The sequence below is a fragment of the Salvia splendens genome, chromosome 5 (genome assembly GCF_004379255.2).
Source record: "Salvia splendens isolate huo1 chromosome 5, SspV2, whole genome shotgun sequence".
In the NCBI taxonomy this organism is placed as follows: Eukaryota; Viridiplantae; Streptophyta; class Magnoliopsida; order Lamiales; family Lamiaceae; genus Salvia; species Salvia splendens.
Window position 1 is genome coordinate 16335788 of NC_056036.1, and position 72089 is coordinate 16407876.

General features: G+C 38.9%; 5 protein-coding genes and 1 pseudogene across 7 annotated transcripts; 4 read left to right on the top strand and 2 right to left on the bottom strand.

The window, feature by feature from the left end:
- Window positions 1–10073: 10073 nt before the first annotated feature.
- On the top strand, window positions 10074–13026 carry LOC121803903 (heptahelical transmembrane protein 2-like; the record flags this gene model as incomplete). The annotated part of the gene is made up of 4 exons (XM_042203478.1): window positions 10074–10270; window positions 10382–10474; window positions 10595–10670; window positions 12176–13026. Coding segments are annotated over 4 exons (1035 nt in total), but the record flags the coding sequence as incomplete, so codon positions are not given.
- Window positions 13027–20812: 7786 nt separating this feature from the next.
- On the top strand, window positions 20813–22459 carry LOC121803904 (50S ribosomal protein L35, chloroplastic-like). Its single transcript, XM_042203479.1, has 3 exons — window positions 20813–20978; window positions 21088–21191; window positions 22385–22459. Exons 1-3 carry the CDS (start codon window positions 20813–20815, stop codon window positions 22457–22459), a joined length of 345 nt encoding a protein of 114 aa, XP_042059413.1.
- On the bottom strand, window positions 22386–33304 carry LOC121803906 (annotated as a pseudogene).
- A 14395-nt stretch (window positions 33305–47699) lies between these two features.
- On the top strand, window positions 47700–50404 carry LOC121805574 (serine carboxypeptidase II-2-like). Its single transcript, XM_042205484.1, has 10 exons — window positions 47700–48032; window positions 48310–48417; window positions 48615–48710; window positions 48787–48879; window positions 48959–49044; window positions 49123–49386; window positions 49468–49595; window positions 49669–49764; window positions 49942–50047; window positions 50133–50404. The coding sequence occupies exons 1-10, from the start codon at window positions 47765–47767 to the stop codon at window positions 50292–50294; spliced, it is 1407 nt and encodes a 468-aa protein (XP_042061418.1). The 5' UTR covers window positions 47700–47764; the 3' UTR covers window positions 50295–50404.
- Window positions 50405–50503: 99 nt separating this feature from the next.
- Window positions 50504–52713, bottom strand: LOC121805575. Of its 3 annotated transcripts, none has more exons than XM_042205487.1 (3): window positions 52254–52713; window positions 50877–52083; window positions 50504–50802 (listed from the first exon to the last, which is right to left on the bottom strand). In XM_042205487.1, the coding sequence occupies exons 2-3, from the start codon at window positions 52068–52070 to the stop codon at window positions 50779–50781; spliced, it is 1218 nt and encodes a 405-aa protein (XP_042061421.1). In that variant the 5' UTR covers window positions 52071–52083; window positions 52254–52713; the 3' UTR covers window positions 50504–50778. The 3 variants fall into 3 exon arrangements, with proteins under 3 accessions (XP_042061421.1, XP_042061419.1, XP_042061420.1); XM_042205485.1 differs by having other exon boundaries at window positions 52250–52713; XM_042205486.1 differs by having other exon boundaries at window positions 52201–52713.
- A 16059-nt stretch (window positions 52714–68772) lies between these two features.
- On the top strand, window positions 68773–71988 carry LOC121803907 (AUGMIN subunit 8-like). The gene is made up of 7 exons (XM_042203480.1): window positions 68773–69347; window positions 69760–70333; window positions 70604–70723; window positions 70998–71114; window positions 71212–71301; window positions 71497–71604; window positions 71905–71988. The coding sequence occupies exons 1-7, from the start codon at window positions 68773–68775 to the stop codon at window positions 71986–71988; spliced, it is 1668 nt and encodes a 555-aa protein (XP_042059414.1).
- The last annotated feature ends 101 nt before the right edge of the window (window positions 71989–72089 follow it).

Below are 72089 nucleotides of genomic sequence, written 5' to 3' on the forward strand. Positions count from 1 at the left end.
CGCCTCACCGTGCATCGCAAGGATACTCGGATTATGATCAGCCACCACAGTGTCTGCCTAGTCGTATCCCCAGGCGACAAACCGATCACTTCCGGCAGCAGCGCAGCCCACACCCGAGCACACAACCTTGGTGCCCTGAAATCATGGGGTTTGAAGAAAAGATGGTGGATGAAGAATTTTGCTATGAAATCGAATTGATTCCCGACTGCCATTCTTCAAGCCTGGATCAAGAATCAGATGCTCATCAGGAAAAAAATGATTCCTCGAACTGGATGGGTAGTTTTCTTGAAGAGGCTGATGATTCAAAATCATCTCTAGTAGATGATAATAATCATGATAAGGCTACTTTTGATGATGATGAGTTCACAAAGATGGAATGTCATTCTGTGAAGATGAGTGATGATTCGGACTTGCTTTGGGATGTGGTGGGAGTGACTGATTCATCTTCATCACCATCATGTGTTGATAATTGTTCACAGCATAAGTGTTTGGACTCTGATGATGATTATGAAGATGATAGAGTAGATGGTGATGAGAGGCGTTCCTACAACCTCACTGCTGCGGAGTTCCAGCTGGTAAGAGTCCTTGTGCAGTGATTCATGGAGGACAAGCAGTTTGGGGGGCGTAGGAATGATGCCGACGTCAGGAACCGGTGCATGATCCGAAGCCTCCTCCAAGTCCCAGCCATCGAGGATGATTTTGTGAAGACGAAGGCGAGAGAGGAAAGGGACGGCGTAGAAATGTTGGTGGGAGTCATAAGTGAAATGATGGTGATCTTGTTCCTAATCGCATTCGATCCAGGAGGTGACGTTTCAATGCTTTTGCTATCGTCGACTGTGCCCGTAGTTCCATGGTTTCCACCTTGAGGACAAGGTGGATTTTAACCGTGGGGGAGTTGTTACGATCCCCTATATCTTAGGATTCCCCAAATATTTAGTTATCTTTTTATTCCCCATATCTTTTGATTCATAGTATATTTTCATATCTTGTTTTCTTGTTCCCTAAGCTAGTATTCTAGTATTATAAATAGGGCTAGGTTGTTATCTTTTTATTCATTGAATGAAGAAATAATTTGCACACATTACTTGTGCAATACTCCTTATCAAACCTTGAAGACTGCCGACGGAGGAAGTTCTCCGCGCCAACCACGAATTGAGCCGCCGACCCCAACGTTCGGGGCGCCGGATTGGTGTGTTGCGAGTGTAATCGCAGGATTTCTTCGTTAAGAGAATTGTGCTCTTAATATATATATATATATCCAATATACATGTATACACATGTACTATGATCTGATCTCATAACTGCTGGCTGTTGTTTTTCATACATGCATCGATTATGCTATTATACCAATTTACTTTATTTAATTAATCTCTTCATAATACTTATTTGTATTAATATGATATAACCAACAACGCTGGAGTCATTTTTCAGTACTGGAAGAGATTGGAGTTAAAGTTGAATCACTTTGTAGAAATCGATATCTTGCCTCCCTTATTCCTTATTATAGGTGGACTCGGTTAACATGCCCAGCTTCTTTTTCTTTTTCTTTTTGTATTGTTGTTCCTCCCTTCTCAACTATTTCACACTTTGAATTTCTTTTCCTTTTCCACGAATCCCATCTAACCTTCTTCCGTTTACTTCATCAATATGCGCCGATGCACATTTCATTAAATTGGGTACCAAAATTGCCAAGTTAAAACTGTGGCTTACTAGCTTCTTTATATAAGTATAGATGGATTCATGGGCGGACCCAAGTGAGGAGGGGAGCGGCTTAAGCCCTCATTGATATTATTTTTTTAACCTTTTTCTATTAATTTTTTAAATTAATTATTAAGATTTAGTGTAAATTATTATGTAAAAGCTCCTACAAATGATTTAATTTATTCAAAAGTATACTTTAGAATAAAATTTAAAAATTTCAGCCCCTATGGATAAATATTTCTGCGTCCGCCCCAGGATGGATTGTTGCACACTTTTGATGAAAACATGAATGTTTTATTGGAAAAAGATTCATGAAGCTAGAAATAACGTGTATGATTTGTAATTATAAGTTTGGTCAGCTACACTCGAAAACATAGGTATATAGTTTACTTGGCTGATTTTTTTTGGTTTTGGGCGTTAGGTGGCCATACAAAGAAACATGTTACTCTATGGGAGTTACTAACCTATAGTTTCAAAAACAAAATTATATACTCTATAAATTAACTATACTAAGTTGCTAACATGTAAAAAAATTAGGCTCAGAATACTTATGTATAATTGAATGTAAAGTTGTGCTGTTTCATTTGTCATTTGGTGGATCTCGTTCAATCAAAAGTGGTGATATGAAATTATTACAAATTGTGTGAGCTGCTAAAGTTGATTTTGCTGAATAATTGTAATTGTGGACTACTGATTGGTGGAAAATCAGAGGCAAAATGTGAAAAAATTCAAGCTTTGTGGAAATAATTAGGAGTTTTAAGGATTAATGTTTGATTCACAGAATTCGGTACCAATTTTTTATTGATATGAAGATAAATAATTGTGTATATAACTGAATTCAAGCTTTCAGAATTTGCGAGATATTAGTTCTCTTTTGGTGAAGCTTGTTGAAACAAAAAGAGATGTGATTTATTCGCGTGTGGTTTTGCTTCTCAAGTTAATTTTGATTCTTCTGGTTGCCACTGTAAGCGTAGAGAGAGTGTTTTTTGGAATGACGTTTGTGAAGAATAAGTTGAGAAATAGAATGAGTGATCAACCTTTGAACGATTGTTTGGTCACTTTCATTGAGAAAGATGTGTTTCTACAAGTATCCGATGATGATATAGTGAATCGTTTTGAAGAAATGGAGACTCGTTGAAAAATAAATTCGTTATAATGTAGTTTATTTTTGTATTTTGAAATGTATGACCCTAAAATTTGTATATTTCAAAATATATTGCTTTTAGTATTAGTTTTTATTTTTGGTATGTTATATAATTATTTATCATATAACTCGCACCCCCGAATATAAATTCCTGGATCTGCCATTGGAGTCAGGTCATATGGTAACGTCGATGGATCTTTATATATTATTAAAAATAAAATTTTAGATTATTCTCAATTACTCCCACAAGCAATTTTTAAAGTTTTTGTGTTGTATTGTGAGATTTATACGAGTTATTGCAGATCAAAATAAAGTGGAATTAGTACTAGAGAGCGTGGGAATTACATAAAAACGATGAATATTAAAAAATAATTTGCCCAATATATGAAATCTAGCTCGAATGATTGGAAAAAAAAAAGAATTGCCATCGTGCTGTCTATGCAGAATAAAAAGTTGCAAGTGGTCAAAGAATTTTGTATAAATCATGAAGGAGGTTGTGACAATCATCATGCCATAACTTTAGTTTGTATAAACCGATGTTATATACTCCATTTAGTCAATTATTGAGAGGTGCTTTTTAGCAGGAGGTTGGCCAAGCACACATACTTATCAGGAAAAAAAGTGAACTTTGGTTTGGTTGCATGTGAGCGCATGGCAATTTGGATTTGGTAGTAACGGCCATAACTTTTCCAATTTATTTTGAATTCAATTCCCGTTTTATAGTATTTTCTTGCTTTATTTAATCACCTATATAAAACTATCTTTCCAAATTGCACATCTTTAGCTTTGCCCTTCAAAATTCACAGTTAAATATCATAGTGTGATATTTCATATATCGCACTTTTGTTACAACTTTTCGAGTTTTCAGAGGAAAATATTGAAATGAAAAAGCAGACTATACAGTTGAGGTGATTTAAAGAAAAAAGAGTTGGATTGGCAGGTAGGAAAACAATATTTTAGCGGGCTGTTAAAGTTACAAAATCGAAAAGTCTGATTAATTAATTCTTTCACTGTTCTTATTATTTTTTTTTGTAGTACTACTATACTTCAGACTAACTTTGAATTTGTCGCTGTATACTACTCCACTTCTCATAACAATTACTCCTACTAGCCTTAAGTTAAAAGATTTTTATTCTCCTAAAAAATTTAAGCATAATTTTAAACACTTATTTTAGTAACACATGTATTGTATACATACAGAATGTAAAGAACAATATAAAAGTTTAAAGCAAATGTACCAAGAAAATTATGAAAAAGCAATGTATAGCATATCAATACTCATTCTTACATCAAAACTAACACTATATTAAAGTCATTAGATTAGAATAATTAACCGCCTAGATTGCATTACGTGGCACATTTATATAACTAGGATAACAATCCTAAAATATCTAAAAAAATCCCAAAAATTAAATTTTATAGTATAACTTTTTCGATGTAACTTATTTTTCCACATACTATATCAAATTAAAGTAATTTTACAAGAATTTTTATTAAATTTCATTCACATACATTCCTATGAAAACAATTGCACTAAAATGTAATTTCTATATTTCCATAACAACTTACACATAATGCTATTCATTGCATTGTTATGATGTCCTAGGTCAATGCATATAATGCCCCTAAGTTCAATGTGTATAATTAATGCCAAAAATGTAGTAATATTTTTTTAGTATGTTTTCGGATTTGCAAGCAAATTGTGGTTTAATGAAGTATGTTACGTGTTTCAATGCACCAAGTGTAGTGTATGTAATTCCCTAAGTACAAATAATATGTGTATATTTTCGAATTATATGTATATATATTATCAATCAGATCATTTTATTTTTAATGTCCTATTCACATTAAACTAATATCTATCATAAACCCTATATATATATATATATATATATATATATATCTCCATCATTAATTTTTTTAATCTAAAGGTTCATATTTCATCTTAATTTTAATATAAACTTAAGATTCATTTTAATCTATCAAAATTAAGATTCATTTTAATCTTATTCATATATAAAATTAAAATTCATTTTTAATCTATCAAAATTAAGATTCAATCTTATTCATATATCGTGTGTATATATATGTGCGTATGTGCGGCATGTTTTTTTAAAACTATTTATCTAGCTTAAAAACACACTGACTTAACAACGAATACCAGCTTGATATGCTTATTTGATCATATATACCCCACATTATCTTTCCATCATTTTCTTGGAGTTTTGCCAATTTATGAAACTTTGCCCCTATCACATATTTCATATTAATTGTCAAATTTAATGTTAAAGATTCATTTAAATTTAATTTTAAATCCAAACTGCAGGCTATGTCTTGCAGCTTAAAACTGGTTACGAATTTGAAGTATGGTTCTGCAGTTCATTTCAAATTTGACTAATATATTAATATTAACTACTCCCTCCGTCCGTGAATATGAGTTCTATTTTTCTATTTTAGTTCGTTTACGAATAGTAGTCTGAGTTTATTTTTTTTACTATAAATGGTAATTAATAGGATCTTCAATTCCACTAACTCATTTCATTCTCATTTCATTTAAAACTAATAAATACAAGTAAGATCTATATTCCACTAACTTTTACCATCTACTTTTCTTAACATTTTCTTAAAACTCGTTCCACAAATAAATGAGACTCCTAATGGCGGACAGAGATGTACTTTACCGTTTATAAAAAATGAATTGGTTATTAATAAATAATAATACCAAATCTACCTCATTAGTATTGTGTCATAAAGCACTTCCTAATTAGCATGAATTCACTATTTTTTTTGCATATAATTCATATTTTTTGTAAATAAAGAAAGGAAATCAATTGTATATAATTGAAGCTCTACATTAAATGTTCCCTAGATCCAACGCGTTGTCAATAGAAAAAAAATAGAAGTAATCTTTTCCACATATTTCAACAATCAAAATTATTCATATGAATGTGATGAGGATAAAATTATTTGTTCCCTTTCTGGAATGGAATTTTCTTTATTCTCTTCATATTGAAAATCTTCCACCAAAGTTGAATTTCAACACTTGAGTCACCAACCAAACGGTCCCTCTCCACCCTGGACATGCAAAAAGTTAACCTAGTTGCCGACCATCACCCCACATACACGTGGCCCATTCTGATTGCTTTTCTTAGCCTTATGTACATTGACTTTATCTTCATTAATTAAGTCAGCGCTCATTTACTCAACCAATCAAACCCCCATTCCCAATTAACATACTCCCGGCCGCATGAGATCCCTACCCCAGCACGTGAATTAGACATGCACAAACCGAACTGGACCGCAGGTTAACCGGCGGTTCGAACTGCCGGTTCACAAACCGAAATTGGAACCTGCGCCGGCGGTTCGAATCGGGTGGCGGTTCGGCGGTTCAAGCAGGCCGGTTCAGGTTCAAAAAAAGCGTGAACCGTAACCGGTGGTTCAAAACAGCCGATTTGCCGGTTTGAACCAGCGGTTCCAACGGTAGAATTCCGGCTAGGGCGTAAGTTTTCAGGCTAGGTGTGTAGAACAACCGGCGGTTTACGACGGTTCAACACCTTTTTCAGGTGGCAGCGTATAGGCATGAAAACGGTCAGAATCTGGCGGTTTTCGTCAGAAACTGTGGACTGAACCGCCGGTTCAGTCCGAAACCGCCGGTTCAGGGGGTAAACCGGCCGAAATTTGACATTTGAATTTTTTTTCTTTCAATTTTACTCCTATAAATACCCCACTTCCCCCATCATTTTTACTCACCCCATTCCTGTGTTAACAAGGATTTCCTTCCCAATCTCAATTTCTCTATTCTCTATCCTCATTCTCTCTAATTGCTCAAGTTGTTTACTATTATATTTGTTGTTGTGTTCGTAATTTACCATTTATTCAATACTCCATATTCTATACTACTTTCATTTTGCATTATGTCTTCTTCTCGTGGTGGACCGGGACGTGGTGATCGAGGCAAAGGAATTGCCCAAGATCAAAGTAGTCGTCCCCAAAGATCAAAGCGACCTAGTCGTCGAGAAGTTATGGAAGAAGTTTCCAAAGTGGCGGCTGAACGCATGCAAGTAAGTTTTAAAAAATAAAATTATTTTTACAATTCATAATTTCATAAGATAGAATTTTTAAAATTTTTTTTTGTGTTCCTAATTAAAATTTCAACTTATATAATATTTATAGATAGAAGAAGATCATAGGATAACCATGCTACTCACTGAAATGCATTAAGGTGGGGGGAGGGGCGGTGGTAGTTCCTAACAACAAGATGACGAGTACGACATGTCTATATCGTCGGACTCGGACAACAATGATGATAGATCTCATTCTCGTATTCCGTCTAGCACCGGCGGAAATGAGGACATGCCTCCCCCCCCCACCCACTAAAAAAGCATTGAAATATAATATTTTTGTTAAACACTACAAGAAGGTCCCGGTGGTAATTCCAAGTCCTAATGATCCGCTCTCTCAAGAAGAGACATCGGCGTTTCATGCATATTGTAACTATTGTGATAAAGTCTACAAATTTGCGAGTGGTGGGGGATATAGCACCCTCCGTCGTCATTTGGTGACAAAACATTCGGTAGAATGTGGCACTGCCTCTAGCCAAACCCAACCAAACTTCCAACCCGGTGGCTCAGGTTCGTCAGGTATGCCTCTTTTTAAATATGATCCTAAAAATTTTGCTGACGTTATGACTAGATGGCCTGCAATGAAGCATTTTCGTTTTAATGTTTATGATGACAAAAAATTTGAGGCTACTATGCAAAGTGGTTTGAACGTAGCTGTCAAAAGAGTAGGTCGAATGACCGTTCAACGATCTACCGTTCGACAATGTTTGGAGAAAAAAGTTGAATTATCACGTTATTTACTCAACTTGGGACACAAAGTGAACATTTGCTCAGATGTATGGACTGATTGTTTTAATAGACATTCATACATGGGCATTGCGGTTCAATTTGTGGACAATAGTTGGACTTTGAACAAGCATTTGATTGGTTTTAGAGAATTTGAGACACCACACACTGCACCCGAAATTGCTTCTATAATTATTCAAGTTTTGAATGAATTTCAATTATGCAATAAGATATTTTCTGTTGGTTTTGATAATGTAACTGCTAACACTACAAGTATTAATGACTTGATTGCGGCTTGTGCTCCGGTTATTGGTGGTAAGTATTTTCATCAAAGATGCATATGTCATATTTTGAATTTATGTGTACAAGATGCGCTTGAATTATGGCAAAAGCATGTTAGTCTTATTAGAACTACAGTTAGATTAATCCATCAAAAGTCGTCTATTGGCAAAGCTTGGAAGAAGTATTGCCATCAAAAGAAGGTAAGATATACGAATTTTATCATGGATGTATCTCATAAACGGAATTCGACATATGATTGTCTGAATTCTACTTTGTCGCATAAAGATTCTTTGTGTGATTTTTTTAGAACCTATCCCGTTTCTGATTTATATCTGTCGCATAGTTGTTGAGATCATAACGTGAGTTTATTTAAATTGTTCAAATATTTAAAAAATGCGACTGTTGAATTATCGGGTGTTTATTATTGCACTGATGTTCGTGTTTGAGCATTGCATGTATATATCACTTGGTTTTAAAATTGCGATGAAAAATGCTTCATCTTCTCCTGAATTGATGTGTGTTTTATATTATATGATTGAAAAATGGCTTAAGTATTCCAGTGAGATTCCAACGGTGTTTTTTATTGCAAAGGTCATGGATCCAAAATGGAAATTAGCAGGTACCTCAAGGATTTTAGATTTTTATTATAACAATTTGAGTTCTATTGATCTTGGTCCACCTCAAGTATGGTAAGTGAGTTAGATTTATATTTCGATTCACTCTTTTCCTTTGGTGATGAAGGTCCTACTCCTCCCGCCCAAATCGACGTCCTCGATTTGTGGGGAACAAACGAGAAAGATTTTCCCATACTTGCGTCAATGGTCAAGGAGATTTTTTCGATTTTGGCTTCCACTGTCGCTGTCGAGTTCGCTTTCAGTGTTGGATCACGTGTGTTGGGTGAATCAAGAAGTAAGCTCTCTGCAAAAAATATGGAAGCCGTGACGTTACTTGATGATTGGGCCAAAGCTGACGTCAGAGAACAAGAAAATGATTGGGATGATCGTCAGGAGGAATCACAAGAAGAATTCACTGGAGATGAATCGTAGGCCAACCGTCAACCGTCGGCCAAGCAAGCCAAATAGGTAAGTAAGGTAAGAGAACTACGTGGGCTTTGATTCCCTAATGCAAATGAGCATTAGGGATACGTATGCACCTCAACTTAAATTTTAAATTTAAGTTGAGCTCAAGTCCTTTTCCCCTTATTTCTTTTTTTTCATTTGTTTCTACTTTAAAAATATGCAAATATAATTAAATAATTATATTTATATATGCTCTAGTCGGTGAAGTAGATTTCTCTATAAGGCTAAATCCGGGAAACTTTTGACAATTCTACTATAATTGTTGATTGTTAGACTAAACTCAACATTTAAGGTTGAATTGCTAAATGTGTCCTCAATTTAGTTATGTAGAAACATCTCCTTCGCCGACTAAGAGTATATATACTTATAAATTTATTGTTCAGAACTTCAAGTCTGTTTTGTAATTTGTAATTAGCTTCGTTGTAGACTAGTAGTGTCGTTGTATTTAAATTTTTTGTTTAAAGACTTCAAGTTTTTTTTGATTTGTAATTGTTGTAACTTGTAATCTCAATAAAATTAGAATTTTCATCGTGATTTTTTGAATTTTATTTACGCACATTTCATAAATAAATAAATAAGAAAATGCAAAAAAAAAATTACGAACCGCCGAACCGGAGGTTTCGGCAAAAAACCGGCGGTTTTGAACTGCCCCATGAACCGGCGGTTTTTTTTCCGGCAGTTCCGGTTCCGGTTAATGAAAATGTTGAACGTTCGGAATCGGCAGTTTTTTAACCGTGTACGTGCCTAACTAGAATACCCTTTTGCCTTTTTAAATTTAAATTTTAAGGAGAAATAAATCTGTACGCGATATTTGCTGGTGTTATATAATCTCTACGCCCATCCATGTGTTATATAATCTCTACGCCCATCCATCCTATACTCCATTCATTTAATTCATTTAACACACACATATGTTATAGCTGTACGTATCGGCGGCCGCCGGAGGGGATCGGAGGTTCATTTTGTTCGCCAGCTACTTAGTTGAGAAGTGATCAGTTAGAATGAGGAGAAGAGCGGTGAATAGCGCCGAGAAGGCGGAGGAAGGTGAGGAAGAAGGCGGTGGTGAAATTGGAGAGGAGGCTGCTCAAGTACGAGGAGCTGCCGGAGTATTTAAAGGATAACGAATTTATAACGGATCATTACAGATGCGAGTGGCCTTTGAAAGATGTAATTCGCAGCGTCTTCACCTTGCACAACGAGACGCTCAATATCTGGACGTGAGTCGATTTCAATTCAATCCTTTTGTATTTTGATTCAGTTTTCGTGTTTCCGGTTTGGATTTTGGAATCAAACTGTAGAGATTCTGATTTCGGCTCGATTTGCTTCAGGCATTTGATCGGATTCGTGATATTTTTCGGATTGACGGTTATCAGCTTGACGGACAAGACGACGTTCAAAAATGTGTTGGCCGCTTTTTTCGGGTAATTCACGCAATTGTAGTTGTTTGTTTGATGGATGATATTTTGGGCTTTTCTTCCTCTTCACACATTTCACACTATTTTCTTATCGTTTTGATTATTGACCAATAATTGAATCTGCAGAGAGGAAAGCGACGGATGGTTGTTCAAGTCGACGATGATGATGAACCAATCCAACGGCTCTAACGCTTTCTTTTCGGTTAGTGTCTTTTCTTCTCTTTCTTTGGAGACAAATTACGAAAAAATAAAATAAGGCTTCCCATATTGGAAAATAGTAGTCACGCGCTGGTGGGCCGCTACACACATGCTGTTTTTATTCTAGGGTTAGGGTAGAAATTCCCCACTAATAAAAATCTAATCTAAATATCAAATAAAACGTGTACTATATATATATATTGGATTAAAAGATCTAACGACCTCCGTTTGGCATTTGTTCTACGTTTAAGAATGATTCTACGTTTAAGAATGGTTCTATCTTGATCACAATCCTATATATATATATTTTCCCTATATTCAAAGAGGTGTGACTTGTGCGAATCAATAAAGTGGCTGGTATGATGATTTTTCTTGTTGATTCAAATGGAATGCATCTGTCTCAAGCTGGCAATTATAAAGCATATAGAATGTATCAAGCTAAACTCAGAAACTAATTGAGTTATATACCGGATTTAGTAGTCATTTAACTAGCTATTTAAGGAATTCAATTATATCCAATGATAGTAGCGTAATCAAATTTTAAAATGAGTTAATATTGCCAACAATAGTTGTAATCCAATAAGTTGATTCAATGGTTCTATTTCATTTTTATGTCTACCTAATTGGTCGGTCAGAATTGTGCTGCCATATTAGCGTCTTATACGGTCGATTCTTTTTAATTAAAGATAATTATTTTTATGATCGCATACTGCCATTTATGATTGTACACGATTTTGATATATAGATTTTGGATTTTGGGAGACTTATCTTAGTCAAAAGATATACTCCCTATTAAATACAGAATTCTTTGTACGAGTTTCGGGGGAATCTTCTTGTTAATTAAGTTTCGAATTAAATTCCTTGATTTTTCTGGTGCACTATAGAATCAGGCACGTGGGGAGCCGCCCAATACAGTAAGTACTATACTTAATTATACTATAAACGTAGGAACAAAGTTCCAAGGAGAGTATTTCTTGAAACATTGATTGAATTTAATGCGAGCACAACTGCAAAAAATATTACGCTTCGATTTAAATATATATGGACTATTGTAAATTAGACTAAAGTTCAAATTAATCACGTACATTTGTTCAATTAATTTTTTTAGTTCTACATATTAAATTTTAACTTTTGCTTCTTAATACTATATTTTGGTCCATATTTAATGATTCCTTATAAAATTAAGGGTTAATCTTATTTTAAAGTTCTAAAGTCCAAATTAGTCTTGTACATTTGCAAAAAAAACCTATTTTGTTTGTCATACACATTTAAGTGTGTTATCTTTTGATCCTAAATAATAGGTTTTGATTCATATTTTAACTCATCAATTAAGTTAAAATTAATTTGACTGAACCATTAAATATGGGCCAAAACATAATGTTTGAGACCAAAAGTTAACAAAGTTAATTTTTATAATGGAAGCAATCCTACACATGAAGAATTAATAATCCATATCAGTGAATTCAAAAACTAATATGCCTTGTTTTTGTAATGGACGTGGAAATGCAGGATTCATATCTGAGACATATTGCAGAATCACCAATCTTGGGCATGAATATATACTCAAAGTCAGTCCCAGTATGGCCTTGGTTGGTATTCCTGGGCGGGGCAATGACCTGCTTGATCTTCAGCACAGTGTCGCACCTCTTCGCTTGCCACTCTCGGCGGTTCTACTTCTTCTTCTGGCGGTTGGACTACGTGGGCATCTCCCTCATGATCGTCTGCTCCTTCTTCGCTCCCATATACTACGCCTTCTCCGACCAACCTCACTGGCGCTTCCTCTACCTCTCCTCCATCACATTAGTCGGCATCCTGGTCATCGTCACTCTGCTGGCCCCTTCCCTCTCTAGCGGCCGTTTCAGGTCCTTCAGAGCTGCTCTGTTCCTCTGCATGGGATTCTCAGGCGTCATTCCGGCCACCCACGCCGTCGTCCTCCACTACGACCACCCCTTGATTTTGGGATCCCTTTGTTATGAGATTGTGATGGGGCTTCTGTACGCTGTTGGGGCGGTGTTTTATGTGACTAGGATCCCTGAGAGATGGAGGCCCGGTGCATTTGACATTGTGGGCCACAGCCATCAGATTTTCCACGTGCTCGTCGTTGCCGCCGCATTGGCTCACAGCGCTGCCACGCTCATTATCATGGAATGGCGACGGGGTTTTACTGCCCCGGCTTAATAGGTTGTGATGATTTTATTCGAATGAGTTCCTCTAGTTTTGTTTCTGTTCTGCTTCTGCTTGTGATGATGATGATATCATATATATATATAGATGGAGTATGTATTTGTATCTGCTTGAACTTGTGAAGCTCGCTATATTAAGGAAATTGGATCCTCATACAAAATTATTTTCTTGATTAATCAGTTGTTTCTGCTGGCCTCGCTTCTCATAGTATAGCAAAGTACTAGCAAGGGATGGAAGGAGTAATATTTCTTCTTCTCTTGCCGTTAGACTTGGCTTTAGATGCAATTTATTTTGGTGAATCGACCTGACAGTCTCCCGTCAGCGCAATCTTACCTTCAGCAAAGATCCATAAGCAAAATCAGATCTCCAAAGTTTTGAAAAGACAATTTGTCAAGCCGTCATATGCAAAAGTTCTCACATTTTAGTAAAAAAAAGTGCACAAAGTGGCAAAGCATAGAATCAAAAGTGAAAATGGATAATGGATCTAACACTAGATTTTGGCTTGACCATTGGATCGAGAATGATACTCTCAAGATTTTCTTTCCATGGTTATTCGCGATTTCTACATAGCAAAATAACTTTATTCAGGAGATGGGTATCTAGGAGGAGAAAAAATTGGTTTGGAACTTTACATAGAGAAGAAGACTTTTTGCTTGGGGAGGAGGATTTGGACCTAAGAGTGTCCACAATGGGGGAGCCGCGGCCCGTGGCCTTCACGCGGCCCCCCATTGCAGAGAGCCGAGAGCCGGGGCCCTGAGGCGAGAGACGAGGCTGAGCCGCGGCCGCGGCCTTCACGCGGCTGAGCCGTGTGAGCCGCGGCCCTCCACTGCAGCGGGCCGCGAAACGCGGCTGGGCCGCCGAATTTTTTTTTTTTTTTTTCGAAAATTATTTTATAAAAATACACTCCCTCCCATTTCCATTTTTCCACATCTTTGTACACTTCCATTTCCTTCATTTTCACTTTCAAACACTACAAAAAATGCAAGGTGGAGATGGTAATTCCCCGGGGTATGGAGACTCGGGATACGGCAACTTCCCCAATCAGACGTGGAGTCCGCAATCGCCCCAATTCCGAGTCCAGCCATCCCAGCAGAGGAACTTGGTTCGCCAACCATCGGGGTTCGGTGACTACCGACCGAATATGGACGCGATCAACAACCCGTCCCAGCACTTCCAATCCTCTCAATTCCAATCCTCCCAATTCCAATACTCTCAGTCTCCTCTGTCTGAATCTGATAGATTCACATGGGAACAATTGATGGGTACACCGGAGACCCCGACATCCGGTAGTGTGGAGATGGAGGCCCCCACCGGGGGTCGCCGAACCGGCGGTGGTGGGGGGCGAGGCGGCGGCGGTGGGAGTGGGAGGCGAGGCGAGGCGGCAGAGAGACGGCGACCGGCGGTGGGCGAGGCGGAGACGGAGACGGAGAGCCGGCGACCGGCGGTGGCCGAGGCGGTGGTGATCGGCGGGGCGAGAAGTACAACGACGACGAATCCCTCGCTGTTGCGCGGGCTTGGGAGGCGGTCACGACGAATCCGGTCATCGGCACGGATCAGACCGACATTTGCTTCTGGAGGCGCGTCCTGACGGTGTACAACAGCTTCAAACCAGAAGGCAGTGCCTCCCGTGATGAAGGCCAAATCCGGAAGAAGTTCGGCCGGATCAGTAGAGCTGTGAAGAGGTTCAGGAACATTTACGAGAGACAGCTCCAGAATGCCGAAAGCGGCCGCAGCGAAGCCGACGTACGGGCGTTATCGTATCAGTTGTTTAATACTGAAAACTGGCCCAAGTTCACCTACTGGAATGAATACATGCTTCTTCGAGACTCCCCTCAATTCAAGGCGATTTGCGACGATGAGACCGGTCATACTGGGAAGCGGACAAAAACCGGGGCCGACGGCACCTACAGCAGTGGTACCGACTCACGTGCATTCGACCTGAATGACGATGTGAGAGATGAGCCCCCCTCGACAATGTCGAGGCGCCAGCGCCCGCAAGGCCAACAATCCGCCATCCGGGAAGCTAGATCCGCTTCCCAAGTCTCTCGGGCGAGCGCGACGACAGCGCACCCTTCAACACCGACCGCGGCGTTGACTCAAACACTGGAGGTGCAGATGATGAAGCAACTCCATGATAACTTGTGCTTGTACGAGAAGTCGACGGACCCCATCACCAAGATGATGTACTACGACCTCATTCTTAGGTTGAGGTCGAAGTTGGGCTTCCCCGCTGGGTCGGCGACGGGCGAAGCAAGCGGCAGTGGGGCCGGTGTCGGCGGCGGTGGCGGTGAAGGAGGTGAAGAAGATGTGCCGGATTCCGATGACGCAACCGAGTAGGTAGCGGTGGCGTTTTTTTAATCTTTTTATGTTGTGTTTTTTAAAAATTTTCGTTGTAGAATTTTCCCCTATAAAAAATACGACGAAAATTTATCTATAATTCGTAACTTTATTAAATCATGTTTGATCCACAAATTATTAGTCTACAAAAAATTTAATATAGTTAAATTAAAAAATAGCATTAACCAAAAAGAAAATAAATTAAATTTTTTTTAGAGGGCCACATTTGGTGGCCCTTGTTATATTTTACATTTGGTGGCCCTTGTTAGTTAATATTGACTTTTACCAGTGTGAAGGCCACAAGAGAGCCACGAATGGTGGCCGGGCCACATTTGGTGGCCTTTGAAGGCCACCATTGTGGACACTCTAAACGTAGATCACAGATCCTGAGTGAGAGTGAGAGTGAGAGTGATGGCGTAAGAGATGTGAGGATGTGGACTTATAACAAGTCAACTTCTCTCTTGTTTCTGATTTGTACTTTCAGGTTACTCCCAAGATATGAATTACTTTTGTCAGGGAAAGTTGGCATGAAGTAATGTAGCCCCATCGCGTGCACAACTTTTAATTTGGTTCGTCTTGTTAGAGCATCTCCAGTGGGCGGACATCCCACTAGGACATCCACTAGGACATCCCAAAAACACATTCTGCCACGTCACTAGGACTTCCCATCTCACTGCCACGTCACTAGGACATCCCCTTCTATGTCCGCCCTTCCCATCGCCCTTCCCACTAGGACATCCCGCAATAAAAAAAATCATACATTTACAAATAAAACAATTTACATTTACGGAAATAAAATTTGACGTCAACCCCTCCGAGTCCAAACCTCATACATTATTCGAAAAAATTACGGGAAAAATTAACAACTTCAACGGAAAAATTAACAACTTCATCGGAAAAAACATACATGATTCGAAAAAAAAATTGCATACTAATAAAAAAAAACTTCATACATTATCACGTCAACCCCTCCGAGTCCAAACCTCTTTGATGATATCCTGCTGAAGTCGAACATGGGCATCTGTTTGCCGCATGTCGGTAAATGCACGCAGCCGCGCGACCTCTCCATGAGGTACCCCCATATTCACATTTGCGGTGGCCACGCCGTGACTTGGACCTGCACCCGTATCATCTTCGTTGGTCCACTGAGTCAGTTCCGCAGCTTCATTTTTGACAATCATGTTGTGCATTATGATACATGCGTACATGATATCGCCGATGTTGGGAATATACCACTGCCGTGCAGGACCCTTCACAACCGCCCACCGACTCTAGAGCACACCAAATGCCCGCTCCACATCCTTGCGCGCTGCTTCCTGACGGCTCGCAAAGTATGTCTTCTTTTGTCCGAGCGGATGCTTGATTGACTTCACAAAGACGGGCCAGTTTGGGTATATCCCATCCGCCAAATAGTATCCCATATTATGCTGGTTGCCGTTGGCAACGAAACTGATGGCGGGACCAACGCCATTGCACTGAGCGTTGAACAGGGGCGACGACTGGAGAACGTTGATGTCGTTGTTGGACCCGGCGACTCCAAAATAAGCATGCCATATCCACAACCGGTAGTCAGCTACAGCTTCAAGGATCATCGTGGGATGCTTGGCTTTGAAGCCGGTAGTGTACATCCCCTTCCAGGCGGCGGGGCAGTTCTTCCACTCCCAATGCATACAATCTATGCTGCCCAACATCCCAGGGAACCCGTGCACCGACCCATGCATATCTATCAGCATCTGGCAGTCTTCGGGGCTCGGACTCCGAAGATACCGCTCCCCGAATATCGCTCTCACGCCCGCGCAAAAATTCTGCAGACACTCGACGGCTGTCGACTCGCCAATGTGGAGGTACTCGACGTGCACTCGACGGCTGTCGGCCGCGCCTCCATACGCCAGTTGTCTGATTGCGACAGTGCACTTCTGCAAGGGCGTGAGTCCGGGTTTGCCAGCTGCATCCTCTCTGATCCTAAAATACATGTATCTTCTCTCTAAAGCACCCACGATGTGCAGAAACAGCGGACGATGCATCCTAAAGCGTCGCCGGAATAAGGCTTCCCCAAAACGCGGTTGCGGAGCGAAGTAGTCCGCATACAACCGAATATGTGCAACAATGTGGTCACGGGGTACTTGAGTTCGACGATGGATCGACCGAGGTACCGCCGCCTGCTGCCGCCGCTGCAACCTCTGTTGTAGCAGCCTCTCTATCGCACCTTCAACAGCGACCTCCAACTCATTCTCGCTATCACTTTCACTAGACATTCTAGATATACTTGAAATTAGAGATGTAGAGAGAGTAACTTGTTAACACAAGCGGTGCGAATGAAATAAAATTCGACGAGCCGTATATATAGAGTTTTAAAAAAAAAATTTAAAAAACGGGACGTCCGACCGGACGTCCGACTGGACGCCACAATGGCAGACGTCTGCCCGCCCGTCGCGCCGACGTCCGAGGACACCCGACGTCCTCACGGGACGTCCGTATCCGACCCTAAACGCCACAATGGCGGACGTCCCGGTCGCCCGTCGCGACGTCCGACCAGATGTCCGACCGGACGTCCGTCATTGGAGATGCTCTTAGACAGACTAAACACCAAGGAGAGACTCTTTAGATTTGGCTTCCTTGGAATCGGAGATAAGCTTTGCTTCTAGTACAGGGAGGAACTTGAAACAATAGACCACATCAATTTTAATTGCAGATTTTCTAGTAGCTTGGGACATTTTGGATACAATTGTTGGAATCTCACCTTTTACTTTCTCAATAATCCAATATCTTCCTTTATTAAATGGATGGACACGCCGTTCAGGAGATTTGCCAAGAAAATTTAGAACTCTCTCTTCTATGTGATCTCTTGGTCAATCTGGTGGCTCATAAATAAAGAAACCTTCGAAAAGATGAAACCAAACTGGGTTGTAGAGAAAAAAACTCATTCTTTGGAGGCTTGGATTACTGTTTAAAAGGTGGTGTTTGAATATTCCTTACTGCCCGGGTAATTATGCAAAGATTTACTTAAAATTAGAAGATGGTTGAGACACAACTAACGTGACAATTCTCATCCTGTTGGTTAACGCAAAGATGACCTTCCGACTTGATCCTTTTATATCTGGTGGGTTGTGGCTCTTCAACTTTGGTGCGCTCTTTCGGTTTTTTGACCGTTCCTCTTGGAATTGCTTTTCTAGTTGTGGTTGCTAGGTGGTGGTCTTGGTTTGTTTTTAGTGTTTTTTAGCTTTTGGGGAGTTTTTTTGTTTGTTCTAGTTTTTTTACTTGTTTGCTAACTATTTTTAATAGTTTTAGCCTTTCTCTTTTGAAAAAAGATATATTTAAAAAAAAAGGATATATTGAATTTAGTTTCACTTGTGTAAATGACTCGAGTCCAATTATAATAACATTACAACCGATTAGTAATGGTAACAATAATAACTTAAAAACAGTTAAATTAATTAAAGTCAACACTGGTGAGATAGAGATACTCAGATACGCTTCGTAGTTGTGAGAGAAGTTCATCTAAGGCCATCCACAACGCTGTCACTATACCGTCCCTTAAAACACTATTTGTGGGCCCCACTGTACTTTTTTACTTCATCCCTTAACTAAAGGACGGAACCTGCAACTCTCCATCCCTTAACCGTCTCTTAAATTACTATTCATTCAATTTCATTTTTTTATTTTTTTTTTCAACAAATTCAATTAAAAAAACACACTTCATTAAAATTAAAATAACATTACAACTTAAAATTCAAAAAAATAGAAAAAGACATAATTAAAAACCTAAAAAAATAAAAATGACATAATCTAAAAAAATAGAAAATGACATAATTAAAATTCCACATCGAAAGTGGAACATAAAACATTCAAGGATGTCTCTATAAAAGAGAAACAACCAAGAATGAGTTTGTCCCACATCGAAAGTGGAACATAAAACATTCAAGGATGTCTCTATAAAAGAGAAACAACCAAGAATGAGTTTGTCCCACATCGAAATTGGAACATAAAACATTCAAGGATGTCTCTATAAAAGAGAAACAACCAAGAATGAGTTTGTCCCACACAACCAAGAATGAGTTTGTCCCACGTCGAAATTAGAACATAAAACATTCAAGGATGTCTCTATAAAAGAGAAACAACCAAGAATGGTTTCATAAATTCGCAAGCCCATCAAATATATATGAGCTATTACGAATTTCTTGTATTCATTTATTTATAAAAATTGTTTTTAAATATAAAAATCAATTTTTATAAATAAAAAATATTTTTTTAAAAATTCATTTAAAAAAATGAATTATTGCGTCAGCGTGACGAAACTCACTCGCGGGCCGGCGAGTGAGCGTCACGCATCGCCCCGGAGCGCGCCACGTCGCCTCGGCGCGTGGCGAGACGTCTCGTTCCGAGTCACGGCGAAACGGGACGCGGGACGAGATGGTGACGGGCAGGGGACGAAATGGGGTGCCGCAATGGGTCGCGCCCCCTTCCCGTCCCTCCGTGACGGAACGCGGGACACCCGCGTAACGCGTTGCGGGTGCCCTAAAGAAACACTTCATAGAATTAGAATGAATTCAATTTACCATTTTGAATCTACACTGGTTAGCTACACTGATAAAATATGTGCATCTAAAGAAACACTTATCTATTCCATCATGGTTGCATCATTTACCATTTTGAAAAGTTCCATCGTAATTTTCATATCCCCGTCCCATAATAGATGACACACTTGGGTAATGATACTAGATTTTAGGAAATATTATTTTGTGTGTTGAGTGGAGAGAGAAAATAGTACTATCTCCGTTCCTCTGCAGTAAATACGTTTCATTTTCAGCACCCGTTTTGAAAAAATGATAATAAATAGTTGAAGTAGAGAAAAAGTAAACTAAGAGAAATAATAATATAGAGAAGACTTTTATCTATATTATTTACTCTCTTACTTTACTCATTTTTCATTTTAACTATTTATTATCATTTTTCTAAAACGAGTGTTCAAAATGAAATGCCTCTACTACAGAGGAACAAAGTGAGTACATATTTATATTAATGTGTGAAAAAACTTTTTTCAAAAAGAGAAATGTTGTGGGGCAAATTAAAAAAGGAAAGTGTGACATCTATTATGGGACGGAGTGAATATATAATAAAAATCAATATATTTCTTTCACCTACTTTATCATCTCTATTTTATTAATTTTTATTTTTTTCTCGCATACTTTATTATCTCTTCATTTAATATAATAGTAATATTTTTTCTTAATCTTTCATGCTGCAAAAAAAGCTACATCTATGACTGAATGGAGGTGGTAGTTTACTTTGTCATTTTTGTCATTCCTAAAATTTGCCTATTTCTATTAAGTCTTTTCTTTGGTTATACTAGGAATACTATACTAGTCTGTACTTTTTTTACTTCTCTTATACTTTATTAATTTCGTATTTAAACTCGTGTCAGTTTCGAAAACTCTCTATTTTTATGAGACAGGATAAAATGCAAAATCTGTACATATCATTAAATAATTGGAATTCAAACTATAAAAACGATATAAAAAAGTGAAAACCGAAGATCAGAGGCTTATTACAATCCTGTGGCGGGACCGGCTCCCTATTTCTATCCATAGCCACAAAACAGAGCTCTCACTCATGGCAACGGCGACAATGGCTGCCATCTTTTCTTTCCGTCTCACAACGCTTGCTCCGCACTCCGCAACACTCCCATCCACACCGTTAATCAACAAACGCGCCTCCTTGTCCCTCAATCTCAGTTACCCCCGCTCCATTTGCGGCCTCCGCCCCCTCCTTCTCACCCAAACCCTCCATGGTGGTTTGTGCTAAAGGCTACAAAATGAAGACCCACAAGGTATATTTTCCGTTGTGTAATGTGCGCTTTAGGGAATTTTTGATAGTGATGTCGTTTGAATTGGGAATTTTAGGCTTCCGCGTCACGGGGAGCGGGAAGATAATGAGGAGGAGAGCAGGGAAGCAGCATTTGCTCAGGAAGAAGAACACCAAGAGGAGATTGAGACTCTCTAAATCGGTTAGTGCTTTTTAAACTCAATTTCTTTCTGTAGATTGCTTTGTGCACTTATTAATCCAGTTTTTATGTGGTAGAAGTTAAAATTCTCTGTAGCAAATGTGGAATTGAATTGTAGTTTTGGATTGTGAATTTGCTAATTGGTCTTCAAGTAGTTTGAATTAGCTTCTTTTGAGGGGGTGGAGGGCAGGGAGAAATGGTGAGGTTGCTGTTGTTCACAGGTTTTGTATAGTGAAATGGGTATTTGGCTTTGACATTGATCTACTAGCTAGGAGAAATGTGCTAATGTGCTAAGTATTTTTGGATTAACATGTGATTTTGTTGGATAGTCTTCGTTGTTCTTAAAATAGTTTCTGTAACTAAGCTGGAGCCCAGAGGTCTGTTGAGTAAAGGTATCTTTGTTGGTTTGATACATTAGCAAGCTGGAGTAAGAGTAGAGAGAGAAGAAAAACATGTCTAGATTGTGATTGTTTATTGAAAATTTTCAATTAGTTTCTCGTTCCAACTTCCAATATTATGAACATGCTGTACCTGCACAAGATAGCATCATTGATGCATCTGTGACATGTAGTATTGATGATGGAATAGGGGATTGACAACTGTTTGCATCTGGTAGTATAAATTGATTGCTATGATTTTCTGAATGGTTCTATAGCAATTGAACGGAAGGGCTGTATAAGTGTTCAAGATTTTCATAAATTAGTTGAGATTGTGGGTGATTTTAGAGCTTCATTCAGAGTTATTGCTGGAAAAAAGTTGTTGAATAGGAATCCATGTCTACTTCTCCTCTGAAATTTGTGAAAAGGTCCAGTCCACATAAAGTAGTAGGTTTTTGTCATGAACGGCATGAGCTCAGTAACTCGTGTTGCTACGAAAAAGCTTTTTATGACTGTAGAGTAAAACTTAGTGCCAATACAAAACTTTAAGTGCAGGAGCAAAACTGCGTCGGGTGAAGGGCATTAGTCCTTGCTTCCATTGTATTTCATTTTAGCTTTAGCTCGTAGCTTGTTACCATTTCAAACGGGCTCTGCAATGTAGTTTCCAGAAGCATAATCTAGCATTGATCTTATATGATGCATATAGTTGGCATAATTCACCGATTTGATAAGTGGCAGAGACGTAATAAGTCCTTTGTTTCTACCAAGCTATCTAACGAACATGCTGTCTAATGAACAACTATGTGCTCGTTTTTGCAGATCCAAGTTGATCGCAGCGATTACGACAACGTGATAGGCGCCTTGCCCTATTTGAAAGTAAACCGGGCTAACTGAAGCTGATGGATTCTTGTTTCAGTGCACTCTTCACACTTTTTGGCAATTGAAAATATTTCTGTATCATTCCTATTTCCAGTAAATTTGTTAAGAGCATCACTTTTTAGCTTTCGCTGAGATTATTCTTTTGTTGTGAAGAATCTTTTTACTGCTAGATTTCAAAAGAAGCACTTAACTAAGCAAACTCATCATCAGGCACACTGGCATTCCATTATGATAGTTGTGGTGGAATGAGATGTAATCAATTGCATCAAGATTAAGCTATCTCTTCATGAGCACAGAGATGTAGTAAACATGAACATTTATAACATATTTACAAGAGTTGCAAAGTCTATTTACAAAGAGATGGGATTGGATTCTCATCTTTAGAGGAGGGAGCAAGTCATGCTCACTAAAAAGTCCAGTTTATAAAATATTTACACTTGGTCTCTTCCATCACATCTATCTGCAACAAGATCAGGAAAGAGGGGAAACTACCACACTATCAGGTAGCATGGCTGCAGTCACTACATAGTATTCACACCCAACATGAAGACCATAGGGATTGGGGATCGAATCTCGATCTAGAGTCAACTCGTTGCCTCCACTCTCGGAGGAGGTCACTGTATCGCTACTATCATCGGCTGGCAGAGGTGGCTTCACCACCCGCTGTTCAATATGCACCACCTTCCCTAATATGCAACTCTGATTTTGGGAAACATTTTCAGTAAATAACGTGACACATTCAGCTGAAAGAAAATAGTATGGGCAGCCATGGTTGATGGCCTCATAGTGCCCGGAGGAGTTGAGGACGAAGGCAGCGACCTCATGGACTTCTAAACGACCTATACAAATCTTATCGTTGTTTGCCTGTGACAAGAATGTCTAAATAAAATGATCTTGTAATGAAATGATGAGAAATGGAACATAGAGAACAGCTACCTGCTTTTCCAAATGATGCTTCAAATATAGAGTGTTAACCAACTCATTCTTCTCTTCTAGCTCTTTGTTAAGCTGCTTATTTGCAGCTTCAGCTTCCGTGGATCTTTCGAGGAATTCTGCACGTTGTCTCGACAAAAGACCAACCTTATTGGCAAGCGTCTGAATGCATTCACAAAACTCAGAAGCACTGGCATCATCGACCTCACTCGATGAACTGAGAATTTACAAAAGTGATCATGCTCGTTAGATTCAAAAGTCAAGAACTCCACAGAAGGAAAAGGAAGGACAAGAATTCAAGTAACATTCGTCCTCACAGGACTCCTCAAGAAAATAATACCAACCTATATAAAGACTGGGAAAGAGCATGTAAAGTGTCAGCAAATACAACCACCTCGACTGATGAGACACAGCTTCTCAGTCTTGCAAAGAGACCACACATGTTGACCACAGCGCATTATACTGTCAATTGCGCAAAGATGTGTCTGGGCTTCCTCTCTGGCAAAGACTGATGATGACAAGTCAGAGGTTTCGGGGGTTGAATCGGTTCACATGCACCGAGCGATGGAGGAGGTGTTGTGCACGTCTAGGATTTCGAAATCCGAGATTTTAACAGAACACGAGAAGTCACAGGAAGGGTTGGATGATAATATGACGGATTCCTCTAGTATGTTGAATTCTCAGCTGGATTCATCGATGCTAGATCTACACCGTGACAAAGGGCATGTTTGTGAAAAAGATAAGATGACAAAGCCACAGTCAGATGCTGGCACGAGCATCACTTCGAGTAATATGGCCGTCAGCATGTCTCAGCCGATTACGCCTGATTTGGATGGGAAAGGAAATTGCGGAGTTTTGGTGGAGCTGCAAAATGAACTAGCAGAGAAATCATGCCAATTACACGACGCAGAAGGCAAGATTCAAGCATTAACTGATGAAATTTCCAGACTCGTGGAGGATTTGGATGCCATTCGGAAGCTACTGAATGAATCTCAGGTACATTACTAACTTGAAAGTGCTAGCCTTCGTTTTATGGGCTTCGCCTAAGGCTCTATGATTAGTTATGTTCTTCACCTTTGCTTTTGGCAGTCACGAAAGACACATAGCTTCTTGTATTGCGGATGAACTGTGCTCGTTTGGAGAATTGCTTACACGAAGCCAGACAGGAAGCCCAGACACATCTTTGTAGGATTCACACTGCTTCTGCTTAGCCTTCAGCATCAATTGGAGGTGTTTTTCGTACTGATCTTTCAGACTTAATGCTTCGGAAGTCTTTACAGCCACATTTTTCTGTAAAGTATCTTGTTCACTTTCGTCGAGAGATTCATAATCAAGCTCCATACTCATGGAACATATTAGGGCAAGTTTCGAAGCAAGTTCAGCTTTCAGCTTTCAGCTTTGCATTCTCGACTTCCATCTTGCTAGTACCCGTGATCTCCACCAACTCCGACTCCTCAAGTACTTCACCGTAATCATACTTTTCAAGGCAGCCCATTACCCGTTCTGCTTCATCTGCCTGATAACTATCATCGGACATGGACAACGAGCTGTTGAGAGTCCCATGCTTCTCACTCTTCGTAAAGAGTCCTAGCAATGATTCGGGAGCATAACATTCTAAATCTACAAGGTCTATATCGAGCAAATTAGAGTCGAAAGGAGCTACATTTACATCACAGGGATTTGGGGTCTCGTACAATCCCATAGATGCTAAAAAATCTCGAGGGATAAAAGTAGAATGCGCTCTAAGGAACTCCTCACGTCTCCTAACCTCAGTATTCCTCTCCGTTGCAAGTTTTTCAGCCAACTGCCTGCTGGGAAGAAACCAAACCACCAAAGCCTGCGGAAGCACAAACGGTGTTCTTTCTCTCCCAATAACACAAGTCCGATAATTATTTCAAACACAATATGACACGATAATATCAAAGACAAACAATCAGCAGAAATATAAACTGAGACAATGATTTTTACGTGGAAAACCCTTTCGAAGCAAAAGGGAAAAACCACGGGACTTGAGAGTCCACTCAAAAACTCCACTATAATATGTTTTTGCTACAAGATCAAATATCCAACCTCTACAACAAGTATGAACTCCAACTAGGTTGATAAAACAATCTTAAGCAAAATACCCAAACCAAGATAAGAAAATCACCAAACAGGGGCTGACTTCGACACCAGAAAATCTGACCTTACTGTTCACGGATCAACAATCCCACCGTACAATATCAAGATCTTCAAGTCGACTACCCACTGTCTGAATTTCAGCTCAATCAAACCACGGATGAATACCCGATCGAAACCTCGAACAGAACTGCACCAAGCTGAAATCTGCACTCACCTTTCACAAAATGGAGTTACACGTTGCCACTCAATCTCTCAATTTTGACTCTGAATTGATGATAACAGCAGCTGACCCTCTCCTTCTTTTCTCTGCACCACCGTTTTAGTTTTTGTGATTCACCCAAATCAAAAGATGAGGTGTCAATTTCTAATTAAACACACACACTAATTAGCATTAAAAAAATGCCCATTTATTTGGGCCAACTTGAGTTGGGCTCCCACATAATGGGACCAGCCCAACAAATCTCCCCCTCCCATTATGTGGAGGAGACCGCCATCCCGGCGATCGAGCGACAAACTTCAAACTTCCCTCTCGGTAAAGATTTGGTGAACATATCTGCACCATTATCATCGGTGTGAATCTTCTCAAGCTTTAACAATTTAGCCTCAAGAACTTCTCGTATCCAATGATATCTCACATCAATATGTTTCGATCTTGAATGAAAGGTCGAATTTTTACCGAGATGAATTGCACTTTGGCTATCACAAAATAAGACATACCTTTCTTGAGAAAAGTCGAGCTCTTGCATAAACTTCTTCATCCAAAGTAACTCCTTGCATTCTTCGGTCACCGCAATGAACTCAGACTCAGTAGTAGACAAAGCAACACACTTTTGCAACTTAGATTGCCATGACACAACTCCCCTTGCACAAGTAATCAAGTAACCTGAAGTAGATCTTCTTGAGTCAATATCTCCAGCCATATCTGCATCTGTATAACTAACTAGAACAGGTTTTTCAATGCCGAAACATAGTCTCAAGTTAGAAGTTCCACGAAGATATCTCATAATCCACTTCACTGCATTCCAATGCTCCTTGCCCAGATTAGAAAGAAACCGACTAACTGCACCAACAGAAAAGGCCAAGTCCGGTCTCGTGCATACCATCGCATACATCAAACTACCCACGGCTGAAGAATATGGAACTTTCTGCATCTCTTCCTTCTCTTTATCTGTGGAGGGACTTTGGTTCACGCTCAACCTAAAATGTGGAGCAAGAGGAATGCTCACTGTTTTAGCTTTATCCATACTAAACCTTTGAAGTACCTTTTCAATGTACCTCTCCTGTGATAATCATAATTTCTTGGCATTTCTGTCACGTGTCAATTGCATGCCAAGAATCTGCTTTGCCGGCCCCAAGTCTTTCATTGCAAAGGACTTACTCAATTCCTTCTTCAACACATCAATTCTAGAAGTATTGCGGCCAAAAATAAGTATATCATCAACATAGAGCAATAGAATAATAAAATCATCAGAGAATTTCTTAACAAAAACACAATGATCAGAAGTAGTTTTCTTGTATCCATGCTCCTCCATAACAAACTCAAACTTCTTATACCATTGGCGGGAAGCTTGCTTAAGACCGTACAAACTCTTCTTCAATCTACACACATAATCTTCTTTTCCTTGTACAATGAAACCCTCTGGTTGCTCCATGTAAAGCTCTTTCTCCAAATCTCCATGAACAAAAGCGGTTTTTACATCCATCTGTTCAACCTCTAAATCAAAATAAGCTGCCAAACTCAAAACGGTTCTGATAGAAGACATCTTTACAACCGGAGAAAATATTTCTTCAAAATCAATCCCCTTCTTCTGACTATAACCTTTGACGACCAATCTGGCTTTGTATCGTGGAGCTGCAGAATTTTCTTCTTGTTTTAACCTGTAAACCCACCGATTTTTCAAAGCTCGTTTACCCATAGGAAGTTTCACCAACTCAAAGGTATGGTTGTCATACAAGGATTGAAGTTCATCTTTCATAGCCTCAACCCACTTATCTTTGCATTCATTTTCCATAGCCTCATCATAACATTCAGGTTCTACCCCATCAGTTAAAAGAACATACTCTTCAGAAGTATACTTTACATTAGAACGTCGATCTCTAATAGACCTCCGAAGTGGAACTGTTGGTGGAGCTATAGGTGCTTGGTGTTGATCATTCTCATCATCATCCATAGGAGCATCAACATCATCTATACCTTGCTGGTCATCAACAATGTCATCTTGCACGTGATCCTGAACAGGATCAGGCAAATGACCTAGAGGGACGTGATCCATGTCAGTCAAGTCACTACTTTCTTTTGGATCCTTTTTCTCCTCCTTGTCAATATTATCAATGGTTTGATCCTCAATGAACATCACATCCCGACTTCTTATCAGCTTTCTTTTAACTGGATCATAAAGTCTATACCCAAATTCATCTTGACCATAACCAATAAAGATGCATTGTCGAGTCTTGGCATCTAACTTAGATCTCTCATCCTTAGGAATATGAACAAATGCTTTATAGCCGAACACACGGAGGTGATCATATGACACGTCTTTACCAAACCAAACCTTGTCTGGTACATCACCTTGCAAAGGAACACTAGGAGAAAGATTAATCACATGTGCTACAGTAGACAGAGCTTCTGCCCAAAAGCTTCTAGGCAACTTTGCATCATAAAGCAAACATCTAACTCTCTCAATCAGTGTCCGATTCATTCGTTCAGCCAATCCATTCAGTTGTGGAGTTTTCGGTGGTGTCTTTTGATGTCTGATTCCCTGCACACGACAATAATCATCAAAAGGTCCACAATATTCACCACCATTATCAGTACGGATGCACTTCAGCTTCTTTCCTGTTTGTCTTTCAACTGAAGCTTGAAACTGTTTGAACACATCAAGAACTTGGTCTTTTGTTTTCAAAACATAGACCCAAAGTTTTCTAGAACAATCGTCAATAAAAGTAACAAAATAAAGTGCACCACCATGTGATCTTACCTTCAATGGACCACAAACATCGGAGTGAACCAACTCTAGCAGCTCAGACTTTCTCGACGGAGGGTGACGCTTAAATGAAACTCTTCTCTGTTTTCCTGCAACACAATGAGCACAATTCTGCAGTATAGTACTCTTCAAACCCGAAAGTAAGTTCTTTTTAGCTAGACAATTAAGGCCCTTCTCACTTATGTGACTAAGTCTTCTGTGCCATAACTCAGTTGAGCTATCATTCTCTGTCACATTTACATTGGTACTTGAAGTCGAAGCTTGCATCAAGTACAAATTTGCATTCTTAGTTCCTCGAGCCACAACTAAAGAACCTTTAGTCAATTTCCACTGCCCTTCACTGAATGTATTACAGAATCCCTCGTCATCTAGCTTTCCTGCAGAAATCAAATTCAAACGAATATCCGGTGCATGCCTGACATCTCTGAGTGTTAACTTTGTTCCATTATTAGTAATTAAACAAACATCTCCTATGCCAACAACCTTCACTAAACCATCATTGCCCATCTTTAATACTCCAAAATCACCTGAAGTATAAGATGTGAAGAACTCCTTCTTTGACGTGACATGAAGTGAAGCACCGGTATCAATCACCCAACTCGTCTCGTCGTACGCTAGGCTGATCACATTTTTATCACAAACAACTAGCAAATCATCATCAGAAGTAGTAGTAGCAACACAATCAGATTTTTCATCTTCTTTTCTTTTTGATTTATCTCGACCAGCTTTGTTTTCTTTCTTCCACTTGAAGCAGTTTTTCTTAATATGGCCAGGCCTACCACAATGATAACATTCAATATTCTTGTATCTTGATTTTGATTTGCTACGACTTTTATCTCTGCCCTTTTTGCCTTTATTTTTGCTTCTCCCCCTATCTTCGGTAACCAAAACCTCTGACTGCGATGAAGAACCCTGCGACCGTCTTCTCACCTCTTCATTTAACACTCCATTCTTGGCGATTTCCAAAGTCACAATACCATTGGGAGCTGAATTAATAAGTGAAATCCTTAGAGTTTCCCAAGAATCCGGTAGAGTAGCAAGCAACCAAAGTCCTACAATCTCATCATCTAATGTGACCCCCATGCCGAGTAATTGAGTTAATGAACTCTGAAACTCACTCACATGATCAGCTATAGATGTTCCATCTTTGTATCTCAACATCATCATCTTCTTAAGTAAGAATAATTTGTTGTTGCCTGACTTGGAAGTATACAAATTTTCAAGCTTATCCCATAGTGTGCGAGCGTGTGTCTCTTGATCAACGTGGTGATAAACATTCTCTTTAACAAATTGTCGAATAAAGCCACACACTTGATGATGTTCAAACTCCCATTCTTCATCACTTTTAGACTCAGGTTTTTGAGTAGCAAAAACTGGAAGATGCAAAGCTTTCACAAAAAGCAAATCCTTCATCTTATTTCGCCACAGTTGATAATTTGTGCCATTCAACATAATCATTCTGCTTGTGCTAATTTCCATAATTACCGAACATAATAACCGTAGCTCTGGATACCAGTTTGTTGGGAAGAAACCAAACCACCAAAGCCTGCGGAAGCACAAACGGTGTTATTTCTCTCCCAATAACACAAGTCCGATAATTATTCCAAACACAATATGACACGATAATATCAAAGACAAACAATCAGCAGAAATATAAACTGAGACAATGATTTTTACGTGGAAAACCCTTTCGAAGCAAAAGGGAAAAACCACGGGACTTGAGAGTCCACTCAAAAACTCCACTATAATATGTTTTTTCTACAAGATCAAATATCCAACCTCTACAACAAGTATGAACTCCAACTAGGTTGATAAAACAATCTTAAGCAAAATACCCAAACCAAGATAAGAAAATCACCAAAACAGGGGCTGACTTCGACACCAGAAAATTTGACCTTACTGTTCACGGATCAACAATCCCACCGTACAATATAAAGATCTTCAAGTCGACTACCCACTGTCCGAATTTCAGCTCAATCAAACCACGGATGAATACCCGATCGAAACCTCGAACAGAACTGCACCAAGCTGAAAATCTGCACTCACCTTTCACAAAATGGAGTTACACGTTGCCACTCAATCTCTCAATTTTGACTCTGAATTGATGATAACAGCAGCTGACCCTCTCATTCTTTTCTCTGCACCACCGTTTTAGTTTTTGTGATTCACCCAAATCAAAAGATGTGGTGTCAATTTCTAATTAAACACACACACTAATTAGCATTAAAAAAATGCCCATTTATTTGGGCCAACTTGAGTTGGGCTCCCACATAATGGAACCAGCCCAACACTGCCCCGCCATGCCCATGTAGATTTTCATCGTGGCTTTTCTCCTCACAACTTCAGCAAGACACGCTCTGTATGCAGGAATAATTCCATGAACCACTTTTAATTGCTCAAAGTGGTCGTCTTGGCGCTTTAAAGCCTCGTGGAACACAAAAAACTTGTAGCGTACATCCTTAATCTTGTGCTGGATATATGCGATTTTTTGCATAAAATTGTGCAGCAAGATATTCATCTCATTCTTTTTATCCATGCAGAGCAAACTAGAAATTGCACCCTCGCATGCCTGCATCTCCGAAGATAACTTTTGTCATGCCTATCATACATAGGCCCCAACGCCGAGACTGCATCATGAGGACGCAGTGAAGATGACATTTGGCAGGAAAGACAGTCGTCGACAAGATTCTTCACAGTATTTACATCTTTACTGCATTAAGAGAGATATATTAGTGTTCATTACATGATTCCCCTCTTCAAGAAACTGCCGCGACAAAGAAATAAATGGTAGCAAGGAAAAAAAAGAACAATGATAACAAACAGTGTTGTCTATGGATGCCATGCAGAATCCACGCGTTCCCAATATTGAGAAATCGTAGGTGTCATCTGGCCGAAACCAAAGATTTCTTAAGGCATCTCCAGGGTTTCAAAAGGCTAGGGCTTTAATTGCATATATCCAGTGTCGACATTGATGGTAATACCTCATCAATTTTAGCATCTACTGGTTTCACAATTTATCTTAAAAGACAACATCACATGCTATATTTGTAAAATCCAAACCCTAAAACTAGCGACGAATTTTTTTTTATGTTGTTGCGTAGTATGTAGTTCCTATCCTTCAAACAATCAATCCTATGTTTTAAGTTCATATCTATTATCCTTCAAACAAGTTGAATGGGCAACAGATACGCACGTCAAGCGAATCAAATATACTTAAAAATACCAAAAGGTAGAAATATCATATGCAATAAGTCTCTGAAAAGAAAGGAATGAGGACCTATTCCTGCTTCCCTTCATCCAAATCATCTACCGACCCTCTTCATACTGGGAATTTGAGCACTACATCCGTTATATGGAAAACCTGGTTTGGTTTTCAGGTGTATCTCAGGAAAAGGTCATATAGTTTGTCAAGTAATAAAATCAGCTTATACCGACATCCAAGCACCGCCCTTGAGTTTTTCTTGTTGACTAGCTAAAAACATATTTCAAAGCTCGAACACTTATTTCCATTTCCTCTGCACTTTTGTCATGTTGTTTTGCATTTTGAGCATTCAATGTTTTCTACTGAAATAGAAAACAAAAGGGTTGAATGAGACAAGATGACGCTAGAAAACAAAGATCCCTGCGGTCAGAGTCTCTTTCTACTTTTGCCTACGCTAGAGAGAACTAGAAAATAAACAGAAAAGTCGTCAACCTAAAGGGAAAAATTTTCGTTACAACAAGTTTGACCGGGCTAAATCCTGGTGATTCTCAGTCGTAGATATTTTCATGCATGTGATCTTCTGGAAATGGTGTCAAGAAAACCTAATCAGGACCATGTTGCCTAATGCAGTGTACTACCCAATGATACGTTATAATGACAAACATAAAAGGAATAAAAAGATGAGAGCATCATCATTAAGCATACAATCAAACTAAATGCATGCAAGTTTGAGCAATGGGGAGGAAAGAGGTGGACCTTAACGCCTGCATTATGCTCTTTTGCTCAGTGATAATCTGTTGGCGATCTCTTATAGACGACTCCAAGTCTTTGATAAGATCAAAGCTTTGTCCGAGACTAGATGTTCTGCATTGTTCCTAAGCTCTCCAAAAACTCAGAAACCTTATTCTGAAACTGCTTGTGCAAACTGTTGCAATCCTCCCACGTCTTCTGCAAGCTTTCCTCTTTCACAAAATCCAGCAAGCACTTTCGGTTAGCAGTCTGTAAAGCCGGCATAACTCGTATAGACCTCAGTTTCTCTTTATCCCTAACGAACATGGCCAGGAGGTTGGTATGAACATGGTGCTGCTGTGAATAGCATTTCATAAAATCCACGTAGTTTTGATTAATCATCTTATAGAAATGATCCAAATTACCCCTAGCAATCTCCAATGCTTTCTCTTGCACCTTCTGCTCTTCCAAGAGCCTCTCACACGCCTCAAATCTTGCTTGAGTACGACTATAAATAGCATGTCCGCGGTGAAAATGATATCTGAACTGCATCTCGTACGAAGGCAAGGCCTTCAGAGCAGGGTCAGAAGCATCATCCAGTGCAACAGAGTTTTGAGAAGGAGATGGCAACGAGGGGTCAGGAATATCAACGATATCAACCAGCACAGGCTCAGGATAAGCTGAGAGTGTTCTATGGGGTTCGCGCTTCGAGTCCAGGCACAGAAGAAGCTGATCACTGAACGGTATACCACATGCCGATTCTAGGAAACTCTCCACTGCCTCAACTAGAGTGTATTAATCACAGTCCATCTTAAACGACTGCCCATTCTTAGCAACGTGAACCACAAGCTTGCCCGTCTGAGCAACGGCTTCTGAGACACTAGAACTCATTCTTAGGTCAAACCAATCCACCACAATAACCCTCAAGATCAAACTACTCTGCAGCTAAAACTCAACCCCTCATACTAAAGCACTCAACACCTAAATATAATGAGCATATTATCACCAAATTCCTTAACAAGAACCCCAAATTTTCTGATTTTGCAACACATGAGATACAAAGAGCCCCAGATTTAGCTTAACCGAAAACAAAACCACACTCAACTCAACAAGATACCAAAACCCCCAATTGATTTTGTTAACCAAAACTTAAAGCTTATCATCGTCATTGGTAAATGTTTTGAAAAAATCAGGTTTCTGGGGCAGTTTACGTTATCTTATTAAAGATAACGTAAATGTACCCATTTTGTTATCTATTCTACATATGGGAAAAACGCCAATGAAATTGGCGTGTCTTTAAGTAAAAATGCCAATATTAATGGCGTGTTTATACGTAAAGATGCCAACGTAGGTGGCGTTTTATACTTGTGTCGTATTTTGGGCGTATTCTCTCCAATTGCAATTACGTTGAAAAACTCCAACTTGGTTGGCGTGTATTACTGAAAAAACGCCTTTGTAATTGGCGTGTGTATTGTTGTAGAAACGCCGAACAGATTGGCGTGTTTAAGCAAAGACGCAAACACGAGTAGCGTGTTTACTGAAGTCGCAAAAAACGTCAACCTGAGTGGCGTGTTTACTTGTTTTGCGAAAAACGCCAACATGGGTGGCGTGTTTACCAAGTCGCGAAAAACGCCAACCTGAGTGGCGTGTTTTCACAGGCTGATATACCAGCCGTGCCTCCCCCAAATCACGAAAATCTCACAATACACACACTTCGCGATTTCTCCAAGTTGTGCTCCTCTCCGCGAAATCGCTCTCCTCTCCGTGATTTCGGCCTACATTCATCAATCGGTGCTATTCTTCCCCAAATTCATCTATTTTCTTCGGTTAGTATGCTTACCTTTTACATTATTAGAGTAAGTGGTGGATAGTTAGCTAGGGTTTGTAATGGGTTGTGAATTGAGTAGAAATATTATGCATTTTGGATTGGTTGAATGACATTATTGTTGATTATTATGTTAGATTGTTTGGGTTTAAGTGAATTTGTGTATAAAGTTGATTATAAACCTAAACCTTAGGGTTGTTATAGCTAAAAAATTGGGCAAATTGTTTTAGTTTATGTGGGTTTTGGTTGATGTATGTTGATTAGTTTGAATTGTTAAATTTGTTTATATTGTTAGGTTTGTCAAATTGAAATTGGACAAATTGAAATTGTTAGGTTAGGCAAAATTGAAATTGGGAAAATTGAAATTGTTAGGTTGGACGAATTGTTAATTTAAATTGTTAATTTTGTGTATGTGAATTGGATTATGATTTTGAATGTGCAATGTTGTGTAGGTGAATTATTTGATGTTGGTGTTCAATTTTGTGATATTGGATTAAATTGTATCTAATTATTGAAATGGTTTATGGTTGGTTATTGTTGAATTTGGATTATGAATGTTGTGTAGGTAAATTATGGCATCATCTTCAACCTCTCGTCGTCGGCTTGCATGTGGTCCTGCGGATCCATCTGTATTATATTTTCAGAGACAACACGTCTCTAACAACATATGGGCAGGAGTTTCATCCGAATATGTACGCTGCCGACGATATTAAGAAATAATTTGGGATGTTCTCATCCATCAATATGTCTTGGCAATAGTGGACCAGATGGGGTTTGGGGGTATATTAAGGTGTGGTAAACCAAAAGACATTGACCACCATCTTACCACAATTTTGATTGAACGTTGGAGGCCAGAGACTCACACGTTTCACTTTCCAGTCGGTGAAGCGACTGTGACACTGGAAGACGTGGAGGTCTTATGTGGCCTGAAAGTTGATGGAGAGGCTCTGACAGATTACATCCCCCCGACGGAAGCGGGATATTGGAAGGACATGTGTTTGGATTTTCTAGGATTCATACCGGATGCATCCGAGTTGAAGGAAATGGCTTTTAAGCAGACAAGCTTATCGCGTCAATTGAGGATTGAGTTGTCTGGTGACCACGAACACAACATATATGCTCAGCGGGCTCGTATCTATTGTCTGCTATTACTTGGTGGTCTGATGATCCCCAACGGCTCCGGAAATAAAATTCCGTTCTTCTACCTACACTTTTTCATGGATATAGAACGGTGTTCTACATATAGTTGGGGTGGTGCGACGCTTGCTTGCTTGTACCACAATTTGTGTGAAGCGGCCGTGGCTAAGAGGACGGATGTAGGGGGAGCCTTAACTCTATTACAGCTTTGGGCTTGGGAGAGAATCCCAAATATTAGACCGAGGATGCTTGATCCCGTGCCAGACTATCTACCATGTGCAAGCGCGTAAGTTGTTCACTAATTCATTTTTTAAGCTTAATGTTCATCAATCTTCGTGTTCTTCGCTCATAATTTAAATTTTTTAGATGGAATGGTCCGGCGTCATATGTAAAAGCACCCGGACATTGTATTGAAAATTTCCGAGATCAGTTCTCCATGATGCATCCTAATCAGGTACTTCATATACTTATAAATTGTTTTTTGTTTTTTGTTTTTATTGAAATTATTTTGAAAAATTTGTATCACATGTAGTTTATTTGGAGGCCTTATCTCCACCGAGAGTTGCCGGAAAGTTGTGATGTCGGTCGTCCTATATGGATGTCGATAACAACGCTTATTTGTTGGAATCTGGCTGAGCCACACCTGCCACACCGAGTGTTGCGCCAATTCGGGATTGTCCAACCGTATATCCCGGATCTCCCCCGGTTCCACGGTTCTGATTTTTTGAAACAAGATCGCCGTGGAAAATCTGGTCGTAATTGGGTTCAATGGCACGCCAATTATATACAGGAGTGGGACAACAGGCACTTTACGATGTGGACTGATCTGGAGGACAGTACTGAGCTTGTTGCAACGGAAGAATATATGAATTGGTTTCGCCAGATCACTGTGGTGTATTTAACCAAACCCGACGTGCATGCTGAAGAGGGATTCCACGAAACTGCATCGTCTCATAACTTTACGGTACATTATTTATACTTAACTAAACCCTGATTACTTATTTAAATTCATATTATGATATGTACTTAACTTTGGAAAATTGTAGGTGGAGACGCTTTACAATATACGCCACTTTCTAAGTGGCCGAGCTGCGACAAGACATTTCTATCCGGATATGGAAACCATTTCGAGGAAGGTTGAAGAAGGACTGCAGATATCCAGGGAGGCTCAGCTGATGGACTACCGTCCTTCGCAGCGCTCTGCAATGGACTTGGACGTACCCGTAAGGCAAAAGGCAAAACGACGAACCAAGAAGAAAACCGCCTGCGGAGAGTCGTCATCTCAGTTCGTACACAACTCCGATGACGATTTTGTGGAACCACCTCCACCGAGCTCTGCACTTCGAGGCCGTCATTCTGTCAACCATACCGGTGGTACCGGAGAAGATATTGGCCTCAGTGATGTCCGCGCTTCTCCACCGCGGTCGTCTGTGCAGGATGATTTTTTTGGGGTGGATCTTGAGAACGCTGTTGTTCAAGATACTCCTCCCTCAAGGATCCCTAGATCTACATCCAAGATTGGGAAGGGGATACGGCGCCTGTTTATGGGGAAAAGTCGTGACGATTGAACTAATTTGAATTCTTTACATTAGTAATTGGATACATTCTCTTGATATTAGTGTTTTTTCATTGATTTTAACTCTTTATATTAGTAATTTGATATTGGTGTTTTTTCATTGATTTTAACTCATTGATTTTAAGTCTTTATGCTTAAGTCTTTGGATGTATGAATTATTATTTCGTAGTTGAAATGAAAACTGGCAAATAAAGAGATAGAGGAAATAGCGACATTCTGAACAAACGCGCCATTTCCATTGGCGTCTTAGGTAAAACGCCAATGCAGATGGCGTGTTTTGTGAAAAACGCCAATGTCATTGGCGTGTCTAAGTTAGAAGAAATTTTGGCCAGTTTTTTCACGACGCATTCTGAACAAAAACGCCAGTCCCGTTAGCGTGTTTTATTAAAAACACGCCAGTCCCGTTGGCGTCTATTGAAACACGCCACTCCCATAGGCACGCCACCCAAGTTAGCGTTTTTAGCTGATCATTTGATACTTAAAACGCAATTTTACACAATATATAAGTAAATACAAATATTACCCAATACATAAGTCCAAATATTACTAAATACAGAAATCCAATATTACACAATGCATAAGTTCAATTGTCTTGCCTTTTCCGCGTAAAAAAGCTACGGATACCCTTCCCGATTCTGGCGGTTGAGAGTCTAGACGGAGGAGTATCTTGCACAACTACATTCTCTAAATCAACCCCGAAAAAATTGTCTCGCACAGAAGACCGAGGTGGAGAATGTGGGACATCACTGAGACCGATGTCTTTGCTTGTACCACCAGTGTGGCTGACAGAATGACGACCTCGAACTGCAGATCTTGGTGGAGGTGGAGGCATAAAATCGTGATTGGCATCATCAGTGTGACTGACAGAATGACGATCTCGAACTGCATATCTTGGTGGAGGTGGAGGCATAAAATCGTCAGCGGCATCATTTACCAACTGAGTATCCATCCTTGAAAGAGCATTCGGGCAGTTGCGCCTGTCGTGACCTGGTTGACGACAATGTTTACATCGGCGTCGGGCTCGTGGCTGGTCAGCTTCACGGACATCCATCTGATTAGGAATCCTAGTAGTACGGTATCGACCGCGACTTTTAGGCATTAACTAAGCTCGTGAACATTGCAAAGTCCATTCAGGCACGGCCCAATAATCTTGGTGTCTGGGTGGATTGAACACCGTAGAATATTGGTCTACCCAAACACTTGTGCGGTACACGGGATCAACAAGCGACAGCATGTTGTCGTTTCTAAACCGTGCAATTGCCGCTGCATGTGAACATGGAAGTCTCCACATCTGTCACTTTTGACATTTGCAGTGCGACTCCAAGTACTTTACCTTCCGCTTATTAGCGCCCTTTCCACCAATTCGACGCTTTGTTCGAACCACATAATGGCCTGCAATTGTGTTGGGTGCTCTCACATTATGTAATTGACCTTTTGCATCATTTTTGCACACCTTTTCATGCGCCCACGGGGTAAGTGGTGTGGCACACTGTGTTGATGCAATTGACCGGTCATTGAACCATTCTATTGTCCTCCAGAATATCATATCAATGCAAGCTTTAATTGGGAGTTGTCTTGCGCCTCTCAACACATTGTTATAAGATTCCACCATAGTAGTGGTCACCTCACCCCATCTTTTGTGTTTGTCATACGCCAAATTCCATTTTTCTAACTCCACGGCATCAAGGTACTGCAAAGCCTCGGTGTTGACGTTTCGAAGTAAACGACGTCTGATCTTAAACTTGCGCTTCTTGGTAGCAATACCAATTTTCCAAACAAGTCTTTTGACCATGATACCTTTGTGATTCTGCAAAACATTCTTTCTAACATGTACCAATCAAAATCTGTGATGACCCACATTGGATTCTTCTTTCCATATGGGAGAATTCATTGCATCTATGATTCCCACATGCCTATCAGATATGACACATATTTCATGTTTTGCTACATGAAGTCTAATGCGTTCCATAAACCAATTCCAACTTTCTTTGGTTTCCTCATCAACAATGGCATATGCAACAGGCAAACATTTCTTATTAGCATCAAATCCAACGGCAATAAGAATTTTACCTCGACATCGTCCACGTAGATGAGTTCCATCAACCGTTAAAACTGGTTTGCATAGTTGAAAAGCCTCCACAGCTGGTCCAAAAACCCAGAATACGTACTTGAATACCTTGTTCATACCATTGCTTAATATGTCATCGTGCAACCATTCCACAATTGTGCCAGGATTTTGTCTTTGCATTTCATTCAAATAAGCTGGTAACACTTTGAACGACCACTCCCATCCACCGTATACAAGCTCAATCGCTGTCCTCCGAGCATACCATGCTTTCTTGTAACTAACTTTGACATGAAATCTATTTTCAATATCCGCCACAATTGCTTTTACCTTGTAGCAAGGATCATTTTCTATCTGATGGCGAACACTCAACGCTATCATACTTGACGAAAGATTAGCGTGACCATTATAGTTACGATCCCCCATGCAAGTATGAGCAGTGCTAAACACTCTAATTTTCCAGTGTTCATCATGCTTCCTCAGTGTTGCTCGGCACTCCCACAAACATGGCGGTAAGGACTTATCTTTCGGATTTCCTTGTGGCCACTTACAAACTGCATGCCATCTCTTTCCTTTACTTTCAGCAACTGTATATTGTCGGATTTTTTCCAAATGCCAATGAGTCACAGCTGCCTTCAATTCCAACTTCGTTCTAAATTTAGTATGCAAACCGACATTGCTAGGATCTTTTTCACTCCAATAATGCACATTGGGATCATCACGCTCAAAGTTTTTGGGATCAAAACTATCATATGGACCTGGTAAGGTGCGAAAATAGTTGATTCCACGCTGTGGGAACTGTGGAACTACTCTTCCTCCAACTGCCCTTCCACCAACTGATGTTTCTCCAACTGCTGTTTCTCCAAATTGTGGATCACCAAGTGGAATGGATGGTCTTGAAGCAACAAATTGTTCATCATCTGACGGATCACCATCTGAGTCTGTACTAACCGTGTCGGAATCTTCAGAATAATAAGGTGATTGTGGATCAAGAAAGTCGGCTTTATCAGGACCTATTATGTCCTCAACCACATCACAATTGTCACGTTCCCCTAAATGCACGCCTCCAGCTTCAAAATCTTGTGTTGCAGCAAAATATGGTTCTTGGGCTCTCGTTGACGTACCAACATCAAAATCTTGTGTTGCAGCAAAATATGGTTCTTGGGCTCTCGTAGACGTACCAACATCATAACTTATGACATGATGACTATGATGTTGAGTAATTGCCGAATACTCAACATATAATTCAATTACACCTCCAATAACCATACTCTCACTAAACATTAGTTGCATGCATACTTCTTCTAGTTGAACACCTATAAACGTGACTCTGGATCCAAAACATATAGTACGTTTCCATATTATTTGAATTTTGTTTTCATATATGCTTATCCCCATCCTTTCACAAATTTTTTCCACAAGTTCATCGTACGAAATTGTTTCATCCAACATAATGAATCCTTTAGCAAAAGGAGGATCATACGAAATAACTGCTCCGGGAATTATCTTTCCACCCCAATATAAATTGACACACCACGTCATACTATCTGCAATAATGTAAAACACAAATAAATATGTATTATTTTTACATTCATTAGAGTGACCCAAAAATTTGACAAAATATTTCTATTAAATACATACAATATATATTATCATAACAATCCATTAAATATTGGTAACAAAATTAGATATACTACAACATATAATAGCATAAAAATTGGTCAAAATATTTCTATTAAAATATATACTATCATAATAATCCACCAAAATATTAGTGTGCCCATAACAATTGGTCAAACTATTATATTAATTACACTACAATATATATTATCACAACAATCCATCAAATATTGGAAGACTAATGTTTAGAAGAATGAGTCTAAAATTTGATATACTAACCGATTAGAAGGACTAATGTTTGGAAGAATGAGCCAAAATCGAAATCTCCACGCTCAAATCCACCACCGGGTCGACCCGAGCGAAAGGTTTTTCCGCCTTGGGAAGGGTTTTCGCGTTTTGGGGAGGGAAAGTGTTTAGGGTTCAACAGAAACACGCCGACTAGGGTGGCGTATTTATGTTAAACACGTCATTCGAAATGGCGTTTTTTAGATTAACACGCCAACTACATTGGCGTTTTTAAAATTAAACACGCCAACACAGTTGGCGTTTTTCTTGTAACACGCCAATTAAGTTGGCATTTTTTACGTAGCTGTATTTGACGAAAATACAGCTAAAATACGACGAGATTATAAAACGCCAATGTTGTTGGCGTATTTACTTATAGAAACGCCAATGCGGTTGGCGTTTTTCCCATTTATGGAATAGATAACAAAATGAGTACATTTACGTTATCTTAAAGGCAAACTAGCCTAGATACCCGATTTCCTCAAATGTTTTAGTAATATATTAGTATGCTGCTAAATCCGACTTTGCCTCCCTCCTTTTATTTTTCCAAGGAACATTTAAAGAAAAATTATCAGTCTTAATCGTATAAATAAAAAACGGCATCAGAATTTATAGTAAAACTTCAAATACTAGAGTAATATTATGCCTATGACTAAAGTTCATTTTTGGTTAATTATATATTACCATTTTTTTATATAAATTTAAATAACATGTTTAAGTAATGACATGCTTTCTGCAATACAACTCGTGTCAATTTTTTTCGTTTTTTAATGGAGTAATTATTTCACTATAAATGATTGATGGCAACAGAATTAAATAAAATGATATTTATTAAATTAAGTGGAGAAAAAATAAACGTATTAAAGTTTTTGCTAAATATAAAAATCAAATCACTTGTAATGAAACAATCCACAAAGAAAACATTACAATCCACAATGAAAAATCAATTATTTATAATGAAACGAGGAAATAATAATTATGACTTAAAAATTAAGTTACTCGCAAAGATTGGTAAAAACAAATTACTCATAGACTAAGGATTAAAGAAACACCCAATTGTTTTTAAATCCACTTGAATTCGATCGAATCCATTCATTTTGTTGCAGAATCTTGATATTAAATGTTCTTAGTTCATCATGAATTAAGACGGTAACGATTGTATCATCAATTTTTTATATTTTTGGATATTTTTTATTCTCAATAGACTAGAATCTAGATTAATTTTTTAGTCTTGGTTGTTAGTTTTTAACTGCTCATTAAAAAAGAAAAAAAAAATGGCATGAATTTGGCTCTGTCGGTCTCATAAATAATTGGTATTCTCTATATTTTGGTCCATTTAATAAAAATAACTTACTTCTATTTTTGGTAATTTTTTCTTTTTAATAAGATATGTCACGTTTCCTACTAACAATACTTCAATAATTTTTTCTTTTTATCTATCCCTCCTATTTTACCAATTATCCATAAAAACTCACGTCATCTTAAAATTTTTAAGATGGATTTTGTTTTGATGTTCCTATTATACTATATTTAAATTTGCAAACTATTATATGCCAAAAGAAGATAAAAAGAAAAACAAAACTAGTTGTGAACCAATTTTAAAGATCCTTTTCAAGCTAACAAGATGTAAAAGGGGCGTGACCAAAAGAATAATCGGGCTATATATAGAGTATGCTTTAGGCTAAAAAGAGTAGTTGGACCCATTCACAATTTCTTGACTTTACTATAGCTATTCACAAAAACTAGTAGAGCCTAGGCCACATTATTTATTGGTCAATTGCCGATTTTAACATGGCCATTCGTTAAATTTGTAAATTGCAAAATGACATTTCATTATAATCTTTCAAAATTAATTATAATGTTCACTTTATTTTAATTGGTTGTTTTATTTGTTAGACAAAACTATCATAAGATATAGTATAAGATTAAATTATAAGATTATTTTAATTAGAGAGGTAGGTATAAGTGGCGAAGCTACATTAGAACAAGGGTACTACTATCTCCCCAAATTTCGTAATAATACTATATTTAGATGTGTTTCAAGCAAAGCAATGGTAATGGTGCAGTGGTATTTCCCTTGCGTTGTGTTTCTGAGCGCCAGTGTTCAACTACTATAGTTTTTTGACCTTGATTATTTTTTCTGGACTACTGAAGTTAATTGAAACATACTAATATTCTTGATTCTTCTATACGATAACTAAATACTCCTTACACTAGCATTACATATTTTAAATATCCTCTTTACATTTTTATCTATAAAAGTTGAAGTAAATTGACACATATATTCTTCTATATATAACAACAATTATACCCGCATACTGAATTTCGGTATATGTCGCGATATACTACAATATATGAAAATTCATATCGTTATTGCACCGAAATATTATGGTAAAGTATCATATCATAAAAAAATATGCTATACCAGTAATTTATTATTTTTAGTATTTTTCAATACAATAAGTTCGATATATCAGTATTTTAGTATTTTTCTCTCACCCTTAAACTAACCACAAATGTAGCGGAGGGATTCTAGCCGCGAATGACCAAAGCCGCCCAAACTAACAATTGGGGTTACAATGCTATATTTGTGAATTTCGTGACAATTTTATTACTCTCTCTCTCGACAAAATATTCAATGGTCAAGGCATACCACATAGAATTATGATGTGGTATGTCCTTCCAATAATATTTTGACAAATAGACATATACAATGGCATAACGTCCAACTAGAAGCATGCATGGCTATGCAATATATGGAAATTAATTTTACATATATATAAACATAGCTAACGGAAGAAAATTAATTTGATTTGAATATTGTGCATGCTCATATATACAATACATATAACATATATACACACAGAGTCGTGATCATATGATAACCCCTAAATATCGTAATAACCCTATAATCAAATATGGACCACACATATTTCTAATCATGCGGTTGAGATTCAAACTTAGATTTACTTCATAAAAAAAACGCGGGGGTAAAACTGTCATTTCTCTCATTTAATTTCTGAATTTTGCCAAATATCACGTAAAATGATAAAATGATAAAATGATAGGTTTATTGCATAGAATGATAGTTTTGAGATTCAAACTTAGATTTACTTCATAAAAAAATGCGGGGGTAAAACTGTCATTTCCCTCATTTAATTTCAGAATTTCGCCAAATATCACGTAAAATGATAAAATGATAAAATGATAGGTTTATTGCATAGAATGATAGTTTTGCCGGATAGAATGATACTCTGAGTTGATAAAATGATACTTTTGACTGACTGATAAAATAATAAAATGATAGGTTTATTGCATAGAATGATAGTTTTGCCGGATAGAATGATACTCTGAGAGTAATAAAATGATACTTTTGACTGACTGATAAAATTATAAAATGATAGGTTTATTGCATAGAATGATAGTTTTGCCGGATAGAATGATACTCTGAGTTGATAAAATGATACTTTTGACTGACTGATAAAATGATAAAATGATAGGTTTATTGCATAGAATGATAGTTTTGCCGGATAGAATGATACTCTGAGTTGATAAAATGATACTTTTAGCTTATAAATGTTAGGTTTACTGCATAAAATGATAGTTTTGTCGGATAGAATGATACTTTCAGCCGATAGAATAATAGTTTTATCGGGTAGAATGATACTTTCAGCCGATAGAATGATAGATATTTTTGGTGTATATAATGACATTTTTGTTTAATAAAATGATACTTTTACCTGATAAAATGATATCTAAGCGGATAAAATTACAGAAACCTTATAAAAATGATAGTTTTTCCGGATAGAATGATATTCTTAGTTGATAAAATGATACTTTTAGCTTATAAATGTTAGGTTTACTGCATAAAATGATAGTTTTGCCGGATAGAATGATACTTTCAGCCGATAGAATGATAGTTTTGCCGGGTAGAATGATACTTTCAGCCGATAGAATGATAGGTATTTTTGGTGTATAAAATGACATTTTTGTTTAATAAAATGATACTTTTACCTGATAAAATGATAATCTAAGCGGATAAAATGACAGTAACCTTATAAAAATGATACTCTGAGTTGATAAAATGATACGTTTACTGCTTTGTAGGTTTGTATATTATGTATTGTGTCGATTATATTAGGTTTATTGCATAGAATGATAGTTTTGCCGGATAGAATGATACTCTGAGTTGATAAAATGATACTTTTGACTGACTGATAAAATGATATATGTTAGGTTTATTGCATAGAATGATAGTTTTGCCGGATAGAATGATACTCTGAGTTGATAAAATGATACTTTTGACTGACTGATAAAATGATAAAATGAGCGAAATTCAGAAATTAAATGAGCGAAATTCAGAAATTAAATGAGCGAAATTTGGATACCTAAATTTTATCATGAGCGAAATGACATATTTACCCCCCGCGCTTTTTTTTATGAAGTAAATCTAACTTTGAATCTAGACCACGTGATTTTAAAAATGTGCGGTCCAGATTTAGTTATAGGGTTATTACGAAAATTGAGGTTATCATTATAATGCACCCCTATACACACATAAATTAAACAAACTTCATAATAAATTTAGCATAATTAATGAACAAAATTTTATTTTTTTAGTCAAGTAAATATGTTCTTAAATTTATAAGCTTATTTAATTCTTGCAATAAGATAAATTTGTAATTATTATGTGCAGATCTGAAACTTTTTAAAAGAAATTATTTGTTAAATATCATTGTATTTTTAATAAAAATTGTTTCTTGTGCAAGATACATATAGGGGCGGGCGGTATGTAGAGATTTAGAAAAACAGGTTGCCAGTATTACGTGTGTTTATGTATTATTTTCTTTCTTTAATAATTGTTCTTTTTTGATTAAGTTATTATAAATTCTACATATTTAGTTTTATAAAGTTATTTCTTATTGATGTTATAGTTGGTATCTTTTAACCTATATAATCTCCTTTCAATTGCATAAAAATAAGCTTTTGAATATTTTAATTATTTTTACATTATTATATAAATTATCTTTATATTTTATTGTGTAAAATACTAGCAATGAAAATGAAAAAATATGCCATCAAATATCATGTGCAATAACAATAAAAAAAGAAACAATCCTATCATATAAATTGGTGATTAAATTTATTTTTAAAAATTCTCCACAGTAGCATTAGCAATGATGACTTTTAATTGATGTGAAAAATTTAAGTTCATTAAAAAATAGATCAGTAAATGCATATACAATAGGGGAGACCTCATTTGCTAACTAATTAGCAATCATAAATTAGGATCAAATCTTAGTCATTAGATTAATGGATGTAGTGGTTGAAATAATATCACATGGATTATATTTTAAATTAAAAAAATTATTAAATTAACTTAAAGGGTATTAATGTCAATTCTCTCACATTAAAATCATCTTAAAACTTTAAATTTACGTAACTCTCTCGATTTAAATTATTTTTTCACAAAAAATATAACAAATTAAAGATAATTTTATAAGGATTCTAACGAGATCTCAATTGTATATATTCCGACGATGTTCGGGTGATGAAATTTTATAAATTATATTTCACTTTTTGTACATGTTGATAAGCAGATTTTATCAACCAATGCAAAAAAAATCTCAATATAATGTAGGTAAAATATCAATAAAACTGTGTTGATATTTTCTTGTACTTGTGTTGATATACTCATGTCATATTATTGATATTTATAATACACTATGTTGATATAAAAAATCACTCACGAAAATTATCATATGATAACATAATGACGATATTACCCTTTTGTTGATATTTTTCCTACTATTTATTGATATTTTTTATTCAATTTCAGCCTTTGATTTTTGGATCAAATGGTTCATATTCAGTCTCAATTTGGGATTAAGGTGATAAACTTAGTAGAAGACGACCCTACATATACATGTATATATGTGTATTTATGGCTATATGTATTAATATGCAAAACTTCAAAGTCCATGTTTGATGCCAGTTGGAGGTGGAGTTAATGTATATGTCCATTTGTCAAAATATTATTGGAGGGCATACCACATCATAATTCCATGTGGTATGCCTAGACCACTGAATATTTTCTCCTCCCCGTCCCCCATTAATTGCCACCAATTTCGTTTTTTGCCCGTTGACAATTAATTGACCCTCCCACTTTTTACTACTTTTGGTAATAAATTATGCATTTTACTAACTTATTTCACTCACATTTAATTGTAAAATTAATATATAAAAGTAGGACGTATATTCCATTGACTTTCTCCGCTTCCTCCTCCTATAAATTCACCCTTCCATCCTATCTTCTACGTCAACATTATTTTTATTTCTTTGATTTTTGTGTTTATCAATTAAAGTAAAATATCAAAATAAAATAAACTGAAGGCAAAAACAAAAACATACCTAATTTTTTTTAAAAGAAGGCCACAGCGAAAAAAAATAGGAAAACAAAACATAATAAAAAACACTGATATGGAGGCGAAGTTGTCTTGTTCAAAGACCAGAATCCATTCCCAAGTTTTATATCCAAAACGATTTTATTTTTTATATAAAAAAATATGGGCTCAAGCTGAGCATAATTATTTGTAAATTTTGAAGGAATGATATTTTCGGACGTATTATGAAATGAGGAAATGTTATTGAGACGTGCTTTCTAATTTCAACTGCCTTCCAAAGAAATGGAGAAGAAAAAGACTCACAATGGACGCATTTTGCAACGATAAAATACAGCAAAAACAACAATATAAAAAGATCACACACACCCCATTTCGTTATCTTTTATTGGGAGTTGGGACTCTGAAAAAACACTTCAATTCCCAATCCAATCGTCGAAAGATGCCATTTTGGATATGGGTTTTCAACGTTTTCGTCGTGCTATCAGTCGCAGAGCTCCACTCGATCAGATGCACCGGCAGTTTTTCGTTTGATCAGCAGCAGTTGGACCGAGTGTTGAAGCTTCCCGGCCAGAATTTCAACGTGAGCTTCGCGCACTACGCTGGCTACATCACTGTCAACGAAGAATCTGGGAGAGAGCTCTTCTATTGGTTCTTTGAGGCCGAGGAGAACCCTTCTTCCAAACCTATTGTTCTCTGGCTCAATGGAGGTCGTTATGTAGTAATTATGCTTTTCATCTTCTAAATGTTCTTGCCTTGTTAAGTTCCATTTTGACTTTTGTTTTGAGTGTTGTTGGTGTAAATTGTGAGTAGCAATTTTGTGATAGAGTGATGATGTTGTTTAGAATTAGAGGAGAATGGAAGTGGATGTGATCTCTATGATATGCTTTTATTGTGCTTCATCTTTTTGACTTGATTATATGATCTTACATCCATTTTATATTCATGTGTAACTGTTTTGACTTTTGAGTTGTGTGTGATATTCAGGGCCTGGGTGTTCATCAATTGCCTATGGGCTGGCTGAGGAAATTGGACCATTGCATATTGAGAAGGATGGGAAAACCCTTTATTTGAATCATTATTCTTGGAATAAAGGTAGTTCTATATGCCTCTTGTAGTTTTTGTTTGGTTGAAACGCAAGTTGTTGAAACAGCAGCAATAGAAGATTTCGTTTTAGGCTGCATTTCGAGTTTGTGATATGGCAAAGGATATTATATCAACTAATGGTCATTTGGACTTATAGATGTCTACCTGAAAACTCTTCATTTCCATTTTGATTTCTATTTTTGCAGTTGCAAATATATTGTTCGTGGATTCTCCTGTCGGAGTTGGTTTTTCGTATTCAAACACTTCCTCTGATTTACTGAGCAATGGTGATAAAAGAACCGGTATAGTTTCTTCTTCTTCTATCTACCATCAAAACAAATTCTGTGTATTTTGATGCAGAAACTTCTGTTCTCGCAGCTGCTGACAACCTTAAATTTATCGAGAAATGGTTGGAACGTTTTCCACAATACAAAGGAACAGACTTGTATCTCACAGGAGAGAGCTATGCCGGTAGGTTCATTATTCTACACTTTCCATATTTCTACATGCAAAATTTTATATTGCTACTGTTATTACTATATTGATTCAGGGCATTATGTTCCTCAACTCGCTCATGCCATCGTCAAATACAATGAGAAAAATGGAGAAGAAACTATCAATCTTAAGGGTTTCATGGTATTCTCCTCTCACTATATTAGAGTGATATGTGCTTGTGTGGAAATGGATAACCTTGAAATAAGCCTCTGCATTCAGGTTGGAAATGCTCTAACAGACGACTTTCATGACCATTTCGGGGTGTTTCAATTCATGTGGTCTGTTGGCATGATCTCAGATCAGACCTACAAACAGTTGAACGCTAAGTGTGACTTCGATTCATTTGTTCACACCTCAGAGGAATGCGTGGAAGTCCTCATGATCGCTGATCAAGAAGTAGGGAACATTGATATGTACAGCATCTATACTCCTCCCTGCACTGCTAATTTCAGCAGATTAAGCCATCTTTGGAGAAGCAAGACTGTAAGTGTTCACATCTTTGGCATTTTCCTTCGATTTTTTCATATTTGGGTTATTAATGGTATCTATTTTCTTGAGGTTTAGAAGGTTGGTCTTCTCAGAAGATCATACGATCCATGCACAGAGAAGCATACGGTTCAATATTTCAATCTCCCCGAGGTTCAAGATGCTCTTCATGTCCGTAGCAGAAACTCCCGTTGGGAGACTTGCAGGTGCCAAATCAGTGCAAACTTACTATGTTTTCCTTTTGATTCATTAAAAGACAGATATATACTGTGATTGCAGTGGCTTGGTGAATGAAAACTGGCAGGATTCGCCTCAATCGGTTTTGGATGTCTACAGTGAGCTCTTGAATTCTGGACTTCGTATCTGGATGTTCAGGTTTTTCTAAAACTTTGCTTTGTATCTGAATTTGAAGTATTAGAAAGGGAAATTCTAGTATAAAAACTAAGGTAATTTATGAAAGAAGATGCAAGTAGTTGGAAAACATTCAACATTGGCCTAATCTGTCTCCTTTAAAAGAGTACAATTTCAATACAATGTTCCTTATGTGGACAGTGGTGACACGGATGCTGTGATTCCGGTGACTTCGACCCGTTACAGCATAAATGCTATGAAGCTTCAGACAGTTAGGCCTTGGCGCGCTTGGTACGACGATGGCCAGGTCAGCTTTCTGCACTCACCTCACCACCATCTGATTCTGGTCAATTACTGATCAGACTTGAATATTCGTTGTGTTTGGCAAACAGGTAGGCGGATGGACAGAAGAATACGAGGGGCTGACATTCGTGACAGTGAGAGGAGCCGGCCATGAAGTTCCCCTGCATAAGCCAAAGCAAGCTCTGACGCTCATCAAGTCGTTCCTGTCTGGGAAGTCCATGCCGGAGATGGCACTGTTGAGTGATTCGTAGTCTCCCTTGTGAGCTGATGATGCAGATGATCTTGTGTGTTTGAAACATCATTTCTGCAATAAATTGCTATAATTCTAGTGCCATTAATCAAAGTTCTGTTTCCAGTTTTTTGCCTTTTCTCCATATGCTGCTTTACACAATCGAATTACTTATGCATGCTTGATCACAATATATTGAGAGTGAGAGAGAGAGAGACAGAGACAGAGAAATACAAGACATTCTTGATTATATCATTTATATGTAACATGGCAGTATTCATTCTGTACAAAAGAAGTATGCAGCTGCAACCAAAACCCAAAACACAAACCAAAAAAATCCAAAGCCAACTCTTGATCAATTACAGGAAAAAAATAAAAATACATACAGTAATTATTGACAAAGATCTTACACAATGAGGCGTTGATGAGAGAGGGCAGAGAGAGCACATACAATACGCAAGGGTCGGTTAAATCAGCAGGTTGATCTCTATAACTTCCATCACAGCTCACAGCCAAAAGGAAAGCATTGCCTGCAACACAATGCACAAGATTAATTTACTCGTAGCTTCGATGGAGAGAGAGAGAGAGAGAGAGAGAAGAGTACCTCTGCGAGAAGAGCCATAGCCAAGGACGTCTCTTCTTTTTCTTCTTTTCTAACAGGGGATGGTTTCTTCCCCTTCAAACTCCTGATTTCATCATGCAACAAATTCACTTTCTCTTTAAGCTCATGCAACAATTTCAGTTCTTCTTCTCTGCTTCTACATGTTAATGGTCTGTCATTTTCCACAATCTCTGATCTCCCACCAACTTGACTCATCGTCATATGAAACTGAGCAATGCTCGTTGCAGCAGGCGCAACTACCAAACCGCACTCAACATCACTCACTTGGCTCGACTGCAACACATTCTTGAACCACTCGGGCTCATCTCTAGCCATCTTCGCAGCCTCTGGAAAAACATCTTCCTTTTCAAGATTCTTGATTTCATCTTTCTCCATTGATTCACACCTCTCATCCGCTTGTGGAACTTCAAACACGTCATGAATGCTCGTCGAACAAGAACCATCAGCAGCTACACCATCTGAACTCTTAGTCTCACCAATTCCATCCATCATCCTGTTTGGCTGACACGAACTGCCAGTGTCCCTCGTTGGATCACACAAACTCCCTCTACTCAGACGTGAAGACAACGATGAAGAGGGAGACCGTGTCTCACTCCTAGAAGAAGAACTTCCTCCTGCAATCTCCTTCACCCTCTCATCCAACCTCCTAATCTTCTCCCAATAGCCATCAATCTTTTTCCCCGAATCCAAACACATTTCCTCAACCACCTTCCCCTCCACATCACCACAAACCAAATCCCTCTCCCCCCTACACGAAATGGGCACGGAATGCCTTCTCCCAATGCGGTTCATCTCCCCACCAAAGCCATGTTCATCACAACCAACGCTCAACAACTTAGACCTATAAGCTTGCAGTTGATAGTCCAATGCAGCCACCTCCATTTCCTTCTGATAAACTGTATCTTCAATCATAGCTAGAGATTCCTCGGCATGGCATATCTTCTCCTCCGAGAGCCTCTTGTAATGGTCGGCCTCCATCTGCACCGCGGCCTTCTCACCCTGAAGCCGGAGGATCACGGCCAAGGCCTCGCTGGCGGCAGAGGCAGAGGCCTCCCTCTCTGCATCCAAATCACTGTAGAGCTTCTGCAGAAGCTCCTGCTGAGCACATAGTGCATCTTTTAGAGCACAAATCTCAGACAAAGCATCATCATCATCACCCATCGGATTCCCACACATGAAACACTAGAATCTGAGAATCAATACAGAATTTCAAGAATTAAACTTTACTGGCAATTCATCCAAATTAGCCCAGTATCACCATGATTGAGGCAAGCCCATGTTCAAGAAACTCAAATATTTGGCTTACCTCCATCAATGATGCCATTTATTTACCATAAAAAAGTATAAGTTGTTACCTACTATATGTTTGCAGCAAATGAAGTGAAATTGGATGGAAACTAGAATAGATTTTGAGTATGAAGAAGAAACAAGCGAGCCCAAATCCTCTTTATCTTGAAGAAGAAGAAGAAGAAGAAGTAGAAGAAGAAGAAGAAGAAGAAGAAGAAGAAGAAGAAGAAATTTGCAGATTTAGTCACAGAAACCAATCAAAGCTATACGGCAAGGAAACTGAAGAGGCAACTATGCGTATGCGTGTGTGAAGTGGGAAAAACAAATAGCAAGCAACAAGTTTCTTAAAGTATAAAGCTGTTGAAGAAAAAAAGCTCGGAAAAATGAAGAATCCCCAGAAAAATGAAAATTGAGGATAACTGTAACGGTTTAGTAATTTGTCTTTTTACAACGAGAAAAGGCGTGACTTAGATTTTCCGGTTGCTATTTACTAACACAATTAAATTACGTATAAATATGCGATGAAGTTGCAGCACCACCACACACGAAGATGATGGTGATTATTTAACAATTTAATATAACCACATTAATAATGGTTCTTTTCAATTTTCATAATTCTGATTCCAATTCATGTTGCTAAGTCAACATCAAGGGGAGTATTTCTTTTTGAGTAATTACCAGAAATATTTCTCCTTTGGAATAAAAGATTTTTGCTAGAATAATCTCGACCACTGGTGATGTTGCTGTTTTTTTATGTTAATTAATTAATTCCATTGACGCTTTCAAAATTGTTTGGTATAAAAATAAGACAGTGTTGAATGTAACGTTGCACGTTGTATATGAATGTTTATATTAATGAAGTGTAGATTTTTTGTGATAAATTGTTTACAACGGCTATAATTCTATATATGCTTCTATTTATGGAGGACAATGTACATGCACGAACACTTGTTTTAATGAAAAGGGTGATTACTGGATTGTAAAAACAATATTTTATTACTACAAAATATCGAATGTTTGTACATACGAGGTATTTTAGTCGATTCTTTGGAAATTATTATTGGCTAATTAATTTGTTGATATTAGTGGGCAGTTTGTTTATCCTGTATGGCCAAATTAAGTGGTAATAATTGTCTTCATGTGATTGGCTAATTAGAATCATCAATTTTTAATTAGATTTTATTAATTAATTATCAATTCTTGAATTTATGTTTTGTTAGAAGTGGAAATTGAAATTCTGTTTTTGACATTTGATAGCAGATTAATAGTACTGTTATTAGTTGTTCTAATTAGATGAAATGTTTTTGATTAGCTAGCGTGTCTTATGCTGCACATAATATAAAAAAGAAACAGAATATTATTTATTCATAATTTAATGGATGTGATACCACCATTGCCGAAAAGGAGACCTTTGTGTGAATATAATTAGGACCCTAATTTCGTGCAAAACTTTGATATGATGATGCTTCGACTTTGACATTATTTTGCATTCTTTTTCTAGACAGAGATTGTATTGTTATTATTTTTGGAATAGAAAATCAAAAGAAGTAGTAATTGATTGAGTACATGGACCCTTCTTAAAATTTCTCCGATTTTCTTTACGATTATTCCGATTAAAAAGGGTGAAACTTTAACGAAAAATATATACAAGTCGTTATCTGATGAATCCGCGAATTTCTGAGGTTTGTAAATGCTGGTAGAGAATGAAAATGCAGATCACGACACAGAGAATTTACGTGGTTCGATTTACTGAAGTAAATCTACGTCCACGGGAAGAAGGGAGGGCAAGATTGTATTGCTTGATCTGTTTTCTACAGCTTACAAATACAAACTTGCTATATGGTGTTTTATCTCTAGAGAGCTTAAACTTTTTTCTACCAGATCTAAGTTCTATTTATATCAAGGACCAAGATCGTGGCATGCAGCACCATTTATTAGGTAGTGGATGTCGTGGAGATCGTGGCCTAAGATCGTGGATGTAGCGTAGGTGACGGCCTACGATCGTGGCCTGAGTTGACACCACGTGGTAGTGGGTGTGTTGGAAGTTGTGGAAATCCTGCATGGGTCCACTAACTCCTTGTTCGGTCGAATACTGAGACCGAACTGCTTTGGTTGCCGATCTGAGAGTAGAGCTTGATGCCGACCTGAGAGCAGAGCTTGATTGGTTGGCTTTTGCCGAGCTGTAGGCTGAGGCCGAACTCTTTGGTAATGCCGAACTCATACTCTTCCTTGGGCTTTGGGCTGATGGGCCGTTGGTGCTGTTGGGCTTGTTTAGTCCGTACCCCATCACTACCCCCCCCGAAAGACGAAGTGAATCACTTCGGCGAAGCGAGTCACTTCGGCATTCTGGATAAAGGTACGGGGGAGGCTGTCGTCAGGGGACGTGCCTTGCACGTGACTGCATTAAATGCGACAGTAAAATCCGGCCGTTGAATCCCGAAAAGGTGGGATTCGAAACGGTGCGACGATTTTGAAATCTTCGCCGAATCTGATAAATACCTCCTTTCTTCATCATTGAAGCACTTTTGCGACTGCTTCTTCTGCACTCTATCTCCTTTGCGTAAAAATTTCCTTCCGCTTTCAAGAATTTCTTCAGAATTTCTTCAGATTTTGCAAAGAGTAAGAACCATGTCTTCTTCTTCTTCTTCCGAGTTAGGTAGCGGTAGGAAAGGGGGCAAGGGGTCTTCTAGCCGGAAAGAGTCCGGAGAGAAGACTGTAGAATACTTTCACAGCGTCTTGAGTAAGGACACCGTGATATCTCTACACGAAAAATATCTTCTTCCCGGGGGGAAGGCGGTGGTTCCCGACGATGATCATAGGGCTAACGACCCGCCGGAGGGTTATGCCACCGTTTACGAAGCCTGCTTAGAATGCGGGCTTCGTTTCCCTCTTCCCCCACCTTTTGTAGAGCTTCTTGATTTTTTTCAACTCCCTTTAGGTCAGGTGACTCCGAATTCTTGGAGGCACTTGTCGGCTTTTGCTGCCGAACTCCGTAGGCTAGATAAGGATCTGTCTCTGCGGGCAATCCTTAATTTTTTCCAATTTAAAAGGAAGGGATCTTGGTTTTACTTGATCCCCTTACAGCCTTTTAGGGCATTCTGCAAAACCAAGTGGCCGAAATGGCAAAACCGTTTCTTTTTTTATAATAGGACTTCGGCTCCGGGCTTTCCTTGGAGAGGGCCGAAGTCCGCGATTCCCCATCCTCGGTTAGAACCGTTGGCCGAGCTCGAGGGCGAGCTCAATAAGGTTCCTATGATTAGGAAACAATACTCGGAAACTGAGCTCGTCAAGGGCGACCTCGTGTTCAATATCTCGTCTTCGGACGAAGAAACTGAGGGTGAGGATTTCTTTTTTATGCTTTACTGCTTTAGCGGCGAAAACTAACCTTGCTTTCTTGCTTTTTGGCAGTGTACATGCTGAATAAGGCTATCCGAAAGTCTTCCGAGCTTGAGGAGCCGGAGAAAGAGAAGGCTACCAGCTCGGCGCCTGATGCCGAGAAGAATCCGAAGAGGCAAAAGACCTCTTCGGATCCAAAGAAGCCGGAGTCCACTTCGGCAAGTAGGAAGGGGAAGACCCAGAAGCCCCCGAGAGCGCCAGAGAAAGACGTGGTCTTGGCGCCTCCTTCGGAGCATATCTGTGAGCCATTTTTATGGCCCACGGACTTCGCCGAGGTGAATTGTCTTCTTGATTCTTTGGCTTTGCTTCTGTCCTGTATTTTTGGTGCCCTCTGTTGACTTTTTTCTTTATCCATTTTCAGAGGAACGATATGCTCTCCAAGCTCGTCGCCGTCGAACTCTCCAAAGCGTCCAATGACTATGCTGAGATGCAGAGGAAGTTGGCGGCTGCTTGTCATCGGGCCGAACAGGCTGAGGCTAACTTTGAGAAGGCCAGAGCTGCTAGGATTTCGGCCCAGGATGAAGCTCAGTTTGCCAAAAACCAGCTCGTCATCCAGCGAGAGCAGACGAAACGGAGGGATGCTGCCGCCGTGGTTGCCCAAGGGGAGGCTCTCCGTGCTTTCGCGGAGAAACTCTTTTTGAGCAATCAATTTTCGGCCTTTGTCGGTAGTCTGGTAAGGCTAATTACCGATAAGGGCGAGCAGGGGGCCGACGTCGTGCTGCCTCTGTACAGCCGAGAGATAGCAGCTCGGCTTCAGAATCTGCCGCTCCTTGAGGAGCTCGCTTCATCCTCGGTCCTGCTTTCTGCAGACCGAGTCCGGGGTTGTCGAGCTGATCGGGACGAGAACCTGGAGGCTATCTTTGCCTCCGTGGGACCCGTTTCACCCGCTTCGACTTACAACGGAGAGGGTGAGGCCGAGCCGCTGGAGCTGGAGGCCGAAGTCGAGCGGGCCGGGTATCCGGAGAAGGAAGCCGATCAGGAGGCGGAGGCGAGGCCGGCAGGATGCGAGGCCGAGGCCGAGGTAGCTCAGGAGAAAGAAGCTGAACCAGACCGAGGATCCGGAGACGAAGCTGGCGGAGTATGATTTCGTCTCCCTTCTCTTAGTCTAGTTTCTTCCTTGTGAAATGGCCTTGAAGCCCTCCTAGTGTAAAAAATTTTCCTTGTGAATGAAAAATTCTCTACACTTGTCTTCGTATAGCTTTTCGTACTCGCCTTTATTCCTGTTGTATTTTACTATCTGCTCGGTACAGCTGCCGAACTAATATAGCTGCTTTGTACTCAAGGAGATGGAGATACTTCACTGGAAACGGCTGTACTCTTCGGCTTTAGACGAAGCTGAGAAAAGAGCTATAGCCGATCAGACGAAGAATGACGAGCTTCTGGCTCGTTTAGTGAAGCTGGAGGCCGATAATAAGGACTTGGAGTCCGATAAGAAGGATCTGGAGGCCGAGCTGAACACTGTCGTCGCTGAGAGGACTGCGTATGAGGATTTTATCTGCAGGCGTGGGGGAATGACCATCTCTGAAGTTCAGGAACGAGTTGACGAACTGTGGGAGGAATATAATGTACTCCGGAGGAACAATGCGCTGGAGAGCTCGGCTTGCCAACAAGTCGTGAAATCATTGCGGCGCTGGGCTTCTCGGTACGACATAGTTCTTGCCCGGCGTCCCTCAATTGAGAGATTCCTCAGGCATTTCCCGCCAACAGATGCTAGTACTCCAGCTCAAACCTCTGATTTACTTGCTCAAAACCCTACTCCAAGTCAGCAACGAACTCAGGGACAACCGGAGACGTCAAGTCGAGGACGGACTGAAGTTCGCAGAGGAGCTGTGGTTATGAGTGAGCAAGATCGGCAAATGCTTCGTGAAGAGACTCTTCGCCGCCGAGGTGCTAGGGCTTCCCGGGCTCAGAGAAGAGGTGGCAGGTCGATTAGAGCATCTCGTCGACCTGCTTATTCTGCGGCTGCCTGGAACGCCCGAACTCAGCTTCACGAGGATTTTGTGAATAGATGGCTCAACTTTAGCAACCCTGGACAGTAGAATAGTCCTTTGTAATAGCGTAACGCCATCTCGTAGGGTAGCGGAGTTGTGTGCCGAACAAGATTTGAGAAATGAAATTTTGTTTTCGCTTCTAACACTCTGTATTTACAGCTTAGCGAAAAATTTCATCGTACTTGTCCTCGGTCTTATGAAGTAAACTTCTTTGACCGGACTTGGTCCTTGGTCTTATGAAGTAAACTTCTTTGACCGGACTTGGTCCTTGGTCTGATGAAATAAACATCTTTGACCGGACTCGTCTTTGGTCTGATGAAATAAACATCTTTGACCGGACTCGTCTTTGGTCTGATGAAATAAACATCTTTGACCGGACTCGTCTTTGGTCTGATGAAATAAACATCTTTGACCGGACTCGTCTTTGGTCTGATGAAATAAACATCTTTGACCGGACTCGTCTTTGGTCTGATGAAATAAACATCTTTGACCGGACTCGTCTTTGGTCTGATGAAATAAACATCTTTGACCGGACTCGTCTTTGGTCTGATGAAATAAACATCTTTGACCGGACTCGTCTTTGGTCTGATGAAATAAACATCTTTGACCGGACTCGTCTTTGGTCTGATGAAATAAACATCTTTGACCGGACTCGTCTTTGGTCTGATGAAATAAACATCTTTGACCGGACTCGTCTTTGGTCTGATGAAATAAACATCTTTGACCGGACTCGTCTTTGGTCTGATGAAATAAACATCTTTGACCGGACTCGTCTTTGGTCTGATGAAATAAACATCTTTGACCGGACTCGTCTTTGTGTTCTAATTTGGCGATTTTTGTCGCCGGGATCGAACTTTCCCTTGTCCTAATTCGGCGAGTTTTATCGCGTGGATCGGACTTTCCCAGTTAACCGAAGTGGTCTTATGCAGTAAACCTCTTTGACTAGACATGGTCGTCATCGGTCTTATGAGGTAAACTTCTTTGACCGAACTTGGTCGTCCTAATTCGGCGAGGTGTATCGCGTGGATCGGACTTTCCCTTATTGCAGTTCGTTTCAGACGAAGTGCTTATTTCTTAAGCCGAATTGTGGTCTTGTATCTTCCTTGGAAGCTTGGACTCACAGTCGTTGGCTTGTTGCAGTTCGTTTCAGAAGGACTGCTTGTTAAGCTGAATTGTGGTCTTGTATCCTCTTTAGAAGCTTTGACTCACAATCGTTGGCTTATTGCAGTTCGTTTCAGACGAACTGCTTGTTTAAGCTGAATTGTGGTCTTGTATCCTCTTTAGAAGCTTTGACTCACAATCGTTGGCTCGTATATGTTCTAAGAAGGGGATCAGCCTTCGAAGAACAAGATACCTCAGTAACATTTGTAAGAGACGACACGCACATAGACAGACAAAACGCACAGAGACAAACAAAGACCAAGCAAACCAAAGAAAGCACATTGACCGAACAGAACTCAAGACCGACTGACCGGACTGTCTCTTACAAATGAAACTTTTTGAGGTTGGAAACGTACCATGTTCGGGGTACTTGTGCTCCTGACACGTGAGTCAAATTGTAAGACCCTTTGCCGAGGACTTCTGACACCCGATATGGACCTTCCCATGTGGGTTCGAGTTCGCCCAGCTTTTCTGCTCGGCTTACTTCGTTGTTTCTCAAGACGAGATCTCCCACTTGAAATTGCAGCTTCTTCACCCTTTGGCTGTAATACCGGGCTACTTGCTCCTTGTACTTGGCTGCTTTTATGCAGGCCAATTCTCTTATTTCTTCGGCAAGATCTAGTTCGGCTCTCAGTCCGTCACCATTCATTTCTGAGGAGAAATTGAGTTCGGGGACTGGGTATGCCGATCTAAACCGGAATCACGGCTTCAGTGCCGTACACCATTGAGTTCGGCTCCGGTGTGACTTCGGTCATTTCGCCTGCCTCTGACTCCGGCTGCTGTGATTGCTATGCTTGATGGTGCCGAACTGATTGCTAGGCACTTTTAAGCGCAATCTGCGAACACACTTGCTCTTTTTCGATCACCTCGGATGACCGCTATCCCTCCTTTGGTGGGGAAGGTGTTCGGTGAGGAAGCCTCTGATCGCTATGATCGGGCTTCTTTTCGTCTCCTCTAGATGAGCTGTCTAAAGACCGTTTTCGACGGTCTGCCTCATCGGCTCGGGAGAACTGGTCCGCAATGTCCCACATCTCTTGAGCTGTTTGCGGACTGCATTCCACGAGCTTTCTGTAGAGAGCTCCGGGCAGGATTCCATTTTGGAATGCCGAAATGACAAGTAGATCATTGAGATTATCTACTTGTAGGCCTTATGGAATCTCGTCAGGAAGTCGCTGATCTTTTCGTCGCGACCTTGACGTATAGAAAGCAGCTGAGCCGAAGTATTCCGGGCTTCCGCTTTCTGAAAGAACCTCCTGTGGAAAGCATCCATCAGATCTCGGTAGGATCTAATGCTGCCTTGAGGAAGGCTGTCGAACCACCTTCTGGCGTTCCCGATGAGCAGCTCGGGGAACAGCTTGCACATACGGACCTCATTGAGACCCCGGTTCGCCATATTATACTGATAGCGTCCCAGGAAGTCATGAGGATCCACCAACCCGTCATAAGTCATCGACGGAGTTCGGTAGTTCTGTGGAAGGGGAGTTCGGGTGATATTGTCCGAGAACGGAGTCTTCAATGCTCCGTACATGGCGAACCCGACATCTCTTCGGTATGGAGGAGATCGAGGTCTCCGGTGATTCCGGTACCGAGGAGGAACAGGAACATGTCGGGGTTGAGGATTCTTCTTCCTGGAAGACACGGTACTACTGCGGTAGTGACTTTCATGTCTGGACGAGGAAGGAGAATCTACCGTTTTCGTCTTCGGCTGTTGGCTCTTTTGCAGGAAAGCTAAGAACTCATCCTGCTTCTCAGCCAAGAACAGCTTGACAGCCTCATTCAAATCAGGCTGCTGGGAAGACTCGGTGTGTGGACCTTTTGAGCGGCTTGTTCCTTCATCGTGAAAACTGGAAGTAGATGTCTCCCGAGGCTGTTTTCCGGACCTGCGGGCTGGACTAGCTTCCTCATGGTTTTCACGAACGGTATTACGGGTAGTGTGTGATCTGGTATGCATTTTTTTTTGGGGTGGAAAAAGGGTCAAAAATTCGCTTTATCACAAATTTGGTTCTCTGTTTTCCCACAGACGGCGCCAGTGATGAATCCGCGAATTTCTGAGGTTTGTAAATGCTGGTAGAGAATGAAAATGCAGATCACGACACAGAGAATTTACGTGGTTCGATTTACTGAAGTAAATCTACGTCCACGGGAAGAAGGGAGGGCAAGATTGTATTGCTTGATCTGTTTTCTACAGCTTACAAATACAAACTTGCTATATGGTGTTTTATCTCTAGAGAGCTTAAACTTTTTTCTACCAGATCTAAGTTCTATTTATATCAAGGACCAAGATCGTGGCATGCAGCACCATTTATTAGGTAGTGGATGTCGTGGAGATCGTGGCCTAAGATCGTGGATGTAGCGTAGGTGACGGCCTACGATCGTGGCCTGAGTTGACACCACGTGGTAGTGGGTGTGTTGGAAGTTGTGGAAATCCTGCATGGGTCCACTAACTCCTTGTTCGGTCGAATACTGAGACCGAACTGCTTTGGTTGCCGATCTGAGAGTAGAGCTTGATGCCGACCTGAGAGCAGAGCTTGATTGGTTGGCTTTTGCCGAGCTGTAGGCTGAGGCCGAACTCTTTGGTAATGCCGAACTCATACTCTTCCTTGGGCTTTGGGCTGATGGGCCGTTGGTGCTGTTGGGCTTGTTTAGTCCGTACCCCATCATTATCCAGCCGCCGACCATGCCGCTGATTCAAACAGCGATTTACAGCTTGGATTTAGGCTCTATCATCATCTACAACGTTGAATTATACTATTTGGTTTATAAGAATTAAGTAGTAGTTAAAAAGGTTCTATTTAATTTGGTAGACCTATGAATTTAATTATATGCTTTAAGATTAGCCACGTGCAATCATCTACTAAAATTGTGATTATAAATATCAGTCGCGTGGATTGAAATTCAGATATGAAGAAATCAAGTTAATTTTGTTAATAATATAACCCAATTTGAATAGACTAACGCTCCTCTTTACTTCTATTTTTATTGGATAAAGAAGTTCATAATGATCTTAGCCTAAACCCTTTTAACTTTAGATATACATTAATCACAGCTATTAGATATTAACTTATCATAGCGACGTGATCAAATGCAAACTCTAAATATTGTACAAACTCCAAACTATATTTTGGACCGTTAAAAAATATCAACAGATGATAAAATAATAGCAACAAGAAATGTCAACACAATGTCAATGGTTGATACTGTGTTGAAATTGTGTTGACATTTTTTATTGTTGTTATTTTGTCATCTGTTGACATTTTTAACGGTCCAGATCATAGTTTGGAGTTTGTGCAATATTTACAGTTTGCATTTTATCACTACCCACTGATCATATTTGTAAATGTAGTTGATCATAGTTGACATGCGTATGTCTTTGATAGGATAAACCTCCTATCGGGCTGATCGGCATCCATGGATCGACGATCGATAAACGTCTGTCGCCGGCGAGCGCCCGTCGAGCAAGAAGGTTGTCTCACTTTGGAGAAGAGTTGTCTCACTTTGGAGAAGAGAATGAACGATAATATTGATATTCTTGATTGATTTGTCAAATGATTACAATAACTCCTATTTATAATGCTTATAACTAATTTAATGAACAAGAAAATAAAGATATGGAAAAAATACGCAAATTCCTAATTTAATTAACTAAATAATGGTCGTATCAACTCCCCCAAGGTTGAAATCCACCGTGTCCTCGAGGTGGGAACTACGACACGATGAAGAGAGTCGAAAACATCAGCTTTTGTAGTGTGATGTCGGGCTGCGGAAGTAGGGTTGTCCGACGGCTAGAGCTTGGCGAACAGGCGGGACTCGGCAACCAAATCCAGTGTTGTGCATGGAACTTCTTCCGTCGGGCAGCGACACAACTTTGGTTCGAGATGGTGGGAAGGAATAACTAGTTGCTGTGCGCGGGTGGATTCCCGTCGGGCAACGACGTAGATATGGTCTGATCGGTGTGGCTAGTTGCTGTGCGGTGGATTCCCGTCGGGCAGCGACGTTGCTGAGATTCGATCGGTGTTTTGAAGGGTGAGATCGCGATGAAAGCATCAATTTAATAGGATAAACCTCTTATCGGGCTGTCCGTGGATCGACGATCGATAAATGTCTGTCGCGGGCGAGCGCCCGTCGAGCAAGACGGTTGTCTCACTTTGGAGAAGAGAATGAACGATAATATTGATATTCTTGATTGATTTGTCAAATGATTACAATAACTCCCCTTTATAATGCTAATGACTAACTTAATGAACAAGAAAAAGAAGATATAGAAAAGATACGCAAATCCCTAATTTAACTAACTAAATAATGCTCGTATCAGTCTTTTGTTGACATCTATAAAATAGATTGTTGACATAGTTGTCAGTTATCAATTTAAGATTGTTGCCAGCCTAACATGACACCGTTAATCACTCTATAGTCTTTACTAGTCCATACCTAGGCATGCACATTACGAACCGGACCACCGGTTAACCTGCGGTTCGGAACCGCCGGTTCATAAACCGGAACCGGAATAGGAACCGGTGACGGCGGTTCAGCGGTTCAAGTGGGCCGGTTCAGGTTCAAAAAAAGCGTGAGTCGTAACCGACAGTTCAAAACTGCTGGTTCACCGGTTCAAACCGGCGGTTCAGCGGTTCCAATGGTAGGATTCTGGCTAGGGCGTAGGTTTTCAGGCTAGGTGTGCAGAAAAACCGGCGGTATGTCAGAAAATGGCGGTTTTCGGCAGAAACCGCTGGTTTCCGACGTTTCTGGGCATTTTTCAGGTGGCAGCGTATAGGTGGCAGTGTATAGGCCTGAAAACCGGTCAGAAACCGTGGACTGAACCGCCGGTTCAGTCCGAAATTTAAAATTTGAATTTTTTTTATTTTTTATTTCTTCCAATTTTACTCCTATAAATACCTTACTTCTCCCATCATTTTTACTCACCCCATTCTTGTGTTAACAAGGATTTCCTTCTCAATCTCTATTTCTCTATTCTCTATCCCCATTCTCTCTAATTGCTCAAGTTGTTTACTACTATATTTGTTGTTGTGTTCGTATTTTACCATTTATTCAATACTCCATATTCCATACTACTTTCATTTTGCATTATGTCTTCTTCTCGTGGTGGACCGAGACATGGTGATCGGGGCAAAGGAATTGCCCAAGATCAAAGTAGTCGTCCCCAAAAATCAAAGCGACCTAGTCGTCGAGAAGTTATGGAAGAGGTTTCCCGAGTGGCGGCTGAACGCATGCAAGTAAGTTCTAAAAAATAAAATTATTTTTACAATTCATAATTTCATAAGATTGAGTTTTTAATTTTTTTTTTGTGTTCCTAATTAAAACTTCAACTTATTTAAGATCATGAGATTTTAGAGATCTAATCTATCATAATCTAAAGTGCAAATTTGATGAAAAGTCCTTAATGCCCTTTTTGGAGGGAAAATGGAAAGATGAAGTGTCTTCTATTCAAAAATAATTTTTTAAGGCAAAAATAATAGGACAGATAATAGCCCAATAAAATGCCACCTTCTTGAAGAAGTTTTAAAACACATTTAAATAGTGCACTACCATTAAATATTTTTTATAATTAAGTTATTAAATTTATATATTAATTAGACTTATATTTGAGTTAAATTGGAATTGTGCTAGAGAGTTTGGAGTTTGCCTTCCATTTATTTAGGTTAAAATTGAGATTTAATCATTTATTGCAATACTTTTTCTTCGAATTAATTCACAAGCTAAACGACAACACATATATGTAATGCTTACAATTCTCATCCTATATTTACTCAATTAAAGTTTGTAGCTCTTATATTTTAATTCGCCTCTAATTAAACAATACTACTAAGTTTATAGATTAAACTAAGGAATAAGATGACATTATATATATTTAAAATTAAATCTAACTTATAAAGTTTGTATAACTTCTTAACATAAAGAGTAGTGTAAATTCTCACATTATTCAAAACAAACAAGATGCATAAAATATTATCGTTATTTTAAGTGATAGTAGTAATTTACTTTTTATACGTATATGTGGCGGGAAGTAAGAAATTTATTCTTTACAATATAAAAAATTCATTTAGTCTTTGGCAATGTGTTAAGGATAATCTCCTTAACGTGATGCCGGAAGATAGATTAGAAGTCCCGGGAGGCGAAATCCCGTCAACAACTAGGGTTTGCAGAAAAACGATAAAGGAAATAAGAAAGACGATAAACGATTATTTCATTGATTGATTAATGAGAATAATAATAGCCCTATTTATAATAGGGATACTAACTTAATGAACAAGACAAAAGATATGAAAAAGATATGCAATCCCTAAATATCTAACTAAATAATGCAATTAAATAATAATGCAAGATATGTGGAATAATAAACGTATCAACTCCCCCACGGTTGAAATCCACCTTGGCCTCAAGGTGGAAATCACGACACAACAACGAGAGTTGAAAGCCAAAAATTATTGACAGACGTCTCCTCCTGGATCAAACGCACAACGAACAGCGGAACGTCTCCGTTCATCACCCAGATTCGCCAACAGATCAACGTTGAACTTGTTCTGGAACTCTATCATCCCTTCCAAAACCACGATCTCGTCCTCCTCGCTCCACAGCCTCCGGAACATATTCAACTTTTTCTCTGCCGTCTCCGGCTCGGCGGCAGGGCTCTTCTTTGGCTTCTTTGCATCCTTACTGGCCGTGTCCGCGACGGGCTTGAATTTGGCCTTCCTGTTTGATTTCGGAGTCTCTTCGACTAGCTTCGCAGTGAGTGGCCTAACTTCCGGAGCGTCGGACTCAGACTCTGTTTCAGATCCGGAGTCGTCTTCGTCGTCGGAGGAAGGGTGAGGCAGCAGCAGCAGCGAGGGTTTGGCGGAGGGAATCTGAGGCTGTGGCTTATTTTGGGGAGGGGTGGGGTCAAGATTGGTGTCGGATTCCTCCCCGGAGGAGCTTCCTTCCTTGCTGGAATCTGATTCGGATTCCTCAACTGGGTTCACGGGTTCCCGGTTTTTAGCCATTTCTGTTTCACAGAGAGAAAGTATGGTTTGCGGGGGTGAGATAATTGTGAGAGACGGCTTGGCTTGTGTCGTCCGCAAATTCGCCACCGATGGCGAGGGATAGCAGTGGTATGACTCCGGCATTGGCTGGTAGGGCGCGTGAGGTGGCTGTGCGGCGGTGTACAGCCAGGGTTTGTCGGGTGGATCAGGTTCGGGCCGGAGCGGAGAGTGCGTTGCTGCTACCCTGCGCTCATGCTCAACCAATCGGGTCTCGAGCCGGGCGAGCCTAGCGAGAATATTGTCCCATGTTGCTGCTGTTGAATTCCATTGCAAGCCTTCATATGCTTGCGATATCTCCCACAATGACCGAAGATTGACTTTTGCCATGAGTTCGAAGATGAAAGCACCAATTTGTTAAGGATAATCTCCTTAACGTGATGCCGGAAGATAGATTAGAAGTCCCGGGAGGCGAAATCCCGTCGACAACTAGGGTTTGCAGAAAAACGATAAAGAAAATAAGAAAGACGATAAACGATTATTTCATTGATTGATTAATGAGAATAATAATAGCCCTATTTATAATAGGGATACTAACTTAATGAGCAAGACAAAAGATATGAAAAAGATATGCAATCCCTAAATATCTAACTAAATAATGCAATTAAATAATAATGCAAGATATGTGGAATAATAAACGTATCACAATGTATATCAAGTTATGCTATGGTCTGAAATTAAAAGAAAGAAATAAACAGTCAACTAAAATATGATTATTGGATAATACAAATTTTCTAACTTGACTTCTCAAAGAAGTTTTAAATTTATATGATTTAAATTATTCATATATTTAATATGGATATGTTTAATATTCCATATATTTTTTTCAAATTAATTTTTTATAAATTTATATATTAATTTTCCTTTTATTTGGATTAATGACTTGCATAGGACTTTCAATAAACATCTTTACTCACACATATTTTCTTTATTTGTATATCTTATTCTAATTAATTCATACTCTTAGATCATTTAGTCACACATCTTATTTTTGTCATTAATTTTATTGTTTTTACTTCACTTAGATTATAAATTAAAATTGCATAAATGTTTCATTCACTGGGGAGTAGTAAATTCTTCATTTTGAGTGAGACGATATAAGTACATTTCTGTTTTTTTAAATCTCCATATTGCTTTCAATTATTATTTTCTATATATTTATTATATTTTATATTCATTATTTGAAACTCTTATGTCCTGTGCGGGTGTTAATACTAGTGGTCTATAAATTGTCATGTGTAATTTTATTTTCTATTTTTTTAATATTAAAAAGATAATAACAACTACTCCCTCCGTCCGCGAATAGGAGTCCCGTTTTGCCATTTTAGTTCGTCCGCAAATAGGAGTCCCGGTTCACTTTTACTATAAATGGTAATAGGGTTCCACTTTCCACTAACTCACTACACTCACATTTCATATAAAACTAATATATACAAGTGAGGCCTCTATTCCACTAACTTTTTTCCTCCCACTTTTATTAACTTTTCTTAAAACCCGTGTCACCACTAAATGAGACTCCTAATGACGGACGGAGGGAGTATCAATTTAGAGTTTAAGAACACAATATCAATATAGAGTTAATGATAAAATGCAAACTCTATATATTGTACAAACTCCAAACTTTTCAACACAATGCCAACACTACATCAACACAGTGTCAACACAGTGTAAAAATTTAAGATTTTGATGTCAACACAATATCAGCACAACATCAACCATTGATACTGTGTTGACATTTTTTGTTGCTATTATTTTGTTATCTGTTGACATTTTCTAACTGTCCAAATCATAGTTTGGAGTCTGTACAATATTTAGAGTTTGCATTTGATTACATCCATCAATATAGGTTATTAAATATATCAACACAATTTCATATTGACATAAGCACTGTATTGAAATATTATGTACTATTAAGTAAGACATATCGATATGAAACTATTTTACGAAATTTATGACTATTTACGAAAACTATATCAAATTTTGACCTCGAAACATTTGCATGTAGGATCTCGTTGAATCCTTATAAAATTATCTTTAATTTGATATATGTTGTGCGAAAAAATAATTTAAATCGAGATAGTTATATGCATTTAAAGTTTTTAGATATTTTTTAAAAGTTAATTATAACTAATTTGTTGTTACTTGACATTATACCCTAATTGACATTTTTTGTGCACAATACTGATACTCAAAATGAATGATATTGGCCCTTGATTTAAAGATCTAATACCTATCATTTAGTTGTAGTAGTTAGCAATATAACACACATGATATGAAATTGGGTAAATAATTATGGTGTTTATCTCTTTTATATTGAGATGATTTGTTTTCAAATTTTAATAGTTTTATAATGTTAAACGAAGCTATTGAAATCAATATTATGGAATTAAACTTTTGTTTCTCTTACTAATATTTATTGGCAACACAGTACATTTAGCTAAAATTTGATTAGAATGTTTAATTAGTAAGAATAAGCCTTTTATTCGAAAACTAAACTCTCCCAAAGAAAAAGGAAATTTTATGGCTATATTTTGTTGAATACTAGTACATGATTCCAAATTTCCAACTTCTAACCGAAAACTTCCACCATTTCCACATGGCGGATGAAATTTGTCCAGAAAAGGTACCGTAAATGATTTTATTGTTTCTGCTTTTATTTCATGTTATTATATTGTTATTTTGGATTTGTTAGTTTCATTCATTTGTTTAGAAACAAGAAGAAAAATGATGTTATTAGCAGTAATTCACATTTCCCTGTATGGAAAATGTGATCTATATTTTTGGAATCTTTTGAAATCATTAGAATCTTTTCCATTTTCATTATGCCTCAATCTAATCACCAACACGTATTATTATTGTGGCAGTGAATTTGTTGGCAGATTTTCAAGAGGGTAACATATCTCTTATAAGAGGCATTAGTCCAAGTTGTTGATAGATTAAGTGAAATCCATTTAAGTAGTGAATTTAAGGTAGGTGAAGAGTGGCAATCAATGTGATTTCTTTTGCACAGTTTTGATGGATGTATATGAAGAGGACCAAGCAATACATAAGCAATCTGCAGCTGATAGAACAAGACTACCACTGGTGTCCACCGAGAACAAGAATGGAGTCACTCGTTCGAGGTACCGGTCATCTTCCCCCACGAAACGCTGGACACCATCAACCTCAACTCATGCAACATCATCAAAGAGGGCTATATCAGCTGAAAGGAATCGACCCTCTAGACCATCATCACCGCGATCTCCATCAACCCCAATTCAGGATACATCTGCAGGATTGTTGTTGGCATCAAGAAAGGTAGCCGGCAACAAGATGCCAGAGGCCTTATGGCCTTCAACAACGCGGAGCCAGAATGTTTCTTTACAGCCTGATACATTTTTTATTCCTGTCAGTAAGAAAGAAAAACCAGTTTCTTATATTCCAGAAAGGAAGCAAACTCCACTTGAAGGTATGAGTTCTGCTGATCAATCTGAGAATTCTAAACCTGTTGATAGTTTGTATCCACGTATGGTGGACCAACATCGATGGCCAAGCACAACTGCCGGGAAAGTGTCCACTATCCTAAGCACAAGTAATGACATGTCTGATAAGCAAAGCCTGAATAAGATCACTGTTTCAAGTAAGACTATCAAAACTTCACCATCATCCCGTTCAGAAACAGGCTGCCGCCATTCTTACTAGAGGTGTTGATGTTGCTGATAAGACCAGCAAAACTTCATCTTTATTTCATCTGGAAACAGGTTCACCTTCCCATAGGAGACTAACTCTGGATGTTAGTGCTGCGCAGAAGAGAAGTACTGAATATCAAGATAGGAAAAACAAAACTTCATTGTTTCCCTCAGATGGCAATGATGTTCCAATTACAAGTATAGATTTAGCTGATAAGACAAGTAGAACTTCATCTTTGTTCCATCAGGAAACAAATACTCATTCCATCAGGAGACTACCTCTGGATGGCAGCCCTGTTCCAAATCAAAGTATATATTTGGTTGGTAGGATTAGGACTACAAAAACTTTATCTTCAACGTGTACAGAAACAGGTACACCTTCCCCCAGGATAGTATCTATGGATGGGAAAAGTAAACGTATGCTAGTATCTTGTTATGAGAATGGAAGAGAATTGGTTGATGAGTGCTCAGTTGATGATTTTTCAACACCAATTGCAAGGTCTGATTCTTCAAGTTCATCAGATAGAACACAGATGTCAAATGCTGCCGCGAAACATATGGCTGCTCCAGCTCTTGGATTGCTATCTACCGTGTCTAAATGGATCATTCCCACTCGAGGAAAGGCTGTCAATTCCTCTGGAGGATCCAGCCCTGCTCGGAAAAGACCATCCAGCCCTGCTCGGAAAAGACCATCCAGCCCTGCTTGGATAAGACCATCCAGCCCCACCAGGAAACTTCCGAGTGCAGCTTCAGTTTTTAGTTTTCTTACAGATATCAAACATGGAAAGAAGGCTAAGCACATTGAAGATGTCCATAACTTGCGCCTTTTATACAATAGACTCTTGCAATGGCGATATGCAAATGCTCGGAGTGATGATGCATTGCAATCTCAGAAAGTAAAAACGGAGGTATGCAGTTACCTTGTTGAGCTGTAGCAAGTTCTGAATGTTGCATCTATAGTTATAACCTCTTTATACTTTCCATAGTTGGAATAAATTCTATCATTCCCTTAGGCAGTCCCTATTTTTCAATTTAAGTTCATCATGCTTCTGTACTCCATTGCATAAAGTAAGATGTGCAGATATATAATTAATTTCATTCCTTCATGTCTTATTTTGTTTTAACTTCTAACAAACTCCTAGAAATTATAAGCTCCTTTTTTTATTTGGATGGTGCAGAAAGTGTTGTCCAGTGTGTGGATGGAAATTGTTGCTGTTTGGGACTCAATAATAGAGAAAAGGATTGAGATTCAGAAATTGAAGCTCAAGTTGAAGCTTTACACAATTTTGGACAATCAAGTAATGCATCTCTTATTTTGAGCATAATTCTAATGACAACGAAGCAGCTCGCTTCAGTTCTTTTCAATTTACTTAGATGCTACTGTTATTCTCTTCCATTTTCTGAAATATTTCATCGTATTAATTATCATCTGTTTTTTCTGTAATTTTCTACTGTAAAACTAAACAAGCATAGACTATATATTTCTCCTTAATCCCTTCATGTCATGTTGTTCTATACAATATACACGGCTAAGGATTTATGCCTTTTCTAATTCTTATACAAAATGTTCAGATTTGTGGACTTGAAGAGTGGAAATCAACTGAAATGGATCATATTAGCTCATTAAGTTGGGCCATAGAGGATCTACAAGCTGGCACAGTTCTTGTTCCGGTAATAAGAGGAGCAAGGGTATGTAGTGGACTACTTTCTATGGTAATTTATTTAAGAGCAAGGAACAACTACTTTGGTATAAGATAAACAACTTCACTATATCTAAATTTTCTAGGGTAGCATTCAAAAAATTAAGGAGGCTGTAAGCTTGGCTGTTGATGTGATGCAGGCAATGGGGTCCTCCTTACGTTCCGTACTCTTGAAGGTGATATATTGGGTTTTAATTAATTAACTTCTGTAGTTTACTCCAAGTGCCATTTAGTTGATCCATTTAGGTGCTTCTCATATCACACTTTATCCATTTTCTGGATGTTATGAAGGAACTCTTTTAGGACTCAGTAGTTGGTGCAAAGTATCACTCAAAGCAACAGCCTCAAGAATTGATGTTCCAATTTTGCAGGTTAATAGGATGCACTCCTTGGCATCTGACCTTGCTGATGTAGTAATAGAGGGAAGAGCTATCTTTGATGAATATGAATCATTGTTGATCTCCATAGCTGAATTACAGGTAGGAACAAGCATTGTGGTCAAAGGATTAATAATCCTATCATCTTCCTTTGTGTGTGCTTCTTATGTGTATAACATGATGAGACTCAGTGGTACTGCCATACTCATGCTCAGTTACAAAATAGTAGTCCAGTTCCGGTGAATAAATACGAGGATAACAGATACTATTACTTAGATGTTACTGTTTTCAATCTAGCATCAAATGAGTAATCTTGATTCTTGAAGATATGGCATTTTGTTTCCTGTTTTTTGTAAGTTGACCTCATGAAATAGCTGATGAGGTTGGAATTTATTTTGATAGGTGGAAGAATCCAGCCTTAGGACCCATTTACTACAGATGAAACCAGCTCGGAGCAATGATGAAACATCGATATATGGGTATTAAAACAGCTCTAAAGCTCTTGCATACAAGAATAGCTATGTAAGGACTCGAGCTTTTGTTATATGGGTGTTTTTTGTGCTCTTTTACTTGCCTTGCTTCAGTGT

Coding starts and splice junctions, on each gene's coding strand:
- LOC121803904 (XM_042203479.1), top strand. CDS start 20,813: ATGGCTGCCATCTTTTCTTTCCGTCTCACAACGCTTGCTCCGCACTCC. Junction 20,979..21,087: donor CACCCAAACCCTCCATGGTG/GTTTGTGCTAAA, acceptor TGGGAATTTTAG/GCTTCCGCGTCACGGGGAGC. Junction 21,192..22,384: donor GATTGAGACTCTCTAAATCG/GTTAGTGCTTTT, acceptor TCGTTTTTGCAG/ATCCAAGTTGATCGCAGCGA.
- LOC121805574 (XM_042205484.1), top strand. CDS start 47,765: ATGCCATTTTGGATATGGGTTTTCAACGTTTTCGTCGTGCTATCAGTC. Junction 48,418..48,614: donor TCATTATTCTTGGAATAAAG/GTAGTTCTATAT, acceptor CTATTTTTGCAG/TTGCAAATATATTGTTCGTG. Junction 49,387..49,467: donor ATCTTTGGAGAAGCAAGACT/GTAAGTGTTCAC, acceptor CTTGAGGTTTAG/AAGGTTGGTCTTCTCAGAAG.
- LOC121805575 (XM_042205487.1), bottom strand. CDS start 52,070: ATGTGTGGGAATCCGATGGGTGATGATGATGATGCTTTGTCTGAGATT. Junction 50,803..50,876: donor CTATGGCTCTTCTCGCAGAG/GTACTCTTCTCT, acceptor ATTGTGTTGCAG/GCAATGCTTTCCTTTTGGCT.
- LOC121803907 (XM_042203480.1), top strand. CDS start 68,773: ATGGATGTATATGAAGAGGACCAAGCAATACATAAGCAATCTGCAGCT. Junction 71,302..71,496: donor TACGTTCCGTACTCTTGAAG/GTGATATATTGG, acceptor CCAATTTTGCAG/GTTAATAGGATGCACTCCTT. Junction 71,605..71,904: donor TCTCCATAGCTGAATTACAG/GTAGGAACAAGC, acceptor TTATTTTGATAG/GTGGAAGAATCCAGCCTTAG.